The 72,089-nt window shown below is 45.6% G+C and overlaps 1 protein-coding gene across 4 annotated transcripts; it reads right to left on the bottom strand.

Moving 5' to 3' along the window:
• Positions 1–14,015: 14,015 nt before the first annotated feature.
• On the bottom strand, positions 14,016–49,709 carry IL1R2 (interleukin 1 receptor type 2). 4 transcript variants are annotated; one of them, XM_008008235.3, is made up of 9 exons: positions 49,467–49,709; positions 34,045–34,172; positions 32,199–32,463; positions 26,113–26,293; positions 22,197–22,371; positions 19,843–19,905; positions 17,780–17,915; positions 16,194–16,336; positions 14,016–14,213 (listed from the first exon to the last, which is right to left on the bottom strand). In XM_008008235.3, the coding sequence occupies exons 1-9, from the start codon at positions 49,478–49,480 to the stop codon at positions 14,062–14,064; spliced, it is 1,257 nt and encodes a 418-aa protein (XP_008006426.1). In that variant the 5' UTR covers positions 49,481–49,709; the 3' UTR covers positions 14,016–14,061. The 4 variants fall into 4 exon arrangements, with proteins under 4 accessions (XP_008006426.1, XP_008006428.1, XP_008006430.1 ...); XM_008008237.3 differs by having other exon boundaries at positions 49,489–49,709; XM_008008239.3 differs by having other exon boundaries at positions 49,504–49,709.
• Positions 49,710–72,089: the final 22,380 nt, after the last annotated feature.

Here is a 72,089-nt window from a genome sequence, read left to right as displayed (position 1 = left end):
TAGATCATGTCACATCATCTCTTCACTACCCTCCAGTGACGTAATAAATCTTAGTACTGTAGCAGAATCAGAGGTTCAACATCACCTTTAGGGCTGGAAGAATTAATGAATGTTAGAAAAAATAGTACAGCAATATTGATATTAATATCCATAAGAATTGTTATATTCTTGACAATTATGTTTTAATACATAGGGAAGAGGACAGCAAATTATGATGGCAAGAGTATGAACTTTGCAATCACAACCCACCTCAGTTCAAGTCCCTTCTCTGTCATTTACCAGCCATGTAAATTTAACCAAAGGACTGAAATTTTCTGATCCTTGGCTTTAAAATGAATACAACACCTGTAGTAGGTGTCTCAGGAACCTCTCACTCTTGAGCTATGTCCATTCCTTCAAGAAAAAATTTGTGGGAGAACTCGTATGTACTTTTGAGAAAGTCCTAGTGGACACGAACTCCATTGACCATGGCAGGTTACCTCCATAAGTCACCCTTAGCATGGTGTTTCCTTAATTGGAAACACCAATTAAGACTGGGTAGGGAGACTGCGCCAGTCTCCCTGCCCCCTCATCCTTGCTTCCTGGAATCACTTCCCCCATAAATTGACTGCATCCAAGTCTTTATCTCAGGATCTACCTCTGGGAGAACGAAAACCAAGGGAATTCTTACCTTACAGAATTGTTCTAAGTGTAATATAAATTCTAAACATAGAAAATGCCAGGCACAGAGCTGGTACCTCATTGTCTCTTGTTCATTCCCTGCCATTTTCATGGGTCCAGACCACTCACCTTTCCCCACACCTGGCCAGCCCTTTCCAGCCCTGCTCACTACCCGGTCTGTTTCTCCTAAAAGGATCTCTCGCCCTCCTCTGAGGTGTTGAAATCTCACCCACCCTTAAACATCCTTCTCTGACCTCCCTGTATGAGGGAAATCCCCTGGTTATATCCACTTGTAGTAAACACAGCTCTCTCCTTCCCTACACTTTCCACAGGTTTACATTTTATCAGGGTCATTATATTATCTTTGTCTGTCATCTTCATGAGACTTAAGCTCCCACAGGACAGGGGACATGTCTGTTTTTCCTAGCCAAGAAAGGAAAAATCACTATTTGTTGAATGAATGAATGAATGAATAAGATGTTCTTTCTCCTGTGATTTTGCACTGACCTTGTCCTCTTTCCTATTTGCCCTCCACCACTGACACACGTGGCCACCCTGAACATCACTTCTCCCCTCCTGTGTTCCCACAGCATATTGTGGTAACTTGCATTGACCACATTCTCCTCTGTGATTCAGTTTATATTTTTTTGCTTATTTGGTTGTTTTTCTCTTTTTCTTTTGTTCTTTCTTCCTTCCTTCCTCCCTCTCTCTCCTTTCTTGCTCTCTTTTTTCCTTCCTTCTTCCTTTTTCCTTCCTTTCTTCCTCCCTCTCTGCTCTCATCTTTCTCTTTCTTTCTTTCTTTTTCTCCCTCTCTCTTTCTTTTTCCTCTCTCCCTCTCTCCTCTCTTCTCCTTCTCTCTTCCTTCCTTTCTTTCTGAGAGTCTCAGCATAAAAGCATAAGTCATGTGTTCAACAGGAACTCAGGTATGTAAGTGTCAACCCACCCTGGGTCTTGTCTGAGTACTCCAGGACTGCTGTACTGCATGTAGAGCTGACATTTTGCCTTACTCCAGATTCACCTTCTTTCCAAAATCAGGGAGCACTGACTGCCCCTTAACCTTTAAAACAATATCCCCACTGGGGGAAGAAGTTGCCCCAAGATAAGGAAAGGCAGGCCTGGGAACCAGATCATGGATCCTTGTTGCAGAGCAGAAGTACACATCTGAAGGCTCATGTGGCATGGCCACCCTGCTGTCTTCAAAACCAGTCCACAGAAGCATTTTGCTAGGTTCCTAGGAAACTGGGACTGTAATTGATGAAAATAGAAACCCTTTTAAAAAGTCTGCACTAATGTATAGTAGAAAATTGAGTGCTTAACACTGGGATGGCTCCCTTGGGGACAGAGAAGCCCATATGGCAATTCCAGTTGATGAAACATAAGCGCAAGCCTTCAGGGAGCCCAAGGAAGGGCTTCCAGATACAGGTAAAAATGTGGCTGATGTTTTGCTTTCCCTTCTGCCTGCCAGGAATATAGACACTATGTCTGACACTCCAACAATCATCTTGTGACCATGAGGAAAAGGCCAAACCAAAACAGGCACTGACCCTGACATTGTTGAGCTGCAGTCCTGTGATTATGTCATGCCCACTCATTCCACAAGAAAGAAAGGGAGAGAGAAAGAAAGAAAGAAAGGAGGGGAAAAGGGAAGATGGGAAGAAGAAAGAAAGAAAGAAAGATAGAAAGAAAGAAAGAAAGAAAGAAAGAAAGAAAGAAAGAAAGAAAGAAAGAAAGAAAGGAAGAAAGAAAGAAAGAAAGAAAGAAAGAAAGAAAGAAAGAAAGAAAGAAAGAAGAAAGAAAGAAAGAAAGAAAGAAAGAAAGAAAGAAAGAAAGAAAGAAAGAAAGAAAGAGAGAGAAGGAAGAAGGGAAGGAAGGAAGGAAGGAAGGAAGGAAGGAAGGAAGGAAGGAGAGAGAAAGAGAGAGAGAGAGAGAGAGAGAAAGAAAGAAAGAAAGAAAGAAAGAAAGAAAGAGAAAGAAAGGAGAGAAGGAAGGAAGGAAGGAAGAGAGAGAGAGAAAGAAAGAAAAAGAAAGAAAGAAAGAAAGAAAGAAAGAAAGAAAGAAAGAAAGAAAGAAAGAAAGAAAAAGAAAGAGAAAGAAAGAGAAAGAAAGAGAAATCAGAGATGACACAAACAAATGGAAAAACATTCTATGTTCATGGATAAGAAGAATCAATATCGTTAAAATGGCCAAACTGCCCATGCAATTTAGAGATTCAATGCTATGCCTATTAAACAGCCATTGACATTATTCACAGAACCAGAAAAAACTATTTTAAAATTCATATGGAACCCCAAAAAAAGCCTGAATAGCCAAAACAATCCTAAGCAAAAAGAACAAAGCTGGAGGCATCACATATCCCAACTTCAAACTATACTACAGTGCTACAACAACCAAAACAGTATGGTACTGGTACAAAAACAGACACATAGACCAACTGAATAGAATAGAGCACCCAGAAATAAGACCATACACCTACAACTATCTGATCTTCGACAAACCTGACAAAAACAAGCAATGGAGAAAGGACTCCCTATTCAATAAATGGTGATGGAATAATGGCTAGCCATACGCAAATTAAAACTGGACTCCTTCCTTACACCATATACAAAAATTAACTCAAAATGGTTTAAAGAGTTAAATGTAAACCCCAAAACTATAAAAACACTGGAAGACAACCTAGGCAATACCATTCAGGATATAGGCACGGGAAAACATTTTATGACAAAGATGCTAAAAGCAATTGCAACAAAAGCAAAAATTGACAAATTGAATCTAATTAAACTAAAGAGGTTCTGCACAGCAAAAGAAGCTATTAGCAGAGTAAACACATAATCTACAGAATGGGGAAAATTTTTGAAAACTATGCCTCTGACAGAGGTCTAATATCCAGCATCTATAAGGAACTTAAACAAATGTACAAGAAAAAAACCCATAAAAAGTGGACAAAGGACAAGAAAAGACACTTTTCTAAAGGAGATACACATGTAGTCACCAATCATATGAAAAAAGCTCAACATCACTGATTATTAGAGAAATGCAAACCAAAACCACAATGAGATACCATCTCACACGAGTCAGAATGGCTATTAAAAAGCAAACAAACAAACAAACAAACAAAAACAGATCAGATGCTGGTGAGGTTGTGGAGAAAAAGGAATACTTATACACAGTTGGTAGGAGTGTAAATTAGTCCAACATTGTGGAAGACTGTGTGGCAATTCCTCAAAGACCTAAGACAGAAATACCATTCAACCCAGTAACCCCATTACTGGGTACATTCGCAGAGGAATATAAATCATCCTATTATAAAGGCGCATGCACCCATTATGTTCATTGCAACACTATTCACAACAGCAAAGACAGGGAACCAACCTAAATATCCATCAATGATAGACTGAAGAAACTATGGTACATTTACACCATGGAAAACTATGCAACCATAAAAAAGAACAAGATCATGTCCTTTGCAGGAACATAGATGGAGCTGGAGTCCGTTATCCTTAGCAAACTAACACAGGAACAAAAAACCAAATACTGCATGTTCTCACTTAAAAGTGGGAGCTCAATGATGAGAACACATGAACACACAGAGGGGAACAACACACAATGGGGCCTATCAAACGATGGAGGATGGGAGGAGGAAGAGGATGAGGAAAAATAACTAATGGGTACTAGCCTTAATACCTGGGTGATGAAATAATCTGTACAACAAACCCCCATGACCACAAGTTTTACCCATGTAACAAACTTGCACATGTACCCCTGAATTTAAAATAAAAGTTTAAAAATCTGCTTTTAAGCAGGAAGAAATTGAGAAAATGCTGGGCTATTAGAGAAAAAATGCGATTTAGTTAAAAGTTTTGGTGTAGGTGTTGTCAGTTGGCATGAGAAAGTGAAGAAACTCATGCTCCCCCTAAACCATCCCACTCTACCACCAGATTGTCTGTACTTCGGGGATTAGGGGGCAGAGAAAAGGGAAGCTGAAGGTAATCCCTTCATAAATTTTCTCCCTTGAAATATTGACATTTCAAGTGTGTTACAGGAAATGTTTAATTAAAGGGTTAAATGAAGAAGAGAGAGGAGAAATATATATACAAAATGCACTGGTCAGACCATTAGAAGTCTTATCGGGATGCTTTATCTCCAGGAGGTGTCTGAAATCAATCCAGTCTTTTGACTTTGAAGATACGTCTCCTGAGTTTCCCCAGGATGGACATTGCTGAGGATAAGCTGACTCAGAAAGACAAGACAGATCCAAGTGTTTGTCAAGAAAAATGCACTCAGCACTCTACATAATTCCCAAAGGACTTTCTTCTAAAAATATTTTTATTAGAGTCTGAAATAATTTAATCACAGGCTTGTATTTAGTCGGAGCTCAGCAAGTACTCTGTGCTCAACAGCGATATTCTTTCAGGCTTTTAAACAGGAAATTCTGAATCCAGAGAACAGAAAACACAGAACCGTGCCCATGATGACTTGGAAAAGTTACCCTCTGCTCACATCAGATTCCCAAGTGTCCCCTACTTCATTGGGAATACGTTAAGGTTGAAACTAAAGGGGAGAACTTGAGGGTCTTTTCCCAATGAGATAAAGGAGCTCAAGGCTGGAGTGCCATTGGCAGTAGGCAATCTTAAAGAGAAAGAAGACTAATATCTGAGCAGGAGGGAATGATTCCTGGGCTACTACTCAAATCTTCTCCTTAGATTACAGGGAAGACTTTCCTTGTTAGCGGTGAGAACATCCCACCCCCGACGGATACCAAGCACCACCACATCTCATCCATTCATTTATTTGACATGTCTTTGACATTGGGAAACCTATAGACCTCGGCTTTCCAAACAGCATCGATCAGGCTGGATTCCTCTGAGGGATCCAGGGGCACACACGGAGAGTTAAACAGACCACTGGGGGAAAACACTGGGATGTAAACAGGCCAGGAAAAAGTACTGAACTTCCTAGACGGACATGGAGGTGCGGGACAGGGACTTTGCCTTGCTTGTCTTTAAAATCAGAAATGCAGGGTGTTTTGGTAAGTCTACATTTACTGATTTTAAAGCTCCCACAAGGAAGATCCACATGAGACAAAAATTGAGAGGAGTATGCTAGGATAGAGCAATAAGTGAACGAATGAATTTCTGATACAAAATGCAAAGGGCCCAGAGTACCAGACCACAGGTGTCAGAAACAAAAGAAGTCAAACTGGGGGTTCCAGCCCATGCCACTCATTAGAAACACCCAGGACCCCAATCACTTACAGCAGAGCCCCTGGGCATGGGTCCAGATACCAGTGGCCTTGTTGTTTCACCTCTCCAGATGATCCCAGTCCGCCGCTGAGGACCCACGCTTAAGTGGTACACATTCACTCGAGGCGTAACTCTCCACTTCCAAAAAATATCTATGCAACAGAAACACTGTACAGCATCTTGAACATTCAAAAGCCAAGGAAAAGAACTGCATACTGAGGAGGACACGGCAAGAAGGTCATCCTCACCCAGGGGTGGAAGCACTGTGAGTGATCTGCCGAGGGTCATTTTGCACCTGGAGTGGGGCTGGGGAAGAGCCCGCTTCTCAGAAAAGGTGCAGAGGCCTAGAAAATTCCATACCAGGAGGTCATGGTCCCTGTCAGCTTAAGGACAACGGAGTGGGGAAGCTCTGTCACTAAGACAGAAGCCAAATCATCATGGGCTCATGGGAAAAGCACAGTGAGAAGCTCCGAATGTGCTAGATGGGGAAGAAAGGCTCCAAAAAAGGCCTGGAGCCTGGGAGACTGGGAGCTACCCCTGAAGATTATTCAAGAAAGCCCAAATGCTGAGGTAAGATGCACGATGAAGTTTCCCCAGATGTGATAAAGATGGTACTGTTACTAACTCAAGGTGGAATAATTGGCCAAAGAGAGCTTACATTCCCAAGCCATGGGTTCCAGACTTAACCACAGAAATCAAGGTGCACCCACTGACAGCAGGAGTAAGAATGTCCAGGAGGGCTTGCAGAACTAGGATAGTAGGCCACCCTGTGGCTCTGATCAGCAGAGGGATGCCGATGACACTGGACTGAGGTCCCCCTGCATCCCCCATTCTTCCCCTTGATATCTCTGAGCTGCTGCTGTGGTCACTGTCAGTACTTAGTATGGACTCCTGGGAGCAACATTGGTCCAGAAAACCTGCTCCAGGGACCAGAGAAAGGCTTGTCTTAAAATTCATTGCAGGTGGGGTCAAGGCTGTGCTGATCTTGTATTAATGCCTGGGACACATTAAAAGGGGACATGTGAGGCCAATGCAATGCCCTAAGGAGCCACACCCTTCCCCACAGAAGCCGTAAGACAGCCTTGACTGCAGTCCCCTCTCCTGGATGGAGCAGCCTCTTTGCTGGGATAGGGCAAGAACGAATTGTGAAGAAACTCAGGCTTTAATTATAAAAATTTTGAGGCTTAGTATACATCCTTTTTGGAAATTGCCAAGGCTACAAATACAAGACTACATTTCTATGCAGCACTAAGTTTTTGCTGCTAATGCTTGTAAGGTTTTATGGCAGTTGTTTTACCATGCTTCATAAAGGATATTTGGTATTCTTGACAAAATAAAATAAAATTGGGAGCATATTTATTTTGTTGACTCTTTATTGTTGGCCACTTAATTTCCATGTAGAACTTCTGATGAGCTGTATGACAAGGCAGTACGTAACTGTGTTGTAGGACTTTGTCCTTAGTTCAGCTAACAGCCAGGTTCTTGTCACATGGCCATGAGAGATTAGGCTTGCAGACACTTTGAAGGGTGAGAAAAATGGAATTTATTGTGCAAAAAGAGGGGGAAAAGAGAAACAGGGATCCTCTGCAAAGCCAGAGCACTGCTACTGTGCTTTCTGCCTCGCAGATGGAATCCCCGGTTCCACCCAGGAAGAGGAGGAGCCAGGTTCCTCCCCGCTGCAAATGGCTTGAACTTCCCAAGACTCCACCCCAGTGCACAGGCCTGTTGGAGTTTTTCCGGCAACCCCTTTGCACTTGGCTGTCCCAATTGTACTAACCATGTGTTTCTGATGCTTTGATACCTGGGCCCCTCCCAGGTTTAGCCAATTCCTAGAGATAGTAAACAACTTGCCTGCTTCTGCAGCATGTTTTTCAAATGCAAATAGACCAATCCAGAGCCACACCCCAACCACCTCTTTTATAGAACTCTTACCCTCAGGGTCACTACCCACGCCCAGTGAGGGACAGCCCATGCACCCCAGAGCCCGAGGAAACCATTCAAACCAGTCAATCCTAAGCCTGCCTATCCTGCCTCACCCACTCCTTCCCACAGAAACCATCAGAAAGGCTCTGCCCACAGCTTCCCCTCCCTCCCTCCCTCAGCCTCCTGACCGGCCCTAGTGCTTCCCTGGGCACCCACCCAACCGCCATGGTGTGGTGTGCCCCTCCAGCTGGGATCTGGGGGATACCACTGTCTTTTCAACGACTGTTGTCTCCTGATCTGTTGGCCTCACCAAACCTGAATAATAAAGCCTATATTTGAAAACAGCAGTTTGGGGTGGGAAATATAACGAGGTGAACAGTCAGCCTGAGGTATAGCATGGCTTAGAGACTAATTTCATTCACAGACTGTTCTTAGCTGTTTCTATGCTTTCTGGGGACTACATCCACATTGCCCCTGCAGTGGGCTCAGAAGGATCCAGGGACACACACTCTTATTTCCTGGGACAGCAGCCTCAGACCCAGCGGCAGGACTGAACACTGGACGCCTCACCTCCATCCAGTGGGACAGTGACGCTTTGATTGGTCACAGGCCACAGGCTAAGAAAGCAAAAAACCAGGAAATACTGTAGGAGAGAGGGACACTCAGTTCCTACTTCTGATTCTTCCTTCCCTGTGAAAGAATCCTTATTACTGTCCCCCTGGTCCCCCAGATTCCAGATGTACCTTCTGCCGGTTTCGGGAGAGGAACTCTTCCTGGTAACTAGTCTGCCCCCAGGAAAGCAAATATTTGCTCTGCTCCTGACTGTAACCTTGACTCAGACCAGCCCCTGCTTGGCCAGTTGTTTCTCAGCTGTTGAATCCTGGGATTCAGTATTAAGAAACCCATTGCTGCCGCACATCTAAACCACACTCTCTAGAACGTAATGTTTAAATTAGGTGAGCTTCAGTTTCCTTACCTCTAAAATGTGAATTATAATCTTTGCCTGGTGGGTTTTTTGTTTATTTGTTTTTTGAGGATTCAATTGAGCAAAACACGTCAAATCTTGCACATTGTAGACATTTAAATATTGGTTTCCCCTCCTTCATTCTTGCTTTATCTCTCCCACTTTTTTTTATCTAAAGCTTTCTCTCTCCTTGTCCTGGAAGCTGGCTGAGTAGTAGTTCCTGGCCCCTGAAGCTCGACCTCCACCAGGAGTCTGGTGGCTGTAGTCTGGGCAGTTTCTGAAAAACCACTGGGCAGTGGGTTCTGGGAGTTCCTTTGTAGGAGGCTTTGTTTTGCTTTGTTTTTCTGAAGAAGAATGAGGAAGTGGGTTTTGCAGGCATGCCAGGGAGGAGGAGAATGGGCTGGTGCCTGAGCCCTGTGGGAGGGGGGTTCTAGCCCACCACCCCTGCTTACAGAACTGGCTGAATCTATGAGCCAAGAAAGAAGGAGCTTCCAGGAGTGCACAAGCTGGCTCCAGCACCGAAGCTGGCAGAGGCTACAGCCCAGGTGGCGTCTGGATGGCTTCTCCATTGGTAGCAATGCCTTCTTGGAACCCAGCAGCAGTAACCAGTAGCCCTGAAGGGTGGCATGGGCAGAGATGCCAACGGGTGAGGACTGCAAGAACAGGAAAATAAACACAAAACACGAAGCACCTTTGTGTGTCCAAGTGAACTATTGGCAGGACGTCATGGAAAAAACCAAAGAGAGTTGAGTGTAGAGACAGGAGCAGAGAAACTTAGCTGAGTCTTGCTGATTGGACCCGTTTGCTCACACAGGCTGGAAAAGTCCAGGTAACACACACTGTATCCATTCTGCAGACACTTCTTAAATGCCTGTGCTGCAGCAAGACACACAGTGTCTGGTGCTGGGCTGCATCAAGGAACAAGAAGGCTCCCGCCTTGAGGAACTTACAAGAAACACACCTCCCACCCTTTCTGTGGAAGAGTCTCTATATATTCCCATAGCATTCGAAATACCAGACAGATCACATTTATTTTTTAGTTCATAAATTATTCTTGGCTTCTGTTGTTGATGTCTGCTCTCATCCTTAGTTCTTGCAGAAGTGGCATTTATTACACAAGACGTGTGTTTTTCCTGTGGGCAGTGCGTGGAAGTGTGAGGTTTCCAGACACTACTTACCATGCCCTCTCCCCAGCTTTTGTAGGGTTGGGAGTGAAAAAATTCACCTTCAGAATTTTTTCAGAAAGTTAAAACAGTAGAATCAACTTAAGATAGAGGAGATCGGCCACTTTAAGAAAAGAAACCACATTGTTTCATTTGCCCATCTGTGTGTTCAAAGTGGACTCAGGGACACAGAATTAGGTTAGTCATAATCCTTGGTTCAAGACACAGATTCTATATTGGTCCCTGAAGAGCTTGTTCTTCATCTGTTTGTTTAATAATAAAGTAAACAATCACAATCTACTACCTAACATGAGATCTAGAACTTAATGAAGCTTACGTTTTTCCTAACCCATCCCAACCCTGGTGTAATCACTGTCCAAACACACACACGCATTTATATTTAAGAGCATTTATATGACAAAAACTACATTTTAACCATGTGTGTGAACATATATGAAGATGCTTTCACATATTTGAGAGAGCGCATATTAACTTTAGTTGTTTTCACTTTATATAAAATGACATCATTCTAAAAAATGTTTCTGGAACCTATTCAATAATATATATCTAAGATACATCCATATTGTTCCATGTTGCTTTTTACTGTAGTGCATTTTATTACTTGTAAGAGCCACTCATTCTCTTGTCTAGCAGGTATTGAGTTGTTTCTACATTGTATTTTACTCTTTATTATAGAAGTTTTCAAACATATAGAAAAGTAGAGGGAATGATATAAGGAAGCAGGGTACAGTCACCACCAGGGTCAGCAGTTAGCAACATTTGGCTAATCTCATTTCATGTATTCTCCCATCCACCACTGGATAATTTTGAAGCAAATCTCAGACATCACCCATACAAAATTTAGCTTGCCTCTTAGATAATAACCTTTTTTTAATGTAGCAATGCAAATCTCACACTTACTCCTTAATATTAGCATAAATCCACTACTCAGAATTTCCCGATTGTCTCGCATCTTTTCTACCTGCATGACCCCACACTTCTGAAATCGTGGAGGGGAGGAAATGCGTAACCTGTGAGGTCAAGGCAGAGTCTGAAAGCTGGTGGTGGTTCTCCTCCGGCTGCAGTCAGCTCCTTTTCTGGGTCATTGCTGAAGCAGCCAAAATCTAAAGCGGGGGACTCCAGAGAGCACTGGAGAAGTTGGAGGAAGGAAGAGAGATGCAAGCCGTGTGGCCCCAAGCCTGAAGATAAAGAAAAGGCAGAAGCAGCCAAAGAACCCTGTGCAACATCCTCACCGAATCCTCCTTCTCAAACCTCACTCTCCTCTCCTTTCACAGTTAAAATCTAATAAGGTGTTCAAAGGCCTCTGCCGGCCCCTCTGTACTTCTCCCTCCCTGAATGCTTAGAAAACAGGAGAAGAAGAGAAGAGGACATGATAACAGGAAAACAGAAAAGTGAGGGTCAAAAACTGCCCAAAACCTCCTTCACCTGAACCAGGCATTGGCAAACTTTTCCTGTAAAGGACAAAATAGTAAATATTCTAGGTTTTGCCGTCTCAACTACTCAACTGTATCTTCAAAGAGCAAAAGTGGCCAAAGACAATCTGCAAACAAACAGGCAAGGCTGTTTCCTAATACCCTTAATCCACAGAAACAGAGAGCAGGCTACATTTGGCCCACAGGCTGTAGTTTGTCAGCACGTAGTCTAAGTATAACAATTTTTATTTCTGTCTGTTCCTCCTACATTTTTGATTATTAAACAGTTACTATAGTTGAAATAGAAAAATAGGAAAAATGGAAATATAAAATATAGCTAAGTAGCTCATTAATGTGATTATCCCCATTTTTCAGATAAGAAAATTGACATACTGTGAGATTAAAGGATTTGCCCAGGATCACAGAGACACCACGTGGCAGTGCTTGAACTTGAACTCCCAGTCTATCTTCAAAGTCCAAGTTTTTAAGTTTTCTCCTTGTCTAGATGCAAACAAATGTCAATATTGTAACCATAAAAATTGTACAAAACAATTTATAATGTTTGCTTAACACTGTAAATATTTAAGCGTCACAATTTTGATAATCTGTTCATTATAATATTAATCATTAGAATTGATAGTTGCTGCATAATTTTTCATCATTGGGGTAATAAGTTTTATTACATTATTTTATATCTCTAATTATTTTATTTTATTAAATTATTTCCTAAGCTGAATTCCCAGGAGTAGTATCATTGGGCATCTCTCAAACCTTGTTGTGATATGCTGGGGAAGAGAGTGCTAATTTGTGACAACTGCCAATTTCTGTGGTGTAAAGACTCCACAAAGGCCACCAATTTTAAGCTACCAACATGACATCACTGAACAGAGCCAAAAAGTGATGCACATCCTGGGCTCTTGCAAGAAGATGCAAGCTGGTCCAGCACCCAACTGACTTGGCTCATGTTGCCTTTCTTCTTCCCAGCACCAAATTATAAATTGAATTACAGGTGTGAGAGTGTTTCATAAAAACCTTTAAACACTTGATACTGTGTGAGTGCACCAGTATCTCAAATTTGCTCTAATTTACATCCCCTGGTTCTTACTGAAAGTGTCATTTTTCCATGAGTTCCTTTATGTGTGTCTCTTCTGCAATCCCCTACTCACGTTTTTTCATCGTTAGGGTGATGATGCTACTATAGACTGAATGTTTGTGTCCTCCCAAAATTCGTATGCTGAAATCCTAACCTCCAATATAATGGTCTTAGGGGTTGTGGCTCTTGGGAGGTGATTCAGTGATGAGGGCTGCCATCTATCAGCCAGGAAGTGGGCCCTCACCAGACAGCAAATCTGCTGGCACCTTGATCTTGGATTTCTCAACCTCCAAAACTGTGAGAAATACATTTCTGTTGTTTACACGCCACCCTAGTTACGGTATTTGGTTGTAGCAGCCCAAACAGACTAAGACACATGCCTTTTCTACGACTTTGAATAACTCTATACATGATAGTTCTTCATTCCTTGAGCTTGTCTGACACAATTTCGTCTAAACCTTGCTTTTGTGATTTGATTGTGCAGAAATCATAATGTAATTAAGCCTCCTCGCCTTTATTCTTGCAAGTCTATTGGTAATGAACAAGAAAGAGTTCATCCCATCTTCATTTCTTCTACAAATATTCATTAAATGCCTGCTTTGAGGTACTGGAAATACAGCTGGGATCAAAATAATCTCTCTGCCCTCATGGGTCTTCCGTTTGTTTGGGTGGGAAACACAAATTGAATATCAACAAGCAAATCTATACTGGAAGGTCTGGTGGTGATAAAAGCTACCATGGTACAGAGCAGGGTGAGGGCACGGAGAGGAAGGAAGGAGGCGCTGCTTTAGAAAGGCCTCCGAGAAGGTCACATTTGAACAGAGACCTGAAAGGTGGAGTCGCCAGCCGTGCTGAGTTTCCTGCCATTGGAGTTTTGTTTTTTTTTTTAATTGAACTCATTTCTCTATCTGGATTTTATTTTTGGTATATGATATGAAAGAGGGTCTGGTTACATTTTTTTTCCATTTGTCTACAATTATCTCAATGCCCTTCCTTCTGTTTTCAGACATGTTGTTACGAAGTTGGATCTAATGCTCGGTTCACTAATACATTCCAACGTGTGTATTGTAAATTGCTGTTTTTTGGATAGCCCTTTCCAAAAAAGTTCACCAATTCTTGCTGATTCTTCTGCTTTATTCCTTTCTGTCTCAAAATGAACAACCACCTTCCTGAAAGGCAAACCATGTCTTAACCATCACTGTATCTACAACACCTCCCATAGAGTCTAGTCAAAATAGACGCATAATATGTTTTTGTTGAATGAATGTCAAAACTCATGCAGATGTTTTCCACTCTCATGCAGGCCTCAGAGCACTTCATTCTGTTAAATAGGTCACAAGTAGCAGACAGCTACTCACACCCACTCACAGGCACATCTACTCCTGTCACTGATTTTTAGAAAAAAAAAAAACAGAATATAAGACTTCAGTCCTTTACTACAAAGCCACTATAAATATGGAGCCTTTGTTAGACAACTGAGGCAAAAAACAGAGTCCCTCAAAAAGATACAGCCACTTCCATAAGAGAAGACATACGGGGTTTGTGTTTGAATTATTTCATTCTGTTTATTTTACTTGGGATAGGATTAAAAATCTTGATGATGAGGCCGTAGCACAGTCAGACCATCGGCTTTTCCAGTTCTGTGTTTGCACCGTCTGTGCATCCATATTCCCCCCAAAACCAAGAAGGCCAGTGCAAGTGGGGCCAGCACAATGCCCCAGGAGAACGTGGAGGAGGCTGTGGGGAAAACAGAGTCACATCAGGAGCTGAACAGTCTCTTACTGTACAAGAAGACAGGGCAATGCAGGTGTACAGGACAAGAACGAAATTGGAGTTTGTTTTTCTTGATAAATGTGCATTGATTTTCAGAAAGCACATCCCTCACACCAATATGAAGGATATTTGAGAATGATGTCTGTGGATTAGAGAAACAAGTGAGATAGGGCAAAATCTGTTGAAAACGTCATAGGGTAAGTGGGGAAGTGCTGAGGGTTTAACTTTGTTCCGACAGTGGGACACTGTGCGTTTAAGATGCTGCCTGTTTATGTCTCAGTTGGCCAGCTGTGACAGAGCCAGGAACAATCTGCCCTCTTCCAATAAGCATGGGTGTCATGAGGATCAAAGGAAGTAGCAAAGGAAAATAAATTTTGAATAATGGAGCTGTAGGGGCCAACATGATTGCTTGGGTCCAGCTATTTTATGTTCTGCTCCTTGGCGTCTCTGTGTTATGGAAATACAGGAAGAGACTCTGAATAAAAAGTTAAAAAGCAAATGTGAAAACAGAGTGTTATCAGACACATTGTTGATGAGACTGGAATCCTGCATTTTTAAGCTATTATTTACCACAGTCTGTTTAGTCATCCAGGAATCGACATGACCTCAGCCTGTTGCTCCAGAGGATTCTCACATCTTAAAATCCCACAAAGATTAGAAGTAAGTTCAGCTGTAATTTTCTGGGCAGCTGTTTGAATACACCTCTCAGTCCTGGTGAAAGATTTTCAGCCTGTGTTCCCTGGATCAGTCACGGCCAGCCACATGCAGGGATAAGGCTCATGTTATGGAAAATTTTAAAGGTTCCCAGCATGAAGGCCAGACAAACCACAGGTTCCTTGGGCTCGCTAATCTGACCCCGAGAGGGAACATTCTGATTTTTGTGGGTAAATGTGTACAACCACCATCTCTCTCCCAGCCTGCTCATCTGGAAATGATCTGAAACGCCACCCTTCCCATGTGTGCCCTCATTCTCAAACTTCACTGTGAAAAGAGCTTGTTGAGTCACAGGCTGCAGCCTCTCCCTAGGAGAATTTGACAGGGTGGATCTGGAGTAAGTCCAGAGATCTGTGTTTGTAACCAGTGGCTCAGGTGAGTGTAAGGCTGGTGGTGCACGGTGCACAGTTGAAAGAAAGTTGCGTTGGGTGCCATTCCCTGCCCTGAGGCTGGAACGCATCATTAGCTTTCCAGTTTACACTGTGTCTGTCGCTGCCTCCCCAGCAAAACATGGAGACCTGGAGCAATTAGTATTTATGTTATTGCTATATGACTGTCCAAGAGGCATCACTGAGATTTCAGATGGGAATCACTTTGGCTTGCCTGCCATTAGTTTCAGGCTGTCAACAGAGACTACGTTAAAGGCACCTCCCCCTCCTGCTCAACAATTAAACATTGATATGAAATCAATTTAATCAAAAATGATAATGTGGGTTTTCCTCTTCTTCTTTTTGAATGTCCTTAAATGAACGCTGGGTTGATTTGGCTGTAGCCTTGTACCTATTTCTGGTCATACAATGACTTTGACCCTAAAGCTGCCCTGAATGCTGGGTAGCTCCCAATTCTCAGCTCCTGGAGGATGAAGTTTCTCGTCTTCAGGATAAAGAACAATCCAGCCTCCTCTAGAGGCCATGCAAAGACAGATGATCAGTGACCCAAGGCAGAGCCACATGCAGACAGAGTGTTTCGAAGTTACTGTGGAACCATTTCCTCTGCTTTTCAAATATCAGCTTGCTATTTAATTTTTCATTTGAGTATAATCTCCTGAAGTTCATCCTCCACGCTACCAAAAATCTTTAAAAATTGGAGGTTTCTTTTCAGCTCTCCACTAGCAGGTAATGCGAGGGAATCTCTATGGAATCATTTGAAGAACAAGTAGCTTTGTCTAGTATTCACGGAACATTCAACACGTTATATTCTCCTGTAGTGCTCCCCAAAATACATACATACCTTCCTTGACTGTGGTGCGTAGTGTCTGAAAACCCATGGTATTACGGACAACACATTTAAAGACCATGTTCAAATCCTCTCTTGTGACAGGATCAAAAATCAATGGCACTTCAATGTAGTTCTCATTATTTTCTGAATATTCCCTGAGTTAGAAAACATTCACTTAAATATGATTGTATCAAAGGCAAGCTTGTCTTTCACAATGTAGGCATCTAAACACTCTCCATTAGAAGCACCCATTGCGCTTTTATTGTTTTCAAGTTTCATAAATTAGGAGCTCTTGCCACCATACTTGTTATTCATTTGGGACAGTTTCTAAGCCTGTTCCTGAAGGCCTGAGTGTCCTTGAAGTTGGCGGTCACTGGTATCAAGCAGTTGTTACACTACAGGGTTAGATAATGGGGAAGTTCATCTTATAAGTCCCCGAATGAACAACAACAACAACAAAAAACACAGTCGTGGGAACAGAAACGTCTACTTTGAGGAAACTTGAGTCCCTCACCATTAAATCACTTGCATATTGAAGGGCAGGGAGTTTCCAGGACTCCAGCCCTCAATGGTGCCATCTCTTCTCATCTCTACTGCTGCCTCTCACTCTGGAAACGTGCAGACAGCCCAGGGGAATGGCTCTGGCCAGGATAGCTGCCATTTATAGCGTTAGAGAAATTTGTAGACACCTCACTATTATCTGTTAGGATGAATAAAAACATGGATGAGTGGATCTACTAGGAATATTTTTCTTTTATTTGTAGGGGGAATATGGGTTCCTTTAAGTAAATGGATAGTATGAGTAAGCTGAGATGGGCATTTAGTTGTGGCCAGGTCTTTCGCAACAAGAACTTGCAAGCACATGATTGTGCTAACCACACATAGTTTTTATCCACTAAATTACATCCAGAAAGATCTTTTGTGATAAGTCTTTCAAAAAACACAACCATTTGGCAAGCAAAAGCTCAGGCTAATTCAAAGTATCAAAACTGTGATTTTTAAAATACCTTACAATTTGGAATGTTGAATGGTCTCCCTCATAGGCAACGAGTTCCCATTTACAAAAGGTCTGATTGTTCTAGTCTCAGAGTGAGAAAACATTTTCTAGAGATGACTGCTCGTGAGAACTGAATTATTTCTCCCTTTTATTATCAACCTTCCTTAGAGAGTGTGGCAGCCCACAGCTCCCTGAGAAACAGAAGAGGCACCACAGATCCTGTGGCTGCGTCTCGGGGTCTTTTTAAGGGTTTATGAAAATGTTTGACAGTCAGCTTGCAGAGTGGAAAATGGAAAGGTATTAACTCCAAAATACTTTTTTAACTTGCAAAAATAAAAGGATCGATGTTTCATTAAACAGCTACAAAATGCAGCATCAATACCAGCATGTCAACTGCAACTCGACTTTTAAGTATTTACCGAGAAGACTTGATGCTCAAGATGATTTTTAGCAAAACTCAATTTTTAAAATTCTAAACACCCAACAGTTTGGAATCACAAAAAGTTGCTTTTCATGTGGTATGTGGGTCATAGTGATAACTGTCTCCAAAAGGAAGAGTGAAACCCACAGAGGTCTCGACAGAAGACCCTGGCCCACTTACTGGCGCGGCCCCTCGGTCACGCGGCCTCCCGGGTAGGCGCTCTCTACGTGGGTGTCATTGGCCGTCCACCACAGCATGGTGGTTAAGGGCGTGCCGGTTCCCAGAAACACCTTACACGGGATTGTCAGTCTCGACCCTGTGGACAGCAAGGCACAGTATGTCAACAGCAGAACCAGCACCTCCCACCCATCAGTAAACCTGAGCCCTGAGTCCCTCCTCGGCTTCTCAAACACCCCTCACCAGCGAATTCTTTCCTTAGTGGAAAATTTAGTTTTCTCAAATGATTCTGTTCACACAGAGCTTTACTGTTTACAAAGTGCCTCTGGTTCCTACAACCGGTCTTCATGGCAGGCGAAAACCAAGAGGCACCTGAAGTTAAATGGCTTCGCCAAGGCCCCTGCGCTCCCAGGGCACATGCTAAATTCAAGCCGACTTCCTCTGCCACTCACTTCAGTTACCTCAGACAATCCAGATCAACGTGTGGATTCTTTCTCTTTGCCCAAGACTGGTCTTGGCTGTAATGTTTCTCCTGGGAACCCTCCACTCCCAGACGACTCTGACTGGGGATCAACCCTTCTTAAAAACTCTGTATTTTCTATACATGGTGCCCTCTGCAGTTGTGCAGTGTGATGTATTAGGCCCCCCTGCCTCAATCATAGGAAATTATTTTTCTTTTTCATTCACCAAAAAAGAGTAGAAGGAAAAGAAGAAGAAATCCTTCTCACTTGTTTTTTCCTCGTGGGTGATATGCCTCCCTGTGGTGTGTCTTTTAATGCACCTGGCCCCACCATGGGCTGAGAATGCCAGACCTTCTCCATCCTATGCCACTCCTATGACCTTAAAGATCTGCCTCAGCCATAACAACCTACTAATCAGTGTCACGTGGCCCCACAACCCATTCCAGTGCATTCAAAGCAACTGATTGGGAACTGGACCTGGGAACTTGGCTGAGAAGCCCCAGGGAGCCAAAACACTGGGGCTCCCAGTGTGCCCACTGCCCCAGATTTCCAGGTGGTTGCTCCTAGAGCTGCAGCCATGGGGACTGCACTGTGGCAGTGGCCACCCAAGTGCCAGCCAGCAGTCCCAGCAACTGCACAAAAGCCCGCCCTCTATGGCCTCCAATTCAAATGTAAAAGTTAAACCAACACTAAACAAAAGGAAAAAGCAAATACATTGTTTTTTAAAAGACTCTGCAGCCAGGGCTTCATAAATGAGTATCAGACCTACAAAAACATTACCCAGAAACAAACACATAAAAGGGTGCAGGCTTTATAGATACACAGACCTGAATCTGAACTCCTGCCTGACTCTGAGGGTGGCCCTTTGGCCTCCACTGAGCCACTGTGATGCCCTGGGTGGCTTTTTCCTTTTGGAAAATTGAGGAAATAAAACCTACAGGGTCCATGTCGAGATTGAATGGGATCTCATTGAACATAGTAGATGCTCAATAAACATCAATTCCTCCCCACCACTAGCATCAGTAGGTTGTTAGTACAGTACACTTACGTACCCTCACTGGCCACTAGTGTGGACCTGTGCTGGCCAGGATGGACTGCACACGTGGGGTGAAAAGCAGAAAGGCCCACTGGTCATTTTCATAGCACCATTCAACCAGTCTACCAGCTCTTCTGGCAACAAGAAACTGACCACAGCTGAACCCACTTTACAAATGCAGTCTTAGAGAGAGGCTGAGCGCCAGCCAAGTTTTGGTGACGTGAATTATTTTAAATACACTGAGGGGGCTGGCTCTGCCTGGGGTTCATGCTGTTCATCTTCTCATGCAGTTGATAACTGCTGCCAGAACATTCAGATTTTCACATCCATATTTTTACAGGTAGGCTTTGCATGAAGCGAAGTATACCTATTTTCAGATTATGCCATTTCTAACGAAACTGGCCAAAGGGAAATATTCCCTCACATTTGTTATTCTGGCCTCACATAGTGGAGTTCTAAGGTCTCCACCCAGGCACACTGCACCCAAGGGGCAGATATGGTCAGCAGACACGAGGGTTCCAAGCCCCTGCACCCCCACAGGTGAATGGAATGGTCCTCGCGGGCCTTACCCAGAGAAGCCGATATGGTCTTGAGGGGGGAAATGATCACAGGAATGGTCTCCTCTTTTTTTTCTGAGAAAGATGTAAGGAAAAGAGATTCCATTAGGAAAGCCTTCATTTGACGCTGTGGTTCAAGTCATTGTTTGGCTAATCAACTAAGTTATCCTTTCCAGTCTGGTCAGTCATTACGAGAGTCAGCCTTTGTCTGGCAAAGGAAACAGGCTCTCTACAAAATCGAGCATCCCTGGCCAATGACTTCCCAGCAGAGAGATTACTGGAAGAGGCCACAGCCAAACACACATTCCGCTGACAGGAGGTCTTTGGTCCTTGCTCTACGATAAATAATTAACCATTTCCCTCCCAGACTTCCTGAACACAATCTTAAGAGCCATGTTTACAAGGTCCACGAGATAGGTTTTCCCCGAAACTCGATCTGACCTAAAATATCTTCTCCACCTCTCCAAAGTGCCTGCCACAAAATACTCAAGATTCAGTTCTTCTAGAAAAGGCACAGGGCTCAAGAACCACCTGTTTGGATGACTAGTGTGTAACCTGGCCTCGGCCACAGAAGTCTTGCTAATTGAAGAGATAAACTCTTTAGCGAGGCAGAAGTGGATCTCCAAGGGATTAGAGCCAATGTAAAGAAATGAGGCAGCCCGGCGTGGCGGCTCACGCCTGTAATCCCAGCACTTTGGGAGGATCACGAGGTCAGGAGTTCGAGACCAGCCTGACCAACATGGTGAAACCTCGTCTCTACTAAAAATACGAAAATTAGCTGGGCGTGGTGGCACGCGCCTGTCATCCCAGCTACTCAGGAGGCTGAGGCAGGAGAATCGCTTGAACCCGGGAGGTAGAGGTTGCAGTGAGCCAAGATCGCGCCACTGCACTCCAGCCTGGGTGACAGAGCGAAACTCCGCCTCAAAAATAAGCAAAACGGACACCTGGGGGGTGAGGGCTGTGAGTTGTCTCCACGACGGGTCTCAACATCCTCACTTTCACTAAACAGCATTTGAAATCCTGACATGAGTACACATTAGACAGCATGGCAGGACAGCCCGAGGGGCAGACGGCTTCTCGACCACGGCCAGACGCCTTTTCCTCCCCTCAAAGTCTCACGCTGCCCTGTGGAGCTGGGGCATCCAGGGAGAGAAAGAAGCCTCAGGATCTCAGTGCTTCTTAGACTTGAGGGTCCCCAGCATCACCAGGGGGCTTGTGAGACACAGATGGCAGCCCCCAGATTCCAGTTTCAATCAGTAGGTCTGCACGGAACCCGAGATTTGCATGTCTTTGAGTACCCAGGTGATGCGGCCCTGCTGGCCCAAGATCACCCCTTGAGAGCCACTGAGGGTCACAACACAGAAAGGCATGTAGGGCGGCTGCCCCCTAGTGTTCCTGCGCAGTATCGCAGAGACAGGACCGTGCCGGTCCAAGGAAAGGCTCAGGAGGCCTCAGTCACTGGCTTGTCCAGGAACGAAGAGCTGACATGAACGAATCCTTACAGGACTGTAAAACAAACACAACCAGGACACTTCAGTCCGTGGAAGAACGCGCTGAAACTGAATCTCTGGATTCTCTGTGAGAAAGATACTTTTCCCCTCACAGACCAATTATTTAAACTTGGTGTGTCTCCAAAGCTCTCTGAAATCCCCTCAAAAGACCCCAGTTGTGTTCATTATTCAGTATAAAAAACAAAGAATTGTGGCCCACTCTCCAAGGCAAAGTCCAGGATTTACACATGGTTACACCTGGCTCCATGTCCAGCACACAGTTGGTACGGAGTAAATGTTGAACAAATGTGAAATAGCCAATACTGCTCAAAACACCATTTTCAAACGAAACTCATTTTAATCAATGGCAGCTCTGAGTATTTGAAATATCACTATTAAGGGCAGCTAGATCCACCTGAGGGAAGACAAATAAAAAGCGACTTCCACTGGATATGCAAGGCATGGCCCTCTGGTTAGAATACCCAATAAAACCTAAGTATCCTAAAATTGTACATAAAGTTATGGCGTGTGGTGACCTCTAGCCCTATAGGTGCAAAGATTCACATGACACTTTCCAAGGAGAGCTTCCAAGGAAGCCACTGCTTGACTCTCTTGAGTGGTGTGTTTTAGCCTCCATCTTGCAACCCTGTAAACTGCCCAATTCATTCACCTTTGCTCAGATCAACACCCTGATTTATACCTTTCAAAGTATCACGCACATCTTATTAACCTGATGCTTCAGGAGACTTGATGGATCTGTTTTCCCTTATCCTTCATTTCAAAGACCCGCAAGGAATTGTACATGCACCCTCATTTGTTCTCTGCATGCTTGTTATTGAACCAGGATAGACGGATGCCTCAATGGCAAGTACTTACTCTTGATGCGTAGCTCAATATTCCTAGTGATGTTGTATTGCTGGCCTTCATGGGCAAACGTCAGGACACAGCGGTAATAGCCCGCATCTTCCAGGGCCACATCATGTACCAGTAAGTGAGTGGTCCCCCTCACACTTAGAAATTTCTCATTGTCTTTATCCAAAGGAAGAGAATCCTTAAGGGAAAATGTTTTTGTTGACATTATACCAATATACATCTCAAAGGCTATGAATTGCATCATCATTATCAACCAATGTTGGATTTGCAATCCAAGAATTGCCCTGGTATTTACTTTGCCAATTTCGTACTTTGGGCCTCCTTTTGACTGTATTATTAGGGGAGGGAATTTGTTAACATATAAAACCAATAAAATTGCTAGATTTGGTTAACTACAATAGTTAGAGCATATTTGTCTAGGCCCAATGGGAGAAAAAAGAGACTAACTCTTCTTTGACAAAGTAAGTCATCTAAAATACAAATATGTTTATGTCCTGACTGCTACCTTCAGGCCTTAGGAAGTATCTGGGAAGAGCACTAAAAATAGTCATGATGAGCTGGCCAACAATGCTCAGAAAAGATGATGTTGCAGTAATTACTTTAAAAAGCATTTCAATTTTGTGAGTCAGCAACAGAAAAAATTCTGTTATAAGAAAAACTAAATAGGGGAAACGAATCCACACTTTTTATATGGACACAAGGTTCTCTGGGGTCTCTGTAGAACAGAATCCTCAAGATCAAGGCCTCCAGGAAATAGAAAGAGCTGAATGGAATTTCTAAAAACACCCTAATGAGCACACAATGTTCTCAGGGACATCGCTTTCAAAATCATGCTTAGTCAAAGTTTGCAACAGTCACATATAACCTTGTGTCACTTCAGAGTCCCACTCTGAATGAGAACACAGATAAAATGGAAATTGTCACATGGCTCATGGAGTACCACTTTAAAACATATTTAATTAAAAGGAGATATTTCATTGATCTAAGTATGAGTAGTCAAATATGAAAAATGCCAAATAGGGCCCAGCACCACAGTCGTTCCAGTGGTATATGGGAATTGGCCTCCTGGGTTTGAGTTTTGACTTCACCATCTACTGGCTGTATGATCTTGGGAACATCCTCATAGGTCCTTATCTGTAAAAAAGGGGGATATTTACACTTCCTACTTCACTGGGTTGCATGTAAGGGAGTTTAGAACAGGCTTGGATATAATACATGCTCAGTAATATGTAGATTATTATGAAGTGAATAAAGATTACTAAGCATCACCATAACATCTTTGTCCATGCACATTTATTGAGCACCATTTATATGTCAAGCACTGCACTGGGTGCTTCCTACACATCATTCCATTTAATCTTTGAAACAATCCCAGGTGGTGAAAGTTATTAATTGCCACTTTACAGAGGAAACAGGTTCGAGAGGTGGAGTCACTCTGCCAAAGCTGCACAACAGATCAGAAAAGGAACAGAGTTTCAAACCCAGACCCATTGATGCCAGAGCCTGTGCTCCTTCCTCTCCTGGTTAAACCTTTCATTTGTCCTCTTTATGCTTTTTCCAAACCAAAAGAGAATGCATTCTAGGCTGGGCTTGATGGCTCACACTTATAATCTCAGCACTTTGGGAAGCCGAGGTGGGAGGACCACTTGAACCCAGGAGTTCGAGACTAGCCTGGCCAACATGGTGAGACCCCATCTCTATTAAAAAGAGAGAGAATGCATTCTAGAGCTCAGCCAGCTTATTCATAGGGGCTGGCTACTTTTCTCTATTTCAGAAAATCATTTCAAAGTTTCTAATATTAAATCAATATCCTATATAGAGATCCTGTAGTTCAATACTAGTCAACCACTTAACCTGTTGTCGATTAAAGGGTTAATTCCCATTAATGGTTAAGCCAATAACTGTACTTTTCAGTACCAATCTAGGGTCTCTATCAGGAGTTGACCAACGTTTTCAGGAAAGGGCTAGATAGGAAGTATTTTGGACCTTGGAGTCTGCAGGGTCTCCATCACAGCTAAGCCGTAATTCCCATTAATGGTTAAGCCAATAATTGTACTTTTCAGTATTGATCTAGGGTCTCTATCAGGAGTTGACCAACGTTTTCAGGAAAGGGCCAGATAGGAAGTATTTTGGACCGTGGAGTCTGCAGGGTCTCCATCACAGCTAAGTCGTGCAAAAGCAGCTACAGACAGTACCTAGATAAGAGGATGTGGCTGTGTCCAGTAAGACTTAATTTAACGACCCTGAAATTTAAATTTTATGTGGTTTTCACATCATAAAATATCCTTCTTTTCCTTTTTTTCAAACATTTAAAAAAGCGATAACTATCCTTGGCTTGTGAGCCATTCAAATCCAGGAGACAACTTGATTCCAGGGCCTAGCCATAGTTTTCCAACCGCTGGTCTACATAAGCAATAGCTGATGGCCAGATCTGATATTCTCTCTAGGAGCAATGAGCACATCAAATAACATCTATTCAACCAGACAAGGAAGCAAATTGTGTCCATATTTACTCCCTTAACAAAAAAGTTTGTTATCGTGTGCTTTTTTTTTTTTTTTGAGTTGGAGTCTCGCTCTGTTTCCCAGGCTGGAGTGCAATGGCACAATCTTGGCTCACTGCAACCTCCACCTCCAGGGTTCAAGCGATTCTCCTGCCTCAGCCTCCCGAGTCACCAGGATTACTGGCACCCACCACCATGCCTGGCTAATTTTTGTATTTTTAGTAGAGATGGGGTTTCGACATGTTGGCCAGTCTGGTCTCGAACTCCTGACCTCAGGTGATCTACCTGCCTCAGCCTGCCAAAGTGCTGGGATTACAGGTGTGAGCCACTGCGCCCAGCCGTCATGTGCTTTTTAAAAAAACTCCTTTAATATGTCTACGAAATTGTTATGTAACCTTTTTTCTACATTTTTATAGACAAATTACAGTAAAAAGTTATTTCCTTCAGCTGTTACGTACTCTGTCTTCACAAATCACTATTTCAAGCACCTTTACCCAACCCACATAAGGACTAATAGAACATATTAATTATGGCCCTTTTAAATTCTTTAAAATACAGTCATCCTTCAGTTTCTTTGGAGGACCGATTTCAGGAAACATTCCCCACAGGTGCCAAAACACAGATGCTTAAGTGGTTTATATAAAATGGTGTCATCTGTGCATATAACCTACGGACATCCTCCCGTACTTTAAGTCATCTCTAGATTACTGGTAGATTACTAGTACAATATAAATGCCATATATAAATGCAGTCATGTGTCGCTTAACAATGGGGATAATTCTGAGAAACAGGTTAAGTGATTTCTTTGTTGTGTGAACATCTTAAGAGTACTCACACAGGCCTAGAGGGTAGAGGCTCCTACACACCTAGGTGACAAGATTCAGCCTGTTGCTCCTGGGCGACAAACCTGTACAGCATGTTACTGTCCTGAATATTGTAGGCAATTGGAGCACAGTGGTCAGTTTTTGTATATATAAACATGCCTAAACATAGAAAGGGCCATGTTTTGCACTATGATGTTGAGATAACTATGATGTCACTAGGCAATAGAAATTTTTCAGCTCCATTGTAATCTTACAAGACCACCATTGTACATGCAGCCCATTGTTGACTGAAACATTGTCATGCAGCACGTGACTGTAGTTGATGCACTGTATTGGTTTCTTATTTGTATTATTTGTATTGTATTGCTATTTTATTTGTTGATTTGTTTATACTTTCAATCCGAGCTTGGTTGACTCCCAGGATGTGGAACTTGCAGATATGAATGGCAAACCATGTGTGTGTTTGTGTGTGTATGTGTGTGTGTGTGTGCGCGTGCGCACTGTCTTCAGAAAATCGATATTTTATGTCTTTCCTATATGGTTAATAAAAAAAGAAAACACCTTTTAGTAAAATGGTATTTTTTAAAGCTGTACCTTGTACCATTGAATCTTCACGTCAGTTTTGTCACGGGTGAATTCTCTCAGGTCAGGGCACACTAATACCCCAGAGGTTGACAAGGTTAAAATTTGCGGGTATGAGATGAACGGCAGGGAAGCATCTGTATTCTCAAAAACTCTGAGCTCAATGGACACTTTGTCACAGTAAGAGGCATTTCTGATTTAAAAGGAGAAAAAGAGATAAATGGGAAGGCAAAATAAAAGTAAACTAAATGAAATTAGGCATCATTTCCCCAATTCTATTAAAATCTGCATCTGCATTTTCCAGATTAGTACAGATTGTTTCCTGACATAAGATGGTTCGACTTAGGATTTTTTGACTTTACAATGCTGCAACACAGTAAGCATTCAATAGAAACCCTACTTCAGTACAGTATTCAATAAATCACATGAGATATTCAACACTTTATTACAAAATAGGTTTTGTGTTAGATGACTTTGCCCAGCAGTAGGCTAATGTAAGCGTTCTCAGCCCATTTAAGGAAGGCTAGGCTAAGTTGTGACGCTCGGTAAGTTAAGTGTATCAAGTACATTTCTGACACTATTTCCAACTTACAATGGGTTTATTGGTATTTACGCCATTGTAAGTCGAGGAAAATCTATATTGCAAAACTTCCGTCCCTGATCTTTTTGAACCCTTGGGGGGCAAAAAGTGTGATAACATAATTGTACAGAAAAAGCATGTTCTGTGTTTTTCACAAAGGTCTGTCTACAAGCCCGATTCTAATGCCACCAAGGTTCATCAAGAAATCCCCAAGTCCCCTTCAAAAGGGCTTATGCCTTCCAGGTTCTGGAGCTCCTTGAGCCCAGTCCCCACATACTCCAACTTCATGATCCAGGAAACCATATCCACATGGGGAAATTGTTTCCCAAGAGCCACTGTTTCCGTAAAAAGAAATATTTCCTTTGCTCCTTTGGGGAATGTTTTATCAACTGAAGTCTAGTTTTAGAAAACTACTGGAAACTTAGTATAAGACCCATAAAAGATTTTTGTAATACTGCATGGGGAAATTAACTTGGTAAGTTTGCTTTATTATTCTTACCATTATTATTATTTTACTAGCCTAATCATTATTTCAATGCCATAATTCTATCAAGACCTTAGAGCTGGAAAATGTGGAGAGGAAAAACCTTTCTGGAAACTTGGGGAAAATGGATAGAGGACAGAAAACAGTAATTAAACTACTTTTTAAGTAGAAAAATATAAAAATATAATTATCTCAGCTAAATTTCTGGCTACCTAAGACACATGAGACTTTGACATAGAAAATGAGGATGTCTTACATATAGGGGTAAAAATTAGTTGCACAGCAAAATCTAAACCATCCATATCCAAACAAGTAACAAAATGTAAAAAAGAAAAAAAAAGTGAAAGAAATGTGTTAAAAGCTTACCACTTGAAAGTAAAAAGAATTAATTTAAATATATGAGGCCAATGTGTATTATATTTAGCTTAAAAAAGGAAAATAGATGAACAAATATTTTATGCATAAAGAAATACAGAACGTTAACTCTCACCTTGAAAAATGCATAATCTCACTGCATGTTGAATAAAGGCAACTGAGGACAAATCTAAAGACCAGGGCCTACTTGAATAACAGTCACACAGCAGGTAACCTACAGGAAGTAGATGCAGGCCAGGCCCTGTGCTGTGAACTTTGCACATGTTATTTCATTTATAGTCCAGCCCCCATGAGGTAGGAATTACTATTATATCATTTTTATATGAAAAAAGTTAGGTGTACAGAAATTAAGTGGGCTGTACAGCCACAAAGAGGTCAAACCAAGATGGGAAGCCCAGCAAGGCTCTGGGAAAACCCATAAACCAGAGCACTATCTTCAGAAACCAAGCTTAGTAGACATATTGAAAGTCACAACGCTGTTCACATTATTGATCTGGTAATTCCCCTTGAGCAAGAAACTTCATGAAAATAACTCAAAAGAAAGAGAAGGGTGGGGGCAATTTGATCACCACTTGCACTCCCCATGTAGTGTGGCACCCCCATGGCAAAGGCATGACAGTCATTAGTAGTGCTGCTCACCAAATAGGCCCAGTTTTCTGCATTCTGAGCACATGGGGTACCACATGTCCTCATCCCCACTATGGGTGGATGCAGTTATATGGCTCTTCCCAGCTCACGAGTTGTATGTGTGACCCTTCTACATGAAAGCTGTAATGGCCACGAGAGACCCTCCAAAGCAGGCTTCCGTCTGGTCTAGCAACCAACCAACAACATTTGAAATAGTGACCGTGACTGCTTCTTCAGCCTGAGTCCCTGAGTGTGTGCAAACCCACAGTGGACCTGTTAAATAAGCCGTTGTTATTTTAAGCCACTGAGATTTGGGAGCTGTTTGTTACAGCAGCATAACCTTGTCTGCCTACTCTTTCTTTTTCTTTTCCTTCTCTTTCTTCCTTCCTTCTTTTTTTTTTTTTTTTTTTTTTTTTTTTTTTTTTTTTTGCTGTGATACAAAGTAAGGTGTTTATTTGCAGAACACCAAGCAAGGAGGCCCAGGCAGCTACTGCTCAAATCCTGACCTCTCTGATGGCTTGCATTCTTGCCTACTCTGACTCACCATGTGGGTTCTAGATCACAAGATCTTAAACAATCATGGGAACAGGGCAGTCTCTTGCCTCATGACTATCAATGCTAAAGAGTATTATGGCAACTGCTGGTGATTCTCACTCGATTAGAACTCCAATCTTACAGTTGACAAAGAGTATTAGAGGTCAGCCAGGTAAACCTTCCCATGATGCAAAGAAAGTTTGACACACACTGGGATTTCCCCTGACCCCTCAATCTCTGCTCTTTTTTTCCTACAAAAATTGATCGTAAAAACAAACTTTAGGACAAACACAACTCAGCTCACATCTCCCTGATTTTTGCACAGTCTCACTTTCAGTAGTTATGCGGATTGCCTTTGGGGAAGGACAGGGAATTCTTATGTATATATTGACCACCTTCCATGGCACGTCCCACGCTAGCTCCTTCACATGCTGTGATCTCACATAACCTTCTCAACAAACTTCTTTACAGGGGAGAAAACTAACACCCATAAAAGTCAAGTGATAAGCCCAAGGTCCCACCAGATAGGAAGTGAGAGAGCTAAGATTCCCATCTGTCTTTCTGACTTCAGGTTTCATGTTTTCTTAATACACTGTGAAGTTTTCCTAGTAGTGCTCATTAGAGAAAATTGGAATTTTTACTGTGAAAAAGAAAGAAGAAACATGCATTTATAGCTATTGTAAAACCAGACATCCACATTTTCCTAGCATAAGAATAGGAGATGATTTGCCTGTTTTTTAGGCAAGGTTCAATTGCTTATAGTTGGGGCTAAGCATATGGATGGTAATGTCAAGCTGGGTTTGATTTGAAAAGATTCTCAATTTCACACATGCACGCACATGCACACACACACACACACACAGAGGGCACCCTCCACCTCATATCTCCTCCCACAGCCCACATCCCCTGCCACACACACACCCAGCCTAGGACTGAGGCTGATGTGACCTGAAATTTTTTCCATTTACCAGTAATTCCTTTGTGCTAAGAACGTCACTTCTCTGGTTCTTTTTCTAAATATACATATTCCTGGGTACAGTTCTTCTTAAGTCAAATGAGTTTATGAAATCTGGAGACTCTGAAGCTAGCTGGTAGAAGGAGCAAGCAGAGACTCTGGATGAACAGAAGCAGCAGCTGAAGAAAGAGGCCAAAACACTAGTTCCCAATCAAGCTGAGGGTAGTCTTAGTTCAGAAGAATGAAGCCAAGAAACTTTTTAAGATCACCAACACTAGGCCTAAAACTTCATCCATCAAGAAGTAGTAGGACATGTCAAGACCATTCAATGGGGAAAGGACAATCTTTTCAGCAAATAGTATTGGAGAAACTGGATATCCACATGCAAAACAATGAAGCTGGACCCTTACCTAACACCATATACAAAAATTAACTCAAAATGGATCAAAATACAAAACATGGCCAGGCGTGGTGGCTGGCGCCTGTAATCCCAGCACTTTGGGAGGCTGAGGCGGGAGGATCACGAGGTCAGGAGATCGAGACCATCCTGGCTAACACAGTGAAACTCCATCTCTACTAAAAATACAAAAAATTAGTCAGGCGTGGTGGTGGGCACCTGTAGTCCCAGCTATGCGGGAGGCTGAGGCAGGAGAACAGCGTGAACCCAGGAGAGAGAGCTTGCAGTGAGCCGAGATCACGCCACTGCACTCCAGCCTGGGCAACAGGGCAAGAATCCGACTCAAAAAAACCACCACCACCGACAAACAAAAAAAAAACCTTAAGAGCTAAAACTATAAAATTCTTAGAAGAAAACAAAGGAGAAAATCTTCATGACATTGGATTGAGCAATGATTTCTTAATACTAAAAGAACAGGCAATAAAAGAAAAAAAATAGATAAACTGGACTTGATCAAAATTAAAATCTTTTGTGTAACAAATGACACTATGAACAGAGTGAACATGCAACCTAGACAGCAGGAGAAAATATTTCTAAATATATGTCTGATAAGACAAGGGGTTAATAACCAGGAAATGTAAAGAACTCCTACAATTCAACAATAGCAGCAAAATTCAGTTTTTAAAGTGGGCAAAGGACTTGAGTAGACATCTCCAGAGAAGATGCACAGATGGTTAATAAGCACATAAAAAGATGCTCAGCATCACTAATCATTAGGAAGATGGAAATCAAAGCCACAATGAGAGACCCCTTCATATCCATTAGGATGATTATTATCAAAAATAACAGAAAATAACATGTGTTGGTGAATACGTAGAGAAATTGAGTTTGGGCACTGTTAGTGGGAATGAAAAATGGTACAGCCACTATGGAAAACAGTATGGTAGTTCCTCAAAATTAAATATAGAATTAACAGATGATCCAGTAGTTCCTCTTTGGGGTCTATACCCAGAAGAACTGAAAGCAGAGATTCGAACAGATATCTTCACATCCATGTTCTTGTTGGATTCACAATAGCTGAAAGGAGGAAGCAAGCCAAGTGTCCCTGGATGGATAAATAGATAACAAAATGTGGTACATACATAAAACGGAATAATAATATCCACCTCATAAAGGAAGGAAACTCTGACTCATGCTACAATATCAACGAACCTTGAAAACATTATGCTAAGTGAAATAATTCAGTCACAGAAAGACTGATTCCACTTAACGGATTTAAACGAGGCACCTAGAGTAGTCAAAATCATAAAGTCGGAGAGTAGAATGCTGGTTGCCTGGGGCTGGAGAGACAGGGAAAGGGGAGTTATTGTTTAACGGGTTCAGAGTTTCAGTTTGTGAGGATGAAAAAGTCCTAGAGATGGATAGTGGTGACGGTCCCCTGATCTGTACACTAAAAAATGTTTAAGATGATAAATTTTTTGTTATGCGTATTTTTCTACAGTTAAAAGGGAAGAAAGCAACAGGGCAAAGAGGGAAGAGGACTGGACCCAGGGTCAGGAGACTCGGGCTCCAGAGTCAGCTCTACCACGTACCACCTGGGGAACTTTCCAAGCCAGCTTGGTTCCCTCATCCTTACAACGAGCAGTTGGACTAATTTAATCCTAAGGTCTCACCCAGCTCTAATATCCTATTCAGAGTAAAATCCTATTCTATGTCTATTTCTTGGTTCCTTACCATGAAGCTTCAACAGTGAACAACACAGAACAAGTCCCTGCCCTCGCAGAGTTTGCATTCTAATGGGGTAGACGAACATTAAACACGGTAACACACACAAATGTGTCAGATGGGAAAATTCTATCCCAAGGAAACTACAGCAGGGTAAGGAGAGAGTGACAGAGGGAAGGGTCAGCTAAAATGGCTAGGGACGTCGTCTCCAAAGAGGTGGCATTTGAGCAAAGACTAAATGGAGAGAGAATGAGACTGTAGGGTTGTGGGGGTATGTCAGGAACAGCAAGGGGGATGCAATGTGGATTCACTGGATTGGTATTTTGTACACTGGATTCTGAGATCCAGATCATGACTGAAGACCCTCACAAGCCTCCATCCTGCCAGGATCTCCTCCCTAGCCCTGCACAGAGAGGCTTACCTAGTAGTGCAGATGTAGGTGCCAGAGTCCTCCTGCAATGCTGGCAGAAGCCACAGAGCACCGTCCTGGGCCCACATCCGTGTCTCTTCTTCTCCTGGGACCATCCTAGCAGAGTCATTTTTATGCCATGTCAGGTTGATGTGGGGGCTGACAGAGGCCCACAACTGGTAGGGCACCTGGGGGCACCTCAGGGCCACAGGCTCCCCTTCCAGCCTGAACTCCCGCTTGTAATGCCTCCCACGAACCGGGCAGCTTCTGGCAGCCCCTGAAGGACAGAGAGCCCATGGTCAGGCTTTGGGTCCAAAACTTGCTCAGATCGTAAAACCTCCCTGGACCCAGGACAGATCCTGATTCTGGCAGGGAGACCTGGAGCATATTAGAAGGAGATGTCATTTGTCCCTTAAAAAAATGACCTACACCCTGGGGTACTAAAAAACTCCCTCCCTACCCCATTATTATGCTTTCAAAATTTCCAAATAACAAGTTCAGTGCTACTATCCGTTCCAACTTACGTTTGTGAAGAAAGTTAAATCAGGTTTCTATGGTGACAAAAAATTAAAGATTAAAAACTATGGCCATATTTTTCACTTGCTGACTTCTCATCATTAAAAGTAGATCTGAGCTGAGTTCAGATGGTAAAAGCTTAGTTCTGGCGTGTTGTGTGGTTAAACTCCAAAGGCAACTTTGTTAAGGGCAAACACTTCACTTCTTCAGTTTGCTCTTTGACAAGCACATTCGCACTGTGCTTTTCTTTTCTTTTTTTTTTTTTTTAATTTTTCCTTTTTCATTAATTTTTTTTTTTTTTTTTGAGACAGGGTCTCACTCTGTTGCCCTGCAGGAGTGGAGTGATGCAGTCTCCACTCACTGCAGCCTCAACCTCCCTGGGCTCAAGCACTCCTGTCGCCTCAGCCTCCGGAGTAGCCGGGACTACAGGCACGCACCACCACGCCCAAGCAATTTTTTTTTTTTTTTTTTTTTTTGAGACAGAGTCTCGCTCTGTTGCCCAGGCTGGAGTGCAGTGGCCGGATCTCAGCTCACTGCAAGCTCCACTTCCCGGGTTGACGCCATTCTCCTGCCTCAGCCTCCCGAGTAGCTGGGACTACAGGCACCCGCCACCACGCCCGGCTAGTTTTTTGTATTTTTTAGTAGAGACGGGGTTTCACCGTGTTAGCCAGGATGGTCTCGATCTCCTGACCTCGTGATCCGCCCGTCTCGGCCTCCCAAAGTGCTGGGATTACAGGCTTGAGCCACCGCGCCCAGCCTTTTGTTTTTTTTTTTTTTTTTTTTTTGAGATGGAGTCTCGCTCTGTCGCCCAGGCTGGAATGCAGTGACGCGATCTCCGCTCACTGCAAGCTCCGCTGCTTCCGGGGTTCACGCCATTCTCCTGCCGCAGCCTCCCGAGAAGCTGGGACGCCCAGCTAATTTTCTTGTATTTTTTAGTAGAGACGAGGTTTCACCGTGTTTACCAGGATGGTCTCCATCTCCTGACCTCGTGATCTACCTGCCTCGGCCTCCCAAAGTGCTGGGATTACAGGCGTGAGCCACCGCGCCCGGCCTTTTTTTTTTTTTTTTTTTTTTAAGTAGAGACGTGGGTCTCTCTGTGTTGCCCAGACTAGTCTCAAACTCCTGGGCTCAAGCAATCCGCCCGCCTAGGGCTCTCAAGGACTAAGATTACAGCCGGGAGCCACCGAGCTCGGCCCACACTTTGCTTTCTGACAAAAAAACTTCACTATGTAACAGCTTTCCCCAGGGAAGCCGGAGTTCTGACAAAAAACTTCACCAGATAACAGCTTTCCTCAAGGAAGCCGCAGGCAAGTTTTTTGCATCTGAAGGGTTTACTTCTTACCTGTGTGAGCCGCAGGCTGAAGGGTGAAGGCAGAAACTCCCATTACCAACACGTACAAGCGGAACATGGCTCCTGACAACTTCCAGAGGACACAGGAAGTGGAGGACTGCGGCCCAGCACTACGTGACCTAGGGGAGGAAACAAGAGGTGTCACCAGGAAACAAGAACCCTGCAGAGAGGATCCCTTGAAGATGGGGTAGGAGCGGGGTCTGGAGGCTTCACCGGATGATAGGAACCTTTTTGCCTACTCTGTTTAAGAAGAAAATTCAAAATTTTTGGATTTGTTTCTCTGCAGCTATATTCACTGAACATATCTAAAGGCAAATCCCTGTAGCACCTAGAGGTGTGCTTGGCAGAGGGGCTCCACCCCCTAAGCTGTTGTCTCTGCAGAGACCTGCCTTAGCCATTCCTGCCCCTTGGCCAGAGATGCTGTTTCCTCAGCTAAGGCCACTGCCCATGCCCTCTCTGCTCGGACTTCACTTTCTTGGTGAGGTCTCCCTCACCTCCCTGTCTAAAATTGCACCACATTTAATCCCAATACTCGGTGTTTTCCTTTCCTTCCCTGTCATTCTCTACGGCATTCATCATTAGCCTTGTCTCCCCTCTCCGGAATTCAGGCTCCACAGATGGAAGGACTGTGAAAGGAAAATAAAGACTTGGGACACCCAGTTCACTCTGCCAAAAGGAAAAACTTAAGCTGAAAGCTGAGTCCTACAAGAAGCTGCCTTTCCTTCTGTTCCTAAGCAGACAGCTACAGGTAAAAGGTTTTAAAAACTCTCCACAGGTAGCCACTCTATGTTCACCTCACGTAAAGAGCAGATTTACTGAGTATAAGGGGAATATAACTGACTATTCCCTACCTGTTACTTTTCCCTTGCAACATGTGGATTCAATAATGACCACACCCTCCCTCTCTCCCCTCCAGCCTGCTTTTCAGTAGAGGAAAACCTTTACATATTGAAGCCCTCCAAATCATCTTTGGAGAAAGGCACAGACCACAGACTGTTTTTTCTGTGATTCCATGTTTTTTCTCCTGGGGATTGTCCTTAACCTTGGCAAAATAAGCTTCTAAATTATTAAGACTGTTGGATACTTTTTGGTTGACGGAACCCCGCTTTATCTTATTCACAGTTATATCCCTAACTCCCATTTTTTGAATGAATGAGTGAGTGAGTGAATGGATCACTGGAAGCCCAAGGGTCCTCGTATTTCACTTGTCAGAGAATTTTCCCTATATCCCCTATGGACTAACTCCTATTTTACATACAATTCTGACTTGTGCGAGGGATTCAATGTCCTGCTAACACCCTGGTCTACAGCATCCCAGGGAGAAAAGCAACATGAAATCCAACACAGAAATAGCTTATACGAGTTTATGAAGCACTCCTCCCCCAGTCCCCCCAAAGACTGGAGTGTCAGATGCCGTCCTTGTCTCTCTGAGGACCTTCTCACACTAACACAAGTATCCTCTGTGTCTGCTAACCACGGCCACAACGACGCTACTTAACAAATCAACGACCCCAGAACTGAATGGTGTGAAACAACGGTCATTCACTCTTGCTCACAAGTCTGTGGGAAAGATGGCAGTTGGTTAACCTAAACTAGGCTGGGTTAGGCCTGGCTCTGAGCTGCAGATGGAGTCCAAGTCTGCTCTGTGGGTGTCTCATCCTCCTTGGACCAGTAAGCTTCCTGGGAGATGATCCTCTTTGGGGATGGCAAAAATGGAAACAATGCAGCCAAAAGCACACACCAGGCCACACTGGGAACTAGCTCACTCCTGTCGGCCCACATTCCATTCGCCACAGCAAGTCAACGCCCCACCCGGTCATCAGCAGGGTGGGAAGTGGGAGCGGTCGTGCCAGCTGCCATGCTTGACTCTTCTGGCTCCGCAAGGATGGTGACAACCTTGGGGCAGAGCCCTAGTCTTGCTCACAGAACTGATGGCCCACACACCAGAACATACCGGAGAATGTTTATGACTGAAAGTCCTCCCACAGCAGGAGTTGTGAACGAATCCAGGGGAAATATTCCCAGCCACATTTTCCTTGGGTTGTTCCCTGCTCCTGGCACAGATATCTCTGGGAATGACTTGCAGTAAACCCAGGGTGGCATTGAGGAACCGACCCTCGCACTCCAGAAACCCTCCCTCATAAGTGGGGAATCCTAAGTCCAAAGACTCAGAGTTACAGTCTGAGCTCCCCGTTCTGGTAACCTGAAATATTCCCCTTAGCTGTGTATCTGACCTGGAGCTTTCTCCCTTAAACTCTCTGTTTCCACACAATACTATTCTTCACGAGTTTCTGAAGCACAAATAGTTCCTATGACTTTACCCCTAACCACACTGTCAGGTTTGCCAGATGAAAGTCACATAAACATCCACCAAGCTGCTGTGTCCTCCTTGGACATGCATTAGCTTCTCACATCCTCAATTAGACTGGTCCAAGCCAGACTCACTAGTGCTCCAGTAAGGACATGAAAGAAGTAGGAATTAAATACACTATAGCTAACCAATACCACGTATCGGGATAAGTAAATGAAGTCAAAGCTGGTGTTGTAGGGATTAGTGGAATAGCAACAGCTATTGTACCAAATATTGAACATTCGTTCTTGCATTTTACCCCCACAAAGTGAGTATCATGCCGATTTTACAGAGGATGTATTTTAAGAGTTCAAAGAGGTTAAGAGGCCTGGCCGAGATCTTACAGCTAGTAAGCAGACGTTGAAATTTAACCCCAGCACCGGTGGTTCCAAAGCCCTTGCTCTTTGAAAATGCACCTTCTATGACAGATGTTGCTAGTTTCTTCTCCTAATATCTGTCATCCCTGTGTCCCCAATAATAGAACCCCCAAATCTTACCTGGGCACATGGCCCTCTAGACACAAAGACATTTCCCATCATCCCTTGCAACATGGAGTGACCATGTGACAAAATGTGGGTCAATGAGATGTGAGTGGAAGTGTCATGTGATCCCCCCGGGAGGTCTCCACTAATCTTCCTTCCTCCTGCTCAGTGTGGATGTGGTGGCTGGATTGTGGTTGCCATCGTGAACTACAAGGTACAGACCACTCACTGAATGCAATAGGGCAGTAAGAGGAAAACCTGAGTCCTTAGTGGCTTCATGAAGCCGCCCACCACCCTGGACTACCTTTTTTATGTGTCCAGGCTTTCTGTCACGCACAGCCGAGCCTATTCCCAATATATTGCTTTTCCAGAGTTTATGAAAAGATCCCAGGGGAAGGAGCCCTGCCAGGTACTGTTAGGCATTGTGTTCTCACAGTCTTCTTTCTGATACTCAACTATTTCAAGTAAACAGTTTCTGCTGGTTGACTCTAAAAGTCACTTTGACTCAAAGTCAGGAGCTGACGTGCAGCCTCCCCTCGGATGAAAGCACCCCTCTATGCTCACCTTCTCTCAGGTTCAGGCTTATGGTAATTATGGGAAGGTTTGTAACCATGTTTAAAATTACTTTGACACCAGAAAGTCAGGCTGTGCCATTCAGGATCAGTCAGTAGCTAACACTTCACAGAGCTATGGAGCTGAAGAGTCTTTGAGAAATCTAATCAAGTCTCTCCTTTCTATAGGTAAAGTGAGTTTCAAGTTAACTCTCTTCTTCAAATCATATGGCTGGTGGGTGAGAAGAAGTATTTCAACAAGGACCCTGTTCCAATGGAATGAATCCTAAAATGCTATCCTCCTCCAGTAACTGCCAGCCCCATCCACCCCCACCCCCATCTCTAGCCAAGGAAATTTGTCTTTGTTTCTCTCCCTGGACTCAGGCAAAAGAGCTGCTTTACCGTGACTTCTTCAGGAAGTGGCTACAGAAAAGTAAACCACAAACACATAGTAGTGACAGTTTTCAATAATCAAAACCTCAGTAAAAAGTTGGAACCAAAATTGCTGTAGTGTGGGAAACAGTAAATTTTTGGCAGGCCCAGAGGGGAAAACAAATTATTTTTGCAGAAGTTTGCAGCAAAACACTATTCTCCTAGCCTACTTTCTTTAAATGAGTTTTTAAATCACAGACAACTTACATTTCTGCTGGAATCTGAGTTGACCTTCTTACTGGAAGAAAGAAATTTCAAGGGCAACTCCTTCCAAGTATTTGAGTTAGAATTCTATCTTTTTTTTTTTTTTTTTTTTTTTTTTTTTTTGGTCAAATAACCATGTTTCACCACATTCAACATGAGAAAACAGAGGCGTATGATGAAAAACAGGACCACGCATAAGAAAAAGACAAAAATGTGTGAAGTGTGAAAGGAAGGTAAAAGAATGCTGGAAGGTAGAAAGAGCTGATGGCACAGCCCTGAGTTGGACAGGTGGTACAGCACGCACTGAGGCCCAGGTAACCGTTACCTGCCTTTGATACCCAGCTGTCTGCAGCTTCCGGTCATAGACAGTACATATAACCTAAAAGGATGTAAGTGTTTACTCCACCTTCTCATTTAATTTTTAAAAATTACAAAAAGACTGAAAAGTTGAAAGCATACTATGACAAATGCAAGTATATATTTCACTAGATTCGCCGTTGCTAACATTTTGCTGCATTCGCTTTATTCTCATTCTCTCTCCCTCTTTTTCTCTTTCTATATACACACAGGCACATAGACATAGACATAGATATAGACGTAGACATAGACACAGACACAGACAAAGACCCAGACACAGACCTAGATCTAGACCTAGACCTAGACACAGACACAGACACAGACACAGACCTAGATGTAGACATAGACATAGACATAGACATAGACACAGACACAGACCTAGACCTAGACCCATACACAGACACAAACACAGACCGAGACATAGACATAGACATAGACACAGATGCAGACGCAGACGCAGACCCAGACCCAGACCCAGACCGAGACCAAGACCTGGACACGGACATGGACACAGACCTAGAAACAGACACAGACACAGACTGAGACCTAGACATAAACCTAGACCTAGACCTAGGCATAGACATAGACACAGACCTAGACACAGACACAGACAGACACAGACCTAGACCTAGACCCAGACACAGACACAGCCACAGCCACAGACACAGATATAGACACAGATACAGACACCAACACAGCCACAGCCACAGACACAGACACAGACATGGCCACAGACAAAGACACCAACACAGCCACAGACACAGACACAGACACGGACACGGACACGGCCACAGACACAGACACAGCCACAGACAAAGACACCAACACAGCCACAGCCACCGACACGGACATGGACACGGATATGGACATGGACACAGACACAGACACAGACACAGACACAGACACAGACATAGACATATTTTCTCCTAAACAGCTGAAAGTTGCAGACATCATCAAACTTCACCTCTAAATACTTCAGAATACATGCAGGAATATATTTTTTAACAGATTGAGAACCTAATAAGTAAACGATAGATCCAGAAAAGAATTTTCAGGGATGTAGAAGGAGTAATAATTTTATTTGATAATATATTTGAATATATCTGGACTGAATTCACCTAGAAGATTAAACTCTTTATATTTCTATCATTACCTTGTTCCCAGAAGTTTTCAGGCAACTGTCTCATCTCCGAGTCAGGTGGCACAGTCATTCAAAGAACAAAATGACGGTGGCAGGTGCTGAATGTTAATGAAGTCACATAGCTATCAGGCCTTACACCTATCACTGAGTCACCTCTAGTGTGTAAAATGAATTCCTAAGAGCCCAAACATGTTTTATGAATGTCGTATAATTTCTTCAAAACCCATGAGGAAATAAATATTTACACCAAAATTAAACCTGGAAATTTTTTATAAATTCAAAGATGAAACAATATAAAATGTATTTTTTAACTAAGTCCTAGGAAATCACAGAATTTTAAGAGGGAAGACTTTCTAGACTCAGATACAGAGAAATACGTGACCAGGTTTCAGGCAGCTTTTATCGAAAAATGTGCTGGCTCAAAACAAAAACCTAGATGAGTTGTCCAGAAACTATTTTGGTTCTATAGGAAGGAAAAAAGCTAGACAAGGAATCAGCCTCCGAGCAGCAGGCTGAGACTGTTCCTGGTCTGCATAGCTGTGTCAGAATGACACCTGCTGATGTCCTGGACACTAATCTCCCATCCCTGGTGGGGCCTGGTGAGACAGATTCCTTCCTGGAGGCCACACTGCAGGGAGACCCATCTTTGGCAGAAGAGGGCATTGAGCCACACTGGGCTGAATCTCAGAGGAGCAAATTGGCAGAAACTGATACAAATGGTTCCACCAAGGCATAGGCACTCTCTTTATACTGTCTGCCAGCAAACATCCCTTTTTGCTAAAACCACCACTGAAGTATCTCTTAATCAGTGGTTCTTGGGACAGAAGTTGGTCAAGTTCAGTCAACCAACACAACTCATGTTTTCGCTCATTCGGATCCTGTATCAACATTCCATTCCCCGTGAGCCTGGGTCATTCCAAGCCCCCAGCAGGCTGGACCATCAACCAACACTTGCTTCACCTGCCTCCTTCATTAGACCCTGCGCGGGCTGACACCCAGCAAGACCACTCCTCTAGCCTGGAACAGTCACCATCCTCCTCCAAAATGACTGAGGAGGAAGCTCTACCTGTGAGGCCCTGGGCGTCTGCAGGGCAAACCCACAGGCTTCAAATTCTCCCAGCCTGGTATTTGTGTAAGAGGAATGCACTGCTCTGTACAACTCCAGAGGACAAAACTCATGAGTGAGTCCGGTAGAGCCCAGCATCCCCATTATAAACACAGAGCAATGGAAATAGACTTGGGTAATTAAGTCACTTGCCCAAGGCCACAGAGCTAAGGAATGACAAAGTAGGATGTAAACCTGAGTCTACACAATCCTTGGTTTTGACACTCATTCTCTGCTCTGTAAAAGCATCAACACCTAGAGCTAGAGGGGTCTCCAGAAGCCATTACGTCTATCTGCCCACCCAAACAGTCTTCTGAAACCCAGCGTCCTCTAGAGAAGACAAGCTTACCTCATCACAAGATGCACACTGCCAGTCTTGGGAAGTATCCACAATTAGAAAAGTCTGTCATTTTGGATCCCAAATTTGCCTCCCTCTAAACTTCATTTATTAGTCATAGTCTACACTTTGGGGAGGCTCTGAAGAAGTCTGTGCACACATTCCAATAACCTGGAGAGTTAAGAAGTGTGTACAGAGCACAGTGTACCTGGACAGAGAAGTGGGAATGCTGCCTTCCTTCCTGCCAGCAGCAGGGTGGTGGGCAGCTTACATTACCTGTGTGAGGCTCAGTCTCCTCATCTGTGAAATGGGCATACCCTGGTGTTCACTACAGGAGAATTAGATGTCACACCATATGTAACGAGCTCAGCAATGCTGCAAGAAGAAAGTGCTCAACGAGCAGTGGCTCTCGTCAGTGTTTTACAGAAGCAGAGCCAGGTACTTAGGGAGGTAGGGAGCTTGCTCAAAGACACGGGTGGCAGCTGTGACGAGAAATCAGCACTTCCACCATCTGCATTCTGCCAAACTCCTGCTAAGAGACCATTCCACAACCCAGCCTGAGAACTCGTCCGTATCATAGTTGGTAACTTAGCTAACACCAGTTACTATACTAGAAATGTGTGCAATTTTACCTAATGGAATCCATAAGCCCAAATGCATAGATCCATATTATAGAACATGTAATTGTTCTATAGATATTTAATTTATAAAATACACAATATAAATGTTGTGTGCTTAACATATAAGCACACAATTCTAAGTACGTACACATGCATACACCCATATACATCCTCAAGGCTGCCAGGAATTCTAAGGTTTTTATCTTAGTGACAGCATATGCAACCAGAGGTTGGAACTGGGCTCCTGTCTTCATTCTACCATTAACTAACTATGTGATCTTAGGCAACCACAGAGTCATTTGCTTAATCTCTCAGTCACAGTTTCTTCACCTCTAAAATACAAAAGTTGGGCTAGTGAGACGAGACCTCCTAGGTCTCTTGCAGGTCTAAAACCCTGGAACTGTAAGTCAATCTGGATTTGAGCTTAGGCCTCCTCAGTCCTGGATACAGCTTTAGTTTCTAAAGCATCGAGTCATAGCAGACAACCACTGAACCCAGTCAACTCTCTTGCCAAAGACCCCGTGGCCACCAACGGCAGAGCCGCAACTCGGGGCTTCTGAGGTCTCCTGGGAACTGGACTTCCAGCTCTGCTGGGTTAATTAGTAACTGGACACTCTGGCATTAGAGCAGGGGTTGGTTGTGAACAGACATACACCCTTAAAACAAATTTTGCTTTCTGCCTTATAATCTGAGCATGGGAAACACCTAAAATATTTGAGTAATCAGTCATCCAGAAAACCTGCCCATCTAAAATACAACAAAGACTGAAGAAACAAGGACAGGAAGACCTGTGGAGGGGAAAGACAGCCAATCAGATCCTGGCACAAAGGCATGGAGCGTATTCTACTCACAGAACCTGCTTGGAAGTCTTCCTTCAGAAGCTCTTTCTGTTGATTTGTATGTGCGTGGCTAGTTTTTAAGAGCAGCAGATTGTACTTTCCAGAGGTGACCACAGCAATATCTCCCATCCCACATGGTCTTCTAGAATGTGACCGTGCCACTCTGCCAGCAAGAGGTGGAGTCTAACTCACCTCCCTTGAATGTGGGCTGGCCTGTAACTTGGTGTAACCAATACAATGCCACAGAAGTGGTGCTGTGTGAACTCTGGAGCTAGATCACAAACATCCATGCAGCTTCCACCTGGTTTCCGTGGGCTGCTTGCTTCTGCCTGGCTTCTGTGGAAAGCCAGCCACCATGAAGACAGTCCAACTCCCCTGAGACCACCTGGTTAGGGAGGCCACATGTAGGGCATTGGTTGACAATCCCAGCTATGCCCAGCCTCCCAGGAACCCTGCAAAGGCACCAGCCATGTGAGTGAAGCCATCGTGGACCCTCCACATGAGTCCATTCACCAGCTGAGCACCACTGTTTGAACTCAATCAGACACATGGAGCAGAAGAATTGCCTAGTTGAGCCCTCAAATTCGTGACATACAGAAACTTGGAGTTATCATAAAATAGTTGTCATTTTTAAGTCACTAAGTTTTGGGATCGTTTTTCATGCAGCAACAGGTGAACAGAATGCTCAGTCAAAAGTAGATTCCAGATGGCAAATTGGAAAGAGGGAGAAGGCTGGGAGAAGAAAACACAACACACACTGGAAAAAGCAGCAGCTGATTGCCCAATAACAGAGAAGACAGGAAAACCATTAAGGCAAATGCAAGAACCAAAGCACACAGCCATTTCGGGATTTTAAGCACAGACACCAGCAGTCCCTTCCATGTTACTGTGCCTTACTGAGTATATCAGGATGTTAAAGCAAAAAATAATTGATGCTCCTAATGATTTCCTTGAATCACAAAGAACAGTTTAAATTTTGTTCAAACCCCTCTTTCTCTAGGATGGGACAGTACATGCAACACAGACCCAATGAAGGTAATATTGCAGTTACCTCCCAATGTGTTTTCCTCCTTGCTACTCTGGATTCTTCTGCCACTACGGCCCCAGGAAAGGGAGAGAGCAAAGGCCTCCTCAGAAGGAGGGAAGGAAGTGAATATGATACAAGGGAAGTTCCTTCCTGGTAGGAAGTGTCAGTAGAAGAAAAAGACCCTTTGGGCTCCTGGGCAAAAGGAGGGAAGGTACAAGAGGAATCAGGCAGCCAGTCCTGCTTCTTATTCTGGGTTTGAAACCTGAGGGCAAAGGGACAAAAGGTAAAAGAGAGAGGGAGGCTGGACGCAGAGGAATTTTTGCTCTGCTTCCAAGTTGCGTCTCTGGAGGAATCCTACCTTGGTGAAGTAAGGGACGCTAAAGAAGAATGGAAATAATCGTGTGGCTGTTAGGTAAAGGGGTGCTTCAGTGATGGGAGAGATTCAGACCTTCCCCTGCACTCCCAGGAGAGAATGGAAGGTGAACTGAGATCTGGGCTGAGATGGGGCTGCCGTGATGAAAGACAAGATGACCTATACCCATGGCTTCAGGGTATTCAGTCAGTAAGGAGCAGTGAGGACAAGTGGGGGAAGACCGCGCTACCTCTTGGTAGATAACCACTTCCCCAGGACCCTGAGCTCTCCACCCTCTGCTACTTTGGCTTTCCTGGTGCTCCTCTGAGCTATGCAGGTGCAGCAACAGGTGCTGTAGCATCTTTTCTGATGGGCTGGTACTCATGCCCTGCTGGTTGCTAAACATTTAAAGTATCACCTGGACAGTCTAAGCCACAGAAGAAACAAGGTCATGGCCAAGATGCAGAGAACCTGTGGAGCCAGTGAGAGGCACAGTGGGGCAACCTTGGACAGAGCACTGGCTCTGACGACTGAGGCACCAGACCTCAGGTTTTCCCAGTCACAGATGCCGGCAGTAGATTCCACAGGACACCTCGTGACCAGGAAGGTCCAGGGACATCTTCACAGAAGCCAGTGCAGACCCCAGTTCAGCACATGTGGATCAGCTCCCCACCACTCCCTGGGGACACAATGTCCCCCCTCTTCTCAGGCTTCTTCCTGGCTAGAGGAAGGTGCTAGTGAGAAACTGGAAGAGTGAACATCTACCCAAAAGAAACAAAATGAATCCAAGAGAGGTAGATTTGGACCAACTCAGACAGCAATACATGTAGCAGCAGGCCTAATTCCCTGCCCTAGCAGGAAAGGGCCTTCAGAGCCAAATGAGATTCCTACTGGCAAAGCTGTAAAAGTACTTTTTTTGGCATCTATTTGTAGTGAGTATATATATTATAGCAGTATATGTTTTTATATATATTATATATATATATACTGGGTCTGAGTATATACATTATATATGCTGATTATAATATATATATAAAATCTATATATACACGTATATATACTCACTACTATATATATATTTTATATATGTATATATTAGAAATATTTTCTTCCAAAGTTGTTAAGGTGTCAAAACAGGTGGGATTTTCTTTATGCGCTTTGAAAGACCATCTTCTACTCTCCGGAAAATGTGTCCACCTTGTCCTCTGAGGGGCACCAAGGGCGGCAACTGTCCCAAGCCCTGTGTCCAGGGTGTCCGAGCCCTGTGTCCAGGGTGTCCGAGTGACAAGAAGTCAGCCACTCTCCCAAAAAAAAAAAAAAAAAAAAAAGACTGAAAACACCAAGGAATTTTTATCTCTACTGCGTGGGAAAATCTGTCACCCTCACCACAAGAAAACCTGATCTTCAACTCGCAGATAGCCCAGACTTGCTGGGTTTCCACAGACCAGACCCTAAAAGCCCTGCAGGAAACCTTTCATTTGTCCTGGGTCTGTGGGCAAGTGTTCCATTTGCATTCTTAGCCCCTCCGGCTCCTCTCAGCTGTCAGATGCCCGGCCAGCTCGCTCCTTGGTGGTGAGAGCAGCTCTGTGAAGCTTGGTGAGCTGAAATCCTACATCCCTCCCTCCCACCCCAACTGAGCTAACTGGGTAATCCTACGTGGTGGGTACACTCATGTTCACTAATATTCACCTCGAAGTCGGGCGGGACACATGACTGGGAAAACAAGTGCCAATTCCAGGCCTGTGCATTTCACAGCCGGTGCTCTGCTGCCAGCCTCTCTCGTGCACGGTGCACCCTGAGCCCTTGTTCATCCATGCTGCCAGCACGGCACAGTCAAGCCATCCAGGCAGCAGGCTGGGATCCACCCGCATCCATCGATCCACTCACTTGCTCCTGCTATGCCTGCTTCTGCTTCTGATAAATAGGAATAATCTCCACCCCCCAGCACTTGTGTCAAAACAATGGGAGTCCCAGTACTGGTCTCCGTAAATTCTGTTTTGACAAAGACCTGGGTCCCCGAGTGGCTCTGATGAGTCGTCACAGTCCAACGCAGTTAACCCATGCCGATGTTGTAGCACGAGCAAGAAATCAGCTCGTGTTGTATGAAGCTACTGAAGTCATTGCCACAGTACACCTTGGTGGTCAGGCACCATGATCAAAGTGAAGGATCAGGACCTTGTGTTCATTTTCTATTGTCGTGTAACACACCAGCACAGACTCAGCCACTTAAAACAGCCGCATTCGTAGCTCACATTGCTGTAGGTCAGATGTCTCTGCTCAGGGTCCCACCAGACTGAAATCAAGGTTCCCTTTGGGCTATGCTCCTTCCTGGAGCACAGATTCCTGTTCCGAGCTCAGAGGGCTGTTATGACTGCAGGACTGGGCCCCCACTTTCTCCCTGGATAAGGCCACTCTCGGCTCCTGGATGCCACCCATGCTTTCTGCCCTGAGGCCCTCTCTGCACCAGGACAGTTTGTTTCTTCAAGGCCAACGGAAAGAACATCTGCTGCTGCTTCGAGTCTCTGACCACTTGACCTTGACCTCCTGATCCTCTTTTAAATAGCTCACCCGATTATGTCTGCCCACCCAGCACATGTGATCTTTTTTATTAACTTCAAGTCAACTGATTGAGAACCTAAATTACTTCCACAGAGTTCCTTCACCCTTTGCCACATAAAGTAACTTAACCACGGTAGCGATGTTCCATCTACTGGCACATCCCACAAGGAGGGAATTATACAAGGGCATGGATCAGCCAGAGGCATCTTAGAATTCTGCCTACCACAGACATTCAAGAAAACATTTTGACGAATACTAGCTCTAGAAAATTTAGGATCCACCCAAAACTTTAACTTCTTCCTTGCCCCCAAATAAGAAGACCTCTTCCTCAACTTTCTGAATCCTTTCTACTCAAAGTGTGGTCCATGGACCGGCAGCACGAACACCATTTGTGAAAAATTCAGACCAAGAGAATCAGAATCAGCCGCATATTCACAAGGCCCTCAGTCGAATAGTCACAAGGCCCTCAGCCACATATTCACAAGGCCCTCAGTCGAATATTCACAAGGCCCTCAGCTGAATATTCACAAGGCCCTCAGCCACATATTCACAAGGCCCTCAGTCGAATATTCACAAGGCCCTCAGGAGATGTGAAAGCCCCATCTCAAAAGGCCCTTGCCCTGAAATAGCTCCCCCACAGGCTTGGCCCTGGACACGTCTCCTAAGGAACGGGTTCTTAAAGTGTGGTCCCCTGGCACTGGCACCAGCATCCCCTGGGCACTTATTAGAAATGCAGATTCTCAGGTCGCCAGCCAGAACTTACTGAATCACACATCCAGCCCTCTCCATTTTCATAAGCCCACCAGTGATTCCGACGCAGGCTCAGGTTTGAGAACCACTGGGCAAAGGCACTGTCGTGATCGAGTGTCTCCCCTATGGAAAGCCGTGATTAAAACACAAGAAAGCAACCCGAGTCTGCTCTGCTTCAGTCGTGTTGCTGCTAGAGGCCAACTCTGCTCTCCTGGGGGAGGGGAGGAGGGCTCGGGATCTGTGGATGTTCTGGATCCCTCAGCTCTAATTGTCAAACAGGCTTTGGAGGTCAGGGTGGGAGTGGGGATGTAGAAGGGAACCCTACTAGCAGGGCCGGGTAGGGGGCTCCCAGGCCAACTGAAGACCCCTGGAGAGAGGATAGCTGCCCTGAAACATTCAGCCAAGCTTCCTTCTTGCCTTTTAGGGTAACCAAGTACCAAAGTACAATCCAAATGGACAAACTTCTAAATGAAGTTAGAGAAAGGCGCTCTCCTGTGCCTGTGCATGTGGTAATACCAAATGAGCAGGTGGGCAGGAAGCCCGCTGGCCTCGGGAGGGCAGAGCTGATGAAATGGGCATGGAAAAGGTGAGTGTGCAGGAGGTAGGATGGAGTGCAGAAAGGGGACCAGCAGCCCCCACTGCAGCCATGCAGCGCTGGGAGGCTCCAGGAAGGCCTGGACCCTTGGCTGCCTCTGCTCACATAGGAGAGAACTCAGGGCAATGTAGGATCTTGACCAAGATCTTCGAGCAGAGTTGTGGGTGGGGGTAGAGGGGTCCTGACGGGCTCTAAGAAGAGCAAAGGCCCCCAAAAGGGAATGAGATTAAAGAGAAGGAGATTCAAACGGCAAGAGCAAACTGTGTGCCAGGATTTAAGAGAGACAGAGAGAGGAACAGAGATAGAAAGAAACAGAGACAGAGAGATAGACAGAAGTAGAGACAGAAAGAGAGAAACAGAGACACAGAGAGAGAAACAGACAGACAGAGAGAAACAAAGACAGAGACAGAGAGAGAGAGAGAGATCTAGGAGTCAGGACACCTATGTCTGTTTCTGTTGGAGCCTCAGGCAACTTTCCTGATTTCTCCAGAACTCAGGTGTCTGATCCGGGCGACTTTCCTCGCCATGACCTTCTTCCCCCGTGTGAGGGTGACCTTAAGGCCTGAGTGCTTGATACTACTTGGATTCATTTACTATACTCCTCATCACCCTCGACCTTACTGTTTGCAGGTGGAAATGGAGATCCTGAGCAGGTGAGCTGTCACGCAGCTTGTCCAGGCAAGCTGGACTCTGAACCCAGGCCAGTTCGCCTGTGGGAACACACCGCAGCCCTAACCACACTCTACTACCTCTCCCCAGAAAACCACCCGGGAGCCAGGCATTAGAGAATCCACAATGACTTTAGAATATCAAGCTTTTCACACCAGAAAATCTCAGGAGGCTTCTGAGGAAGAAAGTCCTCCATTCAGTGCACATCCCACATGCAGCCTCGCGCAGTGGAGAATGGTCTCGGTGGTCTGCTACCTTGTGTTGGATTCCACTGCAATTTTCCTTGTGGCCTAGAATCCTGGAAGGTCGTTTGAAACCCCCTGATCCAGCCCCTTTTTTGACAGATAGAAAAACTGAGGCCCAGAAAGGTCAAGTAATGCTTCTGGCCACCTTCACACAGGTGAAGAAGGTCATGGAGAAGGAAGGTCACCCGGATCAGGTTCCTGAGGTCTGGAGAAATCGGGAGAGTCACCTGAGGCCCCACCAGAAATGGACTCAGGTGTCCCAACTCCCAGATTTCTCTCTGTCTCTGCCTGTCATTCTGTCTCTGTCTCTCTGTCTCTGTGTTTCTCTCTTTCTCTCTGTGTCTCTGTGTCTCTCCCTCTGTCTCGGACTCTGTCTCTGTCTGCCTTTCTCTGTCTCTCTCTCTCTCTGTCTCTCTGCCTCTCTCTATCTCTGTCTCTCTGTCTCTGTCTTTCTTTGTCTCTCTCTGTCTCTGTCTCTCTGCCTCTCTCTGTCTCTGTCTCTCTGCCTCTGTCTCTCTGTCTCTGTCTCTCTGTCTCTCTCTGTCTCTGTCTCTCTGCCTCTCTCTGTCTCTGTCTCTCTGCCTCTCTCTGTCTCTGTCTCTCTGCCTCTGTCTGTCTCTGTCTCTCTGCCTCTGTCTGTCTCTCTCTGTCTCTCTGCCTCTCTCTGTCTGTTTCTCTGCCTCTGTCTCTCTGCCTGTCTGTCTCTCTCTGCCTCTCTCTCTGCCTCTCTCTGCCTTTCCCTCTCTCTCTGCCTCTCTCTCTCTCCCCCTCTCTCTCTGTCTCTCAAAAGCCTCTTACCTGCAGCTCTGCATTCTCTCACCTTGTTGCTGCTCACCTGGGAAAGGCTGCCAGGCCAGACTTTCACCTCCAGCGGGAGCTCAGCAGTCAAGCAGGGATTTATACCCTCTTGGGAGCTGGGATTTCCTAACCGGGTGGTGTCAGCCGCTCACACTGGGTGGCAGTGGACACACCTTTTCCTCCTCACGGGGAGCACCCCCAGGCTGCAGTGCTGGGTCTGAGTACACGATCACCCAGATGGGGAAGTGGCCAAGGAAACTCCGCATAAGTTTCCCTATTTTTCTGTGACTCGCTAAAAATTACGTACTTCCAGCTAAGGAGGTGGTTTTTAAAGTGATGGGCGTTTTGCCCAACTGTGTTCCCATTAAAAAGAAAAAGATGTTTTTGATCTTTAGCCAGGGGAGGAGTTGGTTTTCCAGCCAAGGAACCCTTTTAGTATCTAAGAAAGGTTAAGTTTTGTTTTGTTTTGTTTTCAGAGTCCTGTATGATTTTTAACTGCTAAATGAAGGAGGGGGTTGTTATCTCATTCCTTATTCTAGATTGTGGAGTTTGCAGAACTGAATAGTTTGTCTTCTGAAAGTGGGAATCCAGCACCAAGTCTTGTCTATACAAAACCAATGTCTCCTAAACCCCCTAACCAGCCCAAAGGTGCTGTTGGTTGCTCCCCTCTCCCACCCAAGTCGCCTCCATGGAGTTAGAAAGGACGAAGCCCAGGCGGGGTGCACCTGGCCTGCTCAGAGCCAGCAGATCCCCTGCAAGCCTCACAGGTAACAGAACCAATTTCAGTCCTGCCTCACACGCTCTCCACCCACAGACTCTCATCCACACTGGCTGCCCTGATGGGACTTTGGAGAACTCATGGTCCTGGGCCTTCCTTGATATGAACAGGAGGCCAAATGGAAGCATAAAACCTTGGCCACAGCCTCCCTGGAAAGTCAGACTCCAGGGCTGGAACCCTCCATCGTCCCCCGCAGCCTCTCGCCTATGCACTCACTCGTGTTGCATCATTTAGGAAGAGGTGTAATTTGGAATCCCCCTGTTGGTGGTTGGAAAGGAAGAATGCTTTTCAAAATGTACTTTAAAACCCATGGCATTAACCTTCATAACACTGTCTGCCTAATTTATGCAGATCTTCATTTTCTTACAGGTAAAGAGGCAGGTATAGAAACTCCTTTAGAGAAATCTTAGGGAATTCATACCCAGAACAAATGGCTAAATCAGAGGGGCCCATGGGCCCTAGTTTTATCCTTTTGCTAAAAAAGGAAGGTAACTCTCGAAAGTCAAATCTCAACTGGTTAAATAAAATCTTAGAAAAATACAATGTGAGAACTAGGTAGAAACTTAGAGATGCTCAAATCTGTCCTCCAGTTTAAAAAGAAGAGAAAACTGACACCCAGACATTTGGGGATGGGGAGCGAGGTGAGTAAGCTGTATTGATTTAATGGTGTATATAACTTCACAATGGGTGGATTCTTAGGGAAACTGTATGGAAACTGCATGGAGTTTGTTGAGCAAAAGGCAAACGTTACATTATATCATGTTTATTCTTTTTAAGGACCATTAGAGATGAAATGTCTGGGTTTTTTCCTTTATTTTGACATGGTAAGATTGAAGAATAAAGCATAAATTTTGGGTCAAGCCTAGTAGGTTTCAAGCGTGGGAATTCATTCCCATAGGAAAATCTCACCAAATACCATCATCTTCTCAGGATAGAGAACACACCAATAACTGAACCCTTCTCTCCACCCTCGCTCTGTGCTCAGCTAAACACATCACTCCCGGCTGATCTGCCTCAATTAGGATTTGGTTCATTAAATAACACAGGAAGCCCACAGCTTAATTCAGCCAAAGAGAGGAAGCAAAACCATGCAACCTGCCCTTGGCCATGCTGGAGTTAACTGCTGATCTTGTGATCTATAAGGAAGAATTTACATAACCTCTCTTCTTTCTATGGGAAAACTTGATCACAGAGTCACAAGAATTGCTTAAATAGTCTTTTCAAGAACTAATGCTCAGACCCAACAGACACCCAAGAGTAAGTCCCCAGGCCTGCCGGAAGGCTCATGGAGTCATGGCTACTTTACCCCTCCACCCCCGCTTCATGGCCTACGGTGCACTGTCTCCACCACCAATAGCACATTTGAATGGCTCGATTTCTCCACCAACTGATGGGAAACCCACAAAGCACAGAATGTTCTGTAGTATCGTGAAATCCTCTGAGGTTTGAGGTGAAAGTCACCCAGGATGTTTACTGCAAAGATTGAAGCAATGATTCCTCATTTTTTAGACCCAGGAGGCCTTTCCAAAGTCTGATCTGGTTCAGAGATTAGCAGAATCCTCTGAAAACCCTTGTGGCAAGGTTCCAACCCCTCTCCCTTCCTTGTAATGTACAAGCCACAGGGTGGGGACGGTGAGAAGGGAGAGAGAGGCTATGTCATGTATTACGACAGGGAATATGTGTCCCCAGCTTTTATGGGACACCCTCAATTCCAAATACTCTGTCATATTATCCCCATAAACTCACTCATTGTCAGATCAGAGAGCCTTAATTTGGATTCAAGAAAATATGGTCATCAAAACCATAGGATAAATTTAGCAATCAGAATCCATAAAATTAAAAATTCTGATCAGGCACAGTCCTAGCACTTCGGGAGGCTGAGACAGGAAGATTGACCATGAGTTCCAGACCAGCCTGGACAACAAAGTCAAATCTCCCGTCTCAAAAAAAAAAAAAAAAAAATTTAATTAGCCAGGTGTGGTGGGGCATGCCTGTAGTCCCAGCTCCTTGGAAAGCTGAGGCAGGAGAATGGCTTGAGCCCAGAAGTTTGAGGCTACAGTGAGCCATGATTGTACCACTGCATTTCAGCCTGGATGACAGAGCAAGACCCTGGCTCGAAAAAAAAAAAAAAAAAAATTCTAATGGCTGTCCTGGTCAACTGGACAATAACAGAAAAAAAACTCTGTGTCTTAATCCCATTTGCCATGTAAGGTAACATGTTGTTCACGGCTTCCAGGGATTCAAATGCGGACATCTAATGAATGGCTCCACTTTCCAGCTCACCACAAGCTCAAAGATTCTTTCCAGTCCTCGCAGTTTGTGCTTTACGATTCTAAATAGAAGCATATTAAAAAAAAAGACTCTGCATAATTTTTGGAACACCTCAATTCCTTTCATACCTAGGCTAAGAATGTCTAGAAAGCACAAAGTAGGCACAGAGCTTTAGAGGTCTGCAGGAGACATTTTATTTGGCTCTTCATATCAGAGAAAATCCAGTCTTCATTGCTGAAGTGTTTCTGGTTCCAGAATTTCCTTCTGCTTCTTTCTCCCACCTTGGGTTTCCATGAGAGACACTGGGAAAGGTGAGAATTCCAGGACACCACCCATAACACGAACAGTCCCTGCCCACTTTCCCTCCAACCCCCCTCCCACGAGACCCAGAACATGCATGAGAGGGCAGCTGGAACCTGACCCCCTCCAGAGCCTGCTCTCCCTCCCCGGGCACCCAGGTCCCATGCAGTACCCGGCCTGGAGCACTCCACCATCCTGCTCTTCCATCCACACAACCAAGCCTTCCCCCTGCCTGTGGGCTCAGAAAGCTCCAGGCAGGCCCCTCCTGTTCTGACCAGAGGCCCGCTGTCTCCCTTGCATGAGGTGGAAGCCCCTACTCCCTGGTCTTGCCCTTCTGCCCCATGGGCCCAGGAAGTTTACTGCAAGGACTGAAGCAATGATTCTTCATTCTTTAGACCCTGGAGACCTAAAACCTGTCTCGCTGTGTCTGAGAGAGAAACCCTGGAAGTCGGCCTTCCAGGGCGTGGATAAGCCATTCACTGAGGTGGACAATGAAAAAACTTCTTGTTCCTCACGATGGAAATCTGATTTTCATTCTGCATCAGAGAGCTGTGCAATGCTTATTCATCCAGCGATTATTTGCACTGCTGAGAACCAGCTCAAGTGTCCCCACACCGAGAATAGGCAGATTGGCTTTTCTTGCCAATAGTCCCAGTTGCTTTCTGATCTGGTCCAAACTGACAGACAAGACCCCAAATCATGGCGCTGTCACAGACACAGTCAAGTCAGCCTTTGTTACGCACCTGGGGGCTGAAAGAGGCTGCCGTTCACCACAGCTGACGCTGTGCTTCCATCTCTGCATGTCACAGGCAGCTCCAATCTGAGGCCATGGGAGCTGCAACTGCTGTGGAATCTGCAGTCTAGAGGACTCATCGCTGAGATCTGAAGGTCGATTCAGTCCCACCAGGCTCAGCAGAAGAGATGGCGAGCAGACTTTCAGACAGCGGCTATTGGATCCCAACCAATACCTAACACCTGAGCCAACCCTCAGCTACCCACCTTGCAGCAAACACCCCAGCCCATCCTCCACATCACCCTTCCCTCATCTCACCTGCCCCAACCCACCAGCCCCACCAGCTATTCTAACCAATAACCCACTGGGTCTTCTCAGCTCCTGTTAGACGTAAAAAATTCAAATAGCTGGTTAATTGAATTGACTTTAGACTCATAATGAAGGTGGTAAAAAAACAAAAAACAAAACCGGTAAGGTCTCTTCCTTAGGACTCCCAGCTGTGTGTAGGTGCACGCATGTGTTTAGGGGTGTGTGTGTGTTAATGAGTTGCTATCCTTCATTCTGGCTCCCCAAGAGCCACACCCAGCCTCCCTCAATGACTGCCTAAGCAGTAATGACTGCTTCCGGCTAGCCCCTGGCAGGGCCACCAGCAGGTAAGAAGACAGACCCCAACCACCACCATTTTGAAGTTCTAAGTATATTAAACATAAAAAACCTATGGCAAAATAGAGCAACAGACACTAGACTTTATTCTAAAAGTTTGCATTTAGCAAATAAATGCTTGGCCAGGCGCGGTGGCTCAAGCCTGTAATCCCAGCACTTTGGGAGGCCGAGACCGGCGGATCACGAGGTCAGGAGATCGAGACCATCCTGGCTAGCACGGTGAAACCCCGTCTCTACTAAAAAAATACAAAAAACTAGCCGGGCGAGGTGGCGGGCGCCTGTAGTCCCAGCTGCTCGGGAGGCTGAGGCAGGAGAATGGCGTGAACCCGGGAGGCGGAGCTTGCAGTGAGCAGAGATCTGGCCACTGTACTCCAGCTTGGGCGACAGAGCGAGACTCCGTCTCAAAAAAAAAAAAAAAAGAAAAAGAAAATAAATGCTTTACAATCAAACAAACTTCACATACACAACTCACTTGGAGATAAAACCTCAGCATCACCATCCACGCACAGCCTTTGTAACTGTCACAGAAATGGTTTTTCTGGCCACCCTCACTCACACTGCACAACCCTCAACCACCCACCCTCTTTCTTTTTTTAACTTTTATTTTTTAGAGACAGAGTCTCCCTGTGTCACCCAGCTGGAATGCAGTATGGCTCAATCGTAGTTCACTGTAACCTTGAACTTCTGGGCTCAAGCCATCCTCCCACCTCAGCCTCGGGAGTAGTTAAGATTACAGGCATGCACCACAACACCCAGCTAATTTTTCAAAATTATTTGTAGAAAATGGAGTCTTGCGGTGCTGCCCAGGCTGGTCTCCAACTCCTGGGCTCCAGTGATTGCCCCCTACCTCAGCCTCCCAAAGTGCTGAGATTACAAGCACGAGCCACTGTTTCCAGCAAGCTGCTCTATGATACCCCTAGCTTCCATATCATCTTCCAGCTTCCAGAAAATTGTTTCACTGAATCTTGAGACCTGCTCTGCTTTCTATTAGTGTCTCAGTAACACAGGACATCTTGCTAGGTTCAGCTAACATCTGAGCCCCACGCTTCTGAAAAGCAGTGATGGTGCTTGAATTGGCCTGCAGGGTCCAAGTGTACCCATTGCCTTCTCAGTGTGTATTTTGTTACAGAAAATAGCCCCCTTGCACCAACCCCACCTGCATGTCCTCCTGTGCCAGCCGGGCTGTCAGGCACACAGACTCCATGCAGGACCTGACTTTGATTCGTCATCTTCAAAGCACTCCTCTCCCCCAGGACAGGCAATCAGGGCAGGCTTTGGCAGCTGGGATGATGGCCCTGGCTGAAGTCAACCATGAAGGGGAATCCACGCGCCTGCACGTCCTGTCACGGGCTGGCACGCCAGCTTTCGTCGGAAATGACATTCCATGTGGTCACCGCGTCATCCCACTTTATCCAGCACTGCCGAAGCAATTGCCTTCGCCAACCGCCCTAGGCCACGGAGGCACACTGCTACAGCCAGCCTTGGTCCCCAAATCATAATGGAGGGACACCCAGAGAGGAAAAGGAAGGTAGGGAGGCCCCTCACCTGGCATGGGAGAGGCTGGCTGAGCTTAGAGACAAGGAGCAGTTACACACAAACTCATATTTACAGAGACTTTAAATGGATCTCCACGGAACACCATTTCAATCTCCACCCAGCTCAGAGCCAACAATTTCCCGTTTCTTTGTAAACTACCCTGTATTAACGCAGTCTTTTACTTTGTGTATTCTAGTGCTTTGATATTTGTTGCCTTGCTGATCCTAGAAGGATTGCCACACCCAGGCCTAGCCCATTCCTTGAGACAGTAACCAACTGGCCCACATGCGTGCTTCCCAAACCAACCAGCCCTGAGCCCACCCACCCCACTGACCACTCCAGGTATCAGGCTCTCCCCTTCTGGGCCTCTGTCTATCTACCCAAATCACCCCAGGCCAGGTACCAGATAACTAGAGCTCACTGAAGACATTCACACGAACCAATCCTTAGCCTGCTTCCTCCACCACACCTGTGCCTTTCAGCAGAAATACCATAAAAGCAGCTTCCGTCCATCTGCCCTCTGGCCAGCCCTGCAGCCTCCCCGTGTGCCCCTCCTGGCGCACCCCTTCCACCTGGGAACTGTATGACGGTCTTTTCAACGGCAGGCACCCCTGACCTGCTAGTGTTGCCACACCTAAATCATAATGATACCTGTGTTACAGTCACCTTTCCCTGACTCAGGGGAATGTTTGCGCCCCAGGGGCTGGCCCCGGAGATCGACTTATCATATTCTTTTTTGATTTTTTTTTTTAAGAATTTGGAATTTGGTCCCAGAAGGAGAGAAGTTGGCCTCTGTGAGGACCTATACTTCTAAGGTGTAGACTCAAGTTCTGAGGGGTCACCTTGTCCCGCCTGGTACCCAGAGGGGCCAAAAGGGTCACAGTTCAGAGATAAAAGAATGAGGGAGACATGCAGAGAGAGGCAGGAGTGAGCTTGGCACCGACCCACGGCTGCTCCGCTCTGCTCTAGGGGCTCCCCGAATGGTGGCATTCCTAGCCCGGGGCCCCCATCCCTTGAGACCACATCTGGTCACTTCCAGGGCCACATGTGAGGTCCAGGAGGCTCTGGTGTCCACTTCGATGCTTTTAGTTTGCCATTTGGGTGGTCATCTGCCTCTCAAGTAGAACCCCTTGTGAAGCATTCCAGTCTCCTTTGGGCTGAGAAAAGTAATTAATTTTTTTTTTTTTTTTCTGTATCCTGCCAGGGATCGCCCAGACCTCAGCCAAGGGCAAGGCAACATAGGGAGAAAAGCAAGTGCCCCGGGTTGAGAAAAGAATGGCAGAGACAGGAAGCAGCAAATACCCTGGGGCAGGGAGTGAGGGACGGATTACCTGATCAAGCTTCTACAGCAGCGGTTCTCATAGCACTGCCCCACCCCAGCAGCAGCACATCCTGGGCCCCACCCCAGGCTACTGGATCAGAGGCTAGAGATGGGACCCACCAACCTACAGTGAACAAGCCCCCCAGATGATTCTGATGTGCGCAGAAGCGTGGGAAGCTCTACTCAGATAATTCTCAACTCTGGTTGTACAAGAGGATGACCCCAGGAAGCCTGCATCCCACCTTCACACCAAAAAACACCAAGCCGGTCAGTACTTTTTAAGCTCCTACATGATTCTAATGTGCTGTCTGCCAGGTTAGAGGGCGATACCACCCATGTTCTCCATTGTTATGTCTTTGGCTCCTGCAGAGAGAAAAAGCAAGTAAGTGAGAACCTTCCAAGGTGGACTCACAGAGGACAGTTAATAAAGACAGTGGTGTAGCCCAGGCTGCCGAGCTAGGTGAGAAGGGGCCTTATAGGACAGTGGTGCTTCCAGCGTCTGACCCTCAGTGTCTAATCAGAGCAACCAGCGGTCTCAGACTCTGGTTCACACTCACCCAGCTCACAAAAGACCACGCTCTGCACCAGCATCTTCGCCCATTCTTTCACTCATTCATGTATTCATTCATTTTGCTAATATGCTTTCAAGCACCTGCTCCAAGCCCAGCATTGTTCTAGGCTCTAAGTATTTCCATGTCAGTGGAGGAAAGTGGTAATAATATAAAGATGTAAACAAATAAATGGCTTCATTATAACCAGAAAGACGCATTGTAAGCAATACTCAGGCAGGTCCTCTGCACTGGACAGTTCCCTCCACAAGGTAGAGCCATTCCAATGTAATTTCTTGCTGGATTCTGTCTGGGCGGTTGGCATTATCTGTTGTCACTCATTCTGCAACATCGCCTGTGGGTTTGTAAGCCTTGATCTGACCATACTCAGGCAGTACAAGGAGGGGCACCAATAATATTTTGGAAATAGAACTGGGATGAAATTTATTCTGATGCCATCTGTATGAAAAAGGGTTGCTAAGTACAAAAACACCAACAAAATTATAGACAGTACAATCGCATACTTAGGAAAATCAATCGTGTACCATAAAGCGATGATGCATTGATAACAGATCATACTTATTTGTTTCAGGCATCTCTATTCAGAACACTCTGTTAGCCTGAATCCATTTCCAGAATGCACTTGACAGACTTCCAGCTGCTTTTTAAACAGATACATTCCGTGCTCATTCAAGCTGATCTGCTGCTCAAAGCAGTGAATGAAAATCAAATAAGGCACCGTGTAGGTCAGCACAGGCTGCGTCTAACAAAGTACCTTGGGCAGGATGGCTTAGAAACAACAGGAATCTGGAATTTATTTCTCACAGTTCTGGAGGCCGGAAGTTGAGATCAGGTGCCAGCGTGGGGTTCTGGGTTGGGGGGACCTCTTCCTGGTCGCTAATGACCATCTTCTCCCTGTGTCCTCACTGGATGAAAAGGTGAGGCAGCTCTCTGGGGTCTCTTTTATAAGTTCACTAATCATTCGTGAAGGCCTCACCCTCATGACCTAATTACCTCCCAAAGACCCCACCTTCTAGTAGAAGAACCTCATAGGTGAGGATTTCAACAAATGAATATTTACTCTTGGCGGAAACCGACATTCAGTTCACAGCAGGCAGTAAAAGGTATCTTACCTGAATCATGGGTTCGTGCCTTGCCTTCCAGCCGCTGAATGAGGAAGAGCAAGTTCCTCCCCTGAGGCTCCAAGGAAACAGCCCCATCACCATCCCACCAAAGCCCTTAGGAGGGGAAATGAATGGCCAACCATCCTGACCACGCTCCCAACAACCAAGGTCACCAAGAAGACAATGTTCAGATTACTCCTGGGCCTGGTCTCAGAGAAGTCAGCCCCAGGAAGGAGTGGTGAAGAATTTCACCCCCAGACTTTCTTACAGTCCTGGTTGGGGATTGGGGAGGAAGCCACCAGGCTCTTCGGGATTCTGTGGGCCTAGCCATTAATTCTCAGGGGGATCTTGGAGCCCCATGAGCTTCCCTGCCCGGTTGCTCTTGCCCTTAAGGTAGAAGAAGCCAGCCAGCCCCACCCTCACCAGTCCAGAGGAGCTGTCCAAGTTTTGTGGCTGTCTTGGGCCAAATACTGCTGGAACTAAGCATAATATTAGCTTGGGCTTGGGAGTGTCTAGTTAGACGGTCGTGTTTTGTTCTTGTGCTTGTAAATCCACAGATGATCTGCATAGCAAGGGCCTCGGGCCACTCCCGGGCACCATCTACATTTCTAGATGAGGAAGCCAATGGTGGGGCTTCATCCATGGTAAATATTGAGGGCTGAATATGTATTTGAACTTCAATGGCAAATCTTTGAAAGAACATATGGAGAAATCGTTTTCCAGAACAGGCTCCCTGCCTTCTGGCTGCACCTGGTGTCCTCCAGCTGCACAGGGCCAGGCCATGCTGTGTCACGCTGGTCTCAGGGGAGGCCTATTCTGGAGCTGTGTCTGGGTCCAGGTTGACTCGGGTTCTCAATCCAGCTTTGAAACTTTTAGCAAATGCCTTAACCTCCCCAAACCTGCATTTCTGCTACTGTGACAAGAGGGCTGTGCTAGCAGCAGCGCGCATGCACACAGCATTGACGGAGTGCTGACTCTGTCCCAAACACTTTACTCACATATCGGCTGATTGGGTCATCTCAGCAACCCAAAGAGGCAAATGTTATGGTGTATTAGCAGTCCTGCTTTACAGGTAAAGAGACTGAGGTATTGAGACATGAAATAACTTCTCAAAGGTGACACCATGTTATGATGAGTTGAATTTGGTCTCTTCAAAACAGACATGCTGGAGTCCTAACCCCCAGTATCTCAGAGTGTGACTTAGTTGGAGATAGGGTCTCTATAGGGGTAATCGAGTCAAAATAAAGTTATTAGCATAGGTCCTAATCCAACATGACTGGAAAAATGGAGGCACAGAGGCAGACATGCAGGGAGGAACAATGATGAGAAGACACACAGGGAGGAGACGGCCTCATGCCTAGAGTGACGGGGACGCCAGGGATCACCAGCAGCAGCAGAAACTATGAGAGATAATGAAGGATCCCCACCTAGAGCTGTCAGAGAGAGCCTGGCCCTGCCAACACCTTGATGTCAGACTTGTAGTCTCAGGAACTGTGAGACAGTACATTTCTGTGGTTCTAAACCACTGACTTGGTGGTACTTTGTCATGACGACCCTAGAAAACCAATACACACAAGTAGCTCGTGTTGGAGCCCAGGCTCCCCGTGCAGGCTGGTTGTGAGGAGGGGCTGCTGGCACAGCACACATGTCCCCATGTGGTGGTAGCAATGGCAGCGGTGATGGCAGGGAGCTAAGAACCCTGCAAAGATGGAATAGGCACCATCCACATTCTTGGAAGACTAAAATAGACCACAAAGATGGCAAACATCTCTAGCAAGACTGAAACATCCCCTAACTCCCCAGCAAGCAGCAACGGGACAGTTCAGGCAAGAATGTCATGTACCCTGGAGAGAGGGGATGCTTTTGTTTCTGACTTTCTTTTTACAGCCAATATTTCACTCTGAGAGGTTGAGCCTGTTTCCTTCCATCAAGAAGTGAATGCTCTGGCTGCTCCTGCCAAGCGGAATGAGGCCAGAGCCAAACGCCTCCCAGGTGAGGCGGGTGAGAAGCCTCTTGCAAACAGGCGCCTCCCTGAGCCTGGGCAGCACAGAGTAGACGCAGGGGCCCAGATCCGGCAGGCCCACCTCATCTCAGGGTGCTGGGTGCTGGATGAAAGTGCCGCCCCTCACCTGCTTTAAGAGTAGAGTACATTGTTGATCTACACCCTAAAAATAGGGGCCCCAGCGAGCAAGAGTACGAACAAACTGCACGAAGTGGTATCGGTCACTACTTCAGTCCAGCTTCAAAACCATTTCTTAGTTCTTTGTTCCACCTTTGTTCGTGAATTTCAAGTGCAATGTGAATACGACTCTGTCCTAGTTGGTCGCTGGGCACGGGCTTCACCTCTCTGCGCCTCAGTTTTCTCCTCTGTACAAGGGAGACAGGAATACTATCTATCTAGGATTGTTTTAGGATTGAAGCAACATTTAGTAAAGGCTGGGCACAGAGGAGAGCACTCATTAAGTGTCAGCAACTGTGACAAAACCAACATGTGGGTCAATGAGTGCACTAGACGGGAAGATGCAGTCTGAAGCATAATGACTCGAGGTACCGAGAAAGACTTAGTATAAGGTGGATTCCACCTGGAGACAGTAAGGACCGGCCCTGCTCCCAGTCTTCGCTGCACAGCTATTGGCTCCCACCCATGTGCACAGCCCCACCCGAGGTGCTGATCCCAGCCTATTTTGGTCAGAGGGAATTTAGGGAGCCCCAGGCAACTGGCTCAGGGTCTCGTCAGCCTCGCCAGGCCACGCTGACCTTGTTCCTGCCAAGCCCCACTCCCAGGTCAGGCTGAGACCTGCAGGGGCTGCCTTCCTGGCTCTGCATAGGCATCCAGGGCCAGGCACCCAGTCAGAGGCCAGGAAACTGGTCCTGGTGCCTGGGAGGTAGAGACGTCCATGGAGTTGCTGCGAGGGGCTGAGGGAAGTGGCATAGGCAGATGGGAGCAGGAGGGATGTGGCGTTCGGCGAAGTGGGTCCCATCCTCCCTTCCAGAGACATCTCTGGGTGCCTGTCCTTGTGGGGCCGGTGCCTGGCCTGGCCATATAGGACAGACCCCTAAGGAAGCAGAGTTCCCACAGACCTCAGGTTCTGATGACTGAGCTCTTGATGTCTTCTTCATGATCAGCTCCCTGTGCACCCCAGTTCCCATGAAAGGAGAGATAGGGAGCTGTTGTTTACGAAGCTCGCTCTACGCTCCAAGCACTGGACGAGCATCACCCCATTTAATGCCCCAGCCCTCCATGCAGTGAGCAATATTAGCTCATTGACCAAGGTGACAAGGAAACTGAGAGTCAAAAAGGCTAAGTCACGCAGCCGGTAAAAGACAGAGCCCAGGGCTCCTGGGTCAGACTGTTCCCTGCTCACAGATCTGCTCCCCTATCCTGCCAGGCAGGCCCTCAGTCCACCTCCAGACTCCCTGCTGCCCGAAGCTAGCTGAACCTGTGCCTCCTGACCTTCTTCAGGACCTCCTCCAGTAGCTGGGGGGCTTGGGCTCATCTCTGAGTGACACCTCTTCCCCAGCTCGGCCAGTTCTGTGTTCCTCGGAGTCCTGTTTCTTGCAAGGGTGAACTTTGGGAACTGGTTGCTCAGACTGGGCAGATGGAGCAGAGAAGTCTAAGTGACGGGCTCCTGAGAATCTGTGGGCTGCAGGTGGCGGCTGGGCAACAGGGTTGTGAACACAGGGCAGTAGGCTCTAGCACATACCTGTAAGACCAAGTCTCTGCTCTGTACGAGGTCAGGAATTCAAAACAGCCCCTTTTGAGTTGACAGCACTTCTCATCTTCCCAGTGAAGCTCTTGGCCACAGGAGCTTCCCTGAATGAGCCCAGTGACTCACCGGGCAGTGTGAGCAGGGTCACACCAGAACTTGTCCAGTGCAGTAGGGAGACAGGTCTTCGGTGGTCGTCTTCGTAGTCATAGTCAGGGCATCGCTCTTGTGGCTACAGGATCCCGGGCTGTCGCCGTCCACCATCTGGCCCGTCCACTGACCACAGGCCAGACCTTCAGTCCAAGCTCTCATCCAGCACATGCCTACCCCGCTTCCCTCCAGCTGCCAGCCCCCATGCAGGCTGGTCCCACTGTCTCCCTCTCTCAGGAGGGCCCCTTCCTCTTCAGATGACACCCCGTCCAGGTGAACCCCTCAGGGGTCTGCACTCCCAAACCAAGCCACCTGGAAACATTGGCCTTGAAATGCAAATCCTTGGAGCAAGGAAGCCAGGACTTGAACCCAAAGGTCTGCTGTCCTCCTCTTCAGAGGGAAAGGGGGGCATTCTTGTGTTTGTTCTTTCGGGATCTTCCTAGTGCCCTGAGAATCAGATGAAAAGTGGTATCTCAATAGATTTTCCTGCAGAAAACAGTTGGACTGGTATGGGGACTTTAGCTCCCAGCCCAGGGCCTCCAGGGAAGGAGGTCAGCAGAGTGGAGATGCTGGACCTGCACAGCCCCGCCACAGCCAGTGCCCGCAGCGGGAAGAGGGGAGGCAGTGCAACTGGACAGGAGACTAAAGCCTCACCTTCCAGAAGGGAGTTTCTGGAGACCCCTGAATATGAACCTCTCCCCACCGCGTCTTCGTCCAGTGATGGGCGGCAAGCAGTCATCTTGTCCTTAAGGGCAGGTGAGTCAGGACTGGATTTGGTCCGTAATGGGGGTCAAATCCTACCCCAAATCTCCAACCAGGCCTTCTTTGTTCAGAGCTACCTCCCTCCACTGTTTACATCTGGGCCCTTCCAAGACGGTGAGAGAAGGAGGCCCCCCAAAAGTGATGGGGCAGAGCAGGCAAAGGCAGCTCCCTGGCCTCCCTGGCACCCACCCTTGGAAGGACTTTCCCTTCTCTTCCTGCCCCCTTCATGGGCCCTGATCTCCTAGGTGGAGAAGGGCAGGTCTCAGCTGTCCAATCCCCAGGATTCTTCCTCCAGGAGTTCTTAACCTGGCTGCACCAGCTCATCAACTAGGGGGTGTTTAAGAATCCTGATGGCCAGGCCCCACCATATACATTCTAATTTCAGAGTTCTGAAGCTGGCCTGAGCATCAGGATTTTTAAAATGTATTTAACAGGTACAAGTGCAGTTTTGTTACATGGATACGTTGCCTAGTGGTGAAGTCTAGGCTTTTAGAGTAGCCATCACCTGAATAGTGCACATTGTGCCCATTAAGTAATTTCTCATCCCTCATCTGCCTCCTGCCCTACCACCCTTCTGAGTCTCCACTGTCCATTATTCCTCTCTCTTCATCCATATGTACACATTATTTAGTTCCCACTTAGAGAACATGCAGTATTTGACTGCCTATGTCTGAATTATTTCACTTAAGATAATGGCCTCCAATTCCATCCATGTGGCTGCAAAAGACATGATTTCATTCTTTCTTAAGACTGAGTAGTATTCCATTGTGTGTGTGTGTGTGTGTTGTGTGTGTATGTGTATGTGTATATATATGTATGTGTGTATATATATATGTGTGTATCTGTATATATATGTGTGTGTGTGTGTATATATGTATGTGTGTGTGTGTATATATATGTGTGTGTATATATATACATATATATATATCACATTTTCTTTATCAAATCATCCATCAATGAACACTTGGGTTGAATATTCACTATTGTGAATAGTGCTGTGGTAAACATACAAATGCCAGTATTTTTTTTTTCACTTTTTATAGAGATGGGATCTCCCCATGTTGCCCAGGCCGGTCTCAAACTCCTGAGCTCAGGCAATCCTCCCGCCTCAGCCTCCCAGGTGCTGGAATTATAGGCATGAGTCACTGCACCTGGCCTCTTTTTTATAGAATTACTTATTTTCCTTTTCTTAGATACCCAGCAGTAGGATTTCTGAGACGAATAATAGTTCTATTTTTAGTTCTTTGAGAAATATACATGCTATTTTCCATAGAGAGTATACAAATTTACATTCCCACTCATGGTGTGTGTGTCCCCTTTCTCTGCACCCTCACCAATATCTGTTGTTTTTTCACTTCTTAATAATAGCCATTCTGGTGTGAGATGGTATCTCATTGTAGTTTCAAGTTGCATTTCTCTGATGATTAGTGATGTTGAGCATTTTTTCTTATGCTTGTTGACCATTCGTATGCCTTCTTTTGAAAAATGTCAACCATCGAGATTTTTAAAAGATCCCCAGGGGAATTCCAATGCTCAGCTGAGCTGAAAAACGACAACGCCGTGCTCTGAGCAGGACTTAGCTCTGTGTTACCAGCTGTGTGTTCTGTCTGTTAATGCAGGATGGCATGAGACAGCCAACTCCCCTCAAGCACAGTTGAAAGAAGGGCTCTTGGGCTTTCTTAAATGTTCCATGACAGCACCAAGAAATTCCCCTCTGCTGCAAACTGACCTGATAGAGAACTTTAGCCCTGGAAGAAGACTGAAGACGGTGAGGGCTCCCTACCACCACTTTGCCACCAGGCTGCCATGAAGGCAAACCAAAGACCAGCCTTGAGCCCGTGTATACACAGACATTTTTACACTAAACCTTTATTACGAAGCAGGGACAAAAAAAATGTTCATACATTCTGTTCTGTAGGCTCGAGAAAGTTCCAGTTCTCCATCCTGGTCATTACTACAACCTGTACCTGACGTGAAATATTCATTTAAGCCAAAAACCGAGCCAGCGTTAGAGAACCAGAATCTGCCAGTGACCGTGGCTGGATGCAGAACGAACAGGGCATCATCCCTAAGGAGGGTTCTTGTCTCCTATTTATGCAAGAGTGAGAGTGCTTTCTAGAAGCATTTAGCCAACCCACACATCTCAAATACCTTTCATCTCAGCAATGACAGCCTGTTTCTAACTTGAATTATGAACATGAATAGGTCACTGTTTTCACCAATAAAAGGTGACTGACATTCAGTCAGTTGCTGATTGAGATACAGGTAACAGAAGCCTCCTCTGGGATGCGCACTCTTTCCTGGAAGGCCAGCTGATGCTTTTGGCCTGAGCTCCCTTGACTGAATGCTTGCAGCACTTGGGTACAGCTGAATCTCAGTACCACGCGCGACATCACACACATAGATGCTGACGCGATTTAAAAGCCCATTACCTGAGGCAGTGAGTAAAGCTCAGCTCTACCCCCGCGATGCCTGCCAAAGGTGCCAACCTTCATCTGATCATGAGCAAATGCTAGGCAGAAAGACAGGGACTTGTACAGAATCACCAGCCCGCATTCTTCGAAAGTGTCAATATCATGAAATACAAAGAAAAGCTATTCCAGATTACAGGAGACTGAAGAGAGAAGACAACCAAATGCCACACGTGACCTTGAATTCTCTTTTGCTGTAAAGGGCATTATTGAGACAAATGGGAAAATCTAGACAAGGTCCGTGTATTAGATACTAGTATCATGTTCATTACCTGATTTTGATCATTGTACTGGAGTTTTATGAAAATTCCTTTTCTTCGGGAAATACACCCTAAAGCAGCAGTCCCCAACCTTTTTGGCACCAGGGGTGGGTTTCGTGGGAGATCATTTTTCCACAGACTGGGGAGGAAGGAAAGGTTTCAAGATGAAACTGTTCCACTTCAGATCATCAGGCATTAGTTGGATTCTCATAAAAAGCATGCAACCCAGATGCCTCCCATGTGCAGTTATGGCACTCCTCTGAGAATCTAATGCAGCTGCTGATCTGATAGGAGGCGGAGCTCAGGAGCAAAGGCCTGTGGGCTACTCACTTCCTCCTGTGCGGCCTGGTTCCTAAGAGGCCACGAACCTGTACTGGTTCTCGGCCCAGGGGTTGGGGACCCCTGCCCTAACGTATTTAGCAGTAAAGGGGCGTGCCTAACCATACCGTTAAATGATTCAGGAAAAAATAATACAAAGACACATCACACACACACACACACACACACACACACACACACACATATACACACGGTTACAAGGAGGGCAGAAGGTGAAGGATAAAGTAAATGTTTAAAAATGTAAATATTTGGGGAATCTGGGTGAATGATGTGGAAATTCTGTTTATTATTCTTGCAGCTCTTGTTTAGGTCTAAAATGTTGTCAAATTAAATTTTAAGTTAGAAAAACGTCTGTCACCAGCCTCGTGACACTGTCCACACCTGGCTGGTGTTCCCAGGTGCGCTCTCGGGTCTGGTCTCCTGGTCCCAGTCTCAGCCCCTCTGTGCATGCCTGTGGCCACTGAGGGCAGCCACGCAGGACTGTTTGCTGGGTTCCAGAATTCCTTGGCTCCGCCGTTGGCTGTCAGGGGGACCTCGCTTTCTGAAACTCCCCAGGAGCCTAAGTGGCAGTCAGGATTCTCCTCCTGTGGGAACTCCTCATCTCTCCCTGCCATCAGAGCCTAGGGAGGAGCCACTGGCTTCAGCCCCAAGCCTTGCTCCCCTGACCCCGCCCCCTTCCCCTGACTCCAGGGTGGAGCGAAGTTGAGAGGAGCCCTGAGTGGTAGGCCTTGGGGCTGGCCCGGCTCACTTTGTTTTCAGTTTCTCCATGAGTCAGATCCATGCTTTTGAAAGAAAATAAAGACCACCCCCAAGAGAAAGAGCAAAAGCTGTTTGTTCAGAGCTGCTGTAGCAAAGGAATCAGCCACCATCTCTCGCACTCTAGCAGAGACTCAAAGGCAGGCAGGGGAGTGGGAAAGCGTCATAGTAGAAAGAAGATGGCCGGGCGCGGTGGCTCACACCTGTAATCCCAGCACTTTGGGAGGCCGAGGCGGGCGGATCACAAGGTCAGGAGATCGAGACCACGGTGAAATTTAAATCTACTAAATTTTAGTAGATTTAGTGAAATCTACTGAAAATACAAAAAACTAGCCGGGCGAGGTGGCGGGCGCCTGTAGTCCCAGCTACGCAAGAGGCTGAGGCAGGAGAATTGCTCGAACCCGGGAGGTGGAGCTTGCAGTGAGCCAAGATCGCGCCACTGCACTCCAGCCTGGGCCACAGAGCGAGACTCCGTCTCAAAAAAAAAAAAAAAAAAAAAAAAAGAAGATAAGGCTTCAGGCGTGCCCTGATTGGAGGGTGATGGCCTGCGGGAGCTGCAGGCAGGCTAATGGGGTACTGGGACCCAGAAAACGATACCCCAAAGTATCTTTTGACATGCACTTCGACACGCTGAATTAAAGCAGCAGCCTCAAGGCTCAAGGTCACTCTGATCTTCCCTTGTCTCCCCCCAGTCCTCTGTCTTTTCCAAAGCACAGGATGAAGCTGTTCTCTGAAGTTCCCTTCTCTACCTAGAAACTGGACTCACCAAAGAGGAACACAGATGCCTTCCCTGAAATTTATTAACTGGAGAAAATTAAAATTCGTATCACGGAGGAAGAGACTGAAGATTAAACACCTGGAGCCCAGACTAACTTTGTGCCAAACGATTGTCTGTTTGTCTGTAGTCCAGTCCCATTCAGTTCCCAAAAAAATCACTTACTGACCATTGAGCACTGGGCCCATTCATTCCTCCCAGAAGTCATTGACTACCCCTATAGAAGGCCCCATTTCCCCGGTCACTCCCTCCCCTGTGAAGAACCTGCAAGCATCTGGACTGCATTGGGTTATTGGGTAATCGCTCTCCTGTGACTCCACGGTGCTTCTCACAAGTGTGTGCCTTTTTCTCCTATAAATCTGCCCACTGTCAATTCGTTTTCAGTGAACCCTCAGAAGGTGGAGAGGCAGCGCCCCTCCTCGCCCCTACAGGGGCATCCTGTATGATTGGTTGGAGAACATGTTTGCCTTTCTCCAATTGGTTGTAAATTGGAAGCAAGGTCAAAAATCAAGGCAGCTGCCAGTGCTTGTCAAGTACTGGCCATCTGGGGCCAGCGGCTACAGGGGTTATTCTTCGGTTTCCTGGACCCATTGCTAGAGAAGTACTCTGACTTCCTACAAGACTGGCTTAGAGCAGGCTAGCTTCCTGGGCTGGCTGCTGTGGAGAACAGGTTGGTCTCCTGGGCTGGTTGCTGCAGATCATGGGTCAGAGTTCTATTTTTGTATGTGTTCTGGCCATTATCCACTTACATATTCAGTCTCTCACTTTCCAAGACCAAAGACCTCCCGCCAGTATCCAGGGAACTTAAGCCCCATACCTCAGGCCACATCTGGTAGATTTTTAAGGAGCTAGGACAGCCAGTTCTCTGATAGGCGCCCAAAGGTATGTTTTGGTGTGTTTTTATGTCCTTAGTCATCCCACCAAACTCCCTGAAGCATGTGCGTTGTGAACCCTGGGCGATTCTTCAGCAATGTTACTTCCTCGCCACTCAGAGCTACCATCGTCCCAGCCTCTCAGATGAGCCAACAGACCAAGGTTCCAGCCCTCCTCCCCAAGGGTGCCATGTCATCCTCCCAAAATGCCCTCAATGTAGTTCACTATTTTCCTAATTGTCAGCACAACCCGTCCCACTGCCTGCCCGTCATGTTAGCCCACACGTCTCAGAAGCCAGACTCAGACTTGGGCCAGAAAGTCTTCCCACGTTCCCACTCGTGACACAACCTCTGCATACCCTTCTTTCTCCTGGAAGGGTTTCTGGTTTGCAGAGTTTGATTCTGTTTCATTTCAGGAAGTTTTCATGTTGCAATTGTTCTCACTGCTGTTTTTAGTGAGCCTGAAATTGGATCCCTAAAATCATCTTCCATGTTCCATGCCCTTCCCTTTCTTAACAGTATTTTGCACACCAATTCCCCGAAGCCTGCCTTGCCTTCAAATCAACCGCGGTTGTAGTGAGCATGTGCAGATACATGCTGTACAAATGTACTCTACAAGTCCAGACAAAACACTAAAATTGAGCAACCATGGTATTTGCTCCATGTAAAAAGTAGAGGTTCCTCTTCAAAGAGATTTTCCTCCCCATTTAATTAGGAACAAATAGTAACTTCTCTTAGAAGCAAAGGTTATTCAAAGGCCTGTGCTAACATTCTTAGATATCTGCTAGCTGTAATAAAGAAATCAATGTACTTTGGGTTCTTAGCTCCCACAATGTAGCCTAACTATTTGCCCTGGAGGCTTATACTGGTCCAAGGAAGCATTAGGTCATAGCCTGTTCCTATTCCTTATTCAGAGGTGTTTTTACCTTTCTCTGCATTCCACAAGTTACTTCCTCCTTGCTTTGTTGTTCTCGGCCTTTGCCTCTTTCAGAAAGTTCTAAGTTGTTAGCCAGCTGGGACAAATGCAAAATGTAAGGTCCCGTTCCAGTCAATGGAAACTGGACATAGCAGTAGGGTGGACGCATCAGGTTATAAATGACCCTGTCTCCTTTGTTCAGTGTACTCTCATTGCAAAGCTGCTGGCAAGTATACCCTTTTTGCTGAAAGTAAAAAGAATGGCCTTGCTGAGAAAATTAAATTTATGTTCAAGTGCTATTTCTTTGCAGCACCGGGGAACAAACATGTCTAACATTCCATAAATTTTAGATACAAGGAAGTTCACATTTCTTCATATTTCCACATTAAATTGAATCTAGCTCTAAGCCCTTCCCTGCCCAACCTTCCCAGTCACAGACACACATACCTTAGTCAGAGCAGATGAGAAATTCAATCTCAGTCAAACCTTGGGAGACACTCCCTGTCCCCCAGGGTCAAACAAGAACACATAGAATGGGCCTCATTGGTGTTATCATCCCTCTCCATGGACCAGCCAGCCCCAAAGCCCTGTATCATCACTCCCAAGCCCCTCTGCTTTGCGGGTAGTCTCTGGGTATACCTGTAGCCTCTTGCCAACACACACACACACACACACACACACACACAGGCACGCATGTTAAAAGATACTTTTGGGAAAAATAAAATCATGGCTCTCATACAAACATAAAAACAAACATGTACTAAAGGTTTTATGTTTTTTATGTGACTCATATGATACGAAGGATGCAAACAATGTCATAACCAGGTCAAAGAAAAGGTCTAAACACACACATTTATGTGGCAAAAGCAGTGTTGGGATGAATTACAAGTGGAGACAAAACTTGTTTTCCCAAGGAGGTGGGGGAAGTCAATTAAATCAAATCACTACTAGACAGGACCCAATTCATAGATGTATCAGCTACAACTTACTAAGAGTTGCAGAATCACTCTGAGATAAGGAACAGGGCTGGACTCTGATATCCCAACCTGGAAGGTCACAATGTAGATGATGCATAGTTTTCTGATGAAATATATGCATTTTTTCTTCAATACAAAACAGGGTTCCACCATTGCTCTCCCAATTCTCCCACATCTGGTCAATCAAAGCTGATGCCCTACAATGAGCCCAGACTCCCTGGAGGAAAAATAGAGTGAGAGAGTGGATATATAAAAAGACAATGGCCAGACCACGCATCAAAAGAGAACTCTGATCCACAGTCTGCAGCAACCAACCTAGGAAATCAACCAAAATACCTACAGCAAGCAGCTCAGGAAGCCACAGTATCATCTCTAGCCATGATTCCAGGAAGCTAAACAATAACCCCTGTAACAATTAACCCAGAACAGCCAAGACTTGATCAATAACTGACAGCTGCTCCAATTTTTGCCATCCTCCACACTCATGGGCTTCCAGCACAGGACCCACCAGAGAAAGTTAAATATCCCTCTGATATAGGTTAGATGTGTATCCCCTCCAAATCTCATGTTGAAATGTGATCCCCAATGCTGGAGGTGGGACCTGGTGGGAGGTATTGGGTCATGGGGGTGGATCTCTCATGAATGGTTTGCTGTCCTCCCCTTGGTGATGAATGGGTTCTTGCTCAGTTAGTTCACACAAGATCTGGTCGTTTAAAAGAGTCTGAGACTTCTCCCTTCTCCCTCTTGCTCCCTCTCTCTCCATGAGACATGCCTGTTCCCCGCTCACCTTCCACCATGATTGTAAGCTTCCTGAGGCCCTCACCAGAAGCAGATGCTGTCACTGTGGTTCCTGTACAGCCTGCAGAACCTTGAGCCAAAATAAACGTCTTTTCTTCATAAATTGCCCAGCTTCAGGTATTCTTTTATAGCAGTGTAAACAGACTAACACAGAAAATTGGTACCAAAGAGTGGGGCATTGCTATAAAGACACTTGAAGCTTTGAAACTAAGCAATGGGCAGATGTTGAAGGAGTCTTAGAAGAAATCTTAGAAAGGCCGGGCGCGGTGGCTCACGCCTGTAATCCCTGCACTTTGGGAGGCCGAGGTGGGCGGATCACGAGGTCAGGAGATCGAGACCATCCTGGTTAACACGGTGAAACCCCGTTTCTACTAAAATACAAAAAATTAGCCGGGCGCGGTGGCGGGTGCCTGTAGTCCCAGCTACTCGGGAGGCTGAGGCAGGAGAATGGCGCTAACCCGGGAGGCGGAGCTTGCAGTGAGCCGAGATCGAGCCACTGCACTCCAGCCTGGGTGACAGAGTGAAGACTCCGCCTCCAAAAAATAAAAAAAAAAGAAGTCTTAGAA

The sequence above is a fragment of the Chlorocebus sabaeus genome, chromosome 14 (assembly GCF_047675955.1).
Source record: "Chlorocebus sabaeus isolate Y175 chromosome 14, mChlSab1.0.hap1, whole genome shotgun sequence".
Lineage (NCBI taxonomy): Eukaryota > Metazoa > Chordata > Mammalia > Primates > Cercopithecidae > Chlorocebus > Chlorocebus sabaeus.
Note: the sequence above shows the minus strand (reverse complement) of the source record. Positions and strands in the feature narration are given on the sequence as shown.

Bases quoted from the DNA above. Each gene is read 5' to 3' on its own strand.
- IL1R2 (XM_008008235.3), bottom strand. The intron at 19,906-22,196 runs GTAAGTACTTGC...CATCTTTCTCAG, and splicing joins TATTGAGCTACGCATCAAGA to AAAAAAAAGAGGAGACCATT. The intron at 17,916-19,842 runs GTAAGGCCCGCG...TGCTGTCCACAG, and splicing joins GACCATATCGGCTTCTCTGG to GGTCGAGACTGACAATCCCG.